The sequence below is a fragment of the Impatiens glandulifera genome, chromosome 8, assembly GCF_907164915.1.
Source record: "Impatiens glandulifera chromosome 8, dImpGla2.1, whole genome shotgun sequence".
Taxonomy (NCBI): domain Eukaryota; kingdom Viridiplantae; phylum Streptophyta; class Magnoliopsida; order Ericales; family Balsaminaceae; genus Impatiens; species Impatiens glandulifera.
In genome coordinates, this window is record NC_061869.1 from 10820436 (window position 1) to 10892524 (window position 72089).

Consider the following 72089-nt stretch of genomic DNA (forward strand, 5'->3'; position numbering starts at 1 on the left):
AGGGAGGATCATCAATTTCAAACAAAGCTGTTAAAGAGGTATTTTTTCAATTTTTTGTGATCAAATAAATTGCTTTTTTTATTATCTATTTTAATGTCTTATTTAAGTTTTTGAAATGTGTTTTATATGTTAATTAAATTTTATCAGGAGGAGCAACAGACAAAGTTGTTGAAGAGATAGGACAAAAAAGACAGAAAATTTAGTTTTTATTTTTTATTTTACAATTTTTTAATTTCATTTTATGGAAGTTGTTTTTTTATTAGTATACATTATTAACTATTATTATAATATAGGATATCTTAAATTATACTAGAGTTATACATTTATTTTTTTTTATGAATGTTTGTTTAATATTGTGTTAACTTAAATTTTCATTTTGCTTTCAATAGTTTAAATTAAATCAAGCCTTTTAGTTTGTATTGTATTATTATTATTTTCAGTTTTAATTAATCATTCTTTTTTCTCACATCATGTATATATTTCATAATTAATTTTATATAAATATATTTTTCCTTACATAATTTTTCCACAATTATTTATATATTTGTTTATTATTTATTTTTATACAATTTACTTATATTATGAAACAATTAATAATTATTATTTTTTCTATTTTTTTATCTAATTATATATATATATATATATATATATATATATATATATTCTCTTCATATAAATATATTCTCTTTTATTAAATTAAATATTTTATAAAAATTTCGTTTATATTTTTCCGTACCACGTAGGGTTTCATACTAGTTTTATTAAAAATAATATATTACACAAATAAATAGTTCTAATCGTACTCCAAACCTAATAATTACTTATAATAAAATAATATCTTTCTAACACAAAATATACTTCCTATCCATGCATGTAATTAATTCATTATTTTATTATTAAAATTAAGATAAATAAAATTATAAATCTAAACCAATTTTAAAAGAAATGCAGAGATAATATTAATAATTAATTTGTAAATTATAAAAAAAAATATATATTTTACCCGGATGCGTTGTCATCTAGATTTAGATCACCCTGTTGTTGTCCATATATAACCATGTTAATGCCTATCCTATTTAAATAAATTATAATTAAAACAAAATCATATTAACAAAACTAAACAATTCTATTTATTTTCTACATAATTAATTTAATGTCATGATCAATACAATTACAAGAGTAATTTAAATTATTCAATTTTTAAAGTTAAAACAAATTATGATGTTAATATCATATCTTTATGTTTTTCTACCATGTGAAATATTAAGGGATCAACAGTAGAAAAAATATTTTTAACGACCAACATTAATTACGACGATCATTCGCCGTGATTAATAATTTTTGTTAGTGTCGACGATCTATACACCGTTGTTAATATTTTTTATTAGTGTCGGCTATGTAACGCCTACACTAATAAGTATTATTATTAACCACGGCTTTCATTCTATTCGCCGTGGCTAATGTTTTGGCTTTCTCGCTACACTTCCGCAATTATTATTAGTTACGGTTTTATGATAAACGCCGTGGCTAAAAGTCATTTCTTCCCGCATTTTTTAAAGAAAATTAATAACCACGGCGTTATTCGTCATTAATAATCCTCACTTAAATTTCCAAATTATTTATGATAATGTTATTGGTGGAAAAAAATGTAAAAAAAGAAAAAATATTATATTTTTTTCAACCAATCAAATTACGACGTGTCATTCCCTTTCACCAAAACTAGGGAACTCTCCGATTGTTTTATAGTATTTTCAATGTAAACAAAAATCAATAACATAATTATGGCATTTTAATAAAGATTATTAGAATCTTTCTAATAATTTTTTTATCAAGATTATTAGAATCTTTTCAATAAAGAATTATATTTCTATTTTACTTTTTACTAAAAATTATCACAATCTCTTAAATTAAGAATTATATTCCTTATCTATTATATTATATATATATATATATATATATATATATATATATATATATATATTATATTTTGTTAAAGAGATTAGGACAATCTTGGTTAAAATTTTTTGTTAATGTTTTATTAACTAAACTTATTTTTAACTTCTTATTTTTGTTTATATTAGATAACTACTATATAAAATAAATATCTAATTACACATTGCAATAAGTCAAACAAATTTAGTCTAATAAGTTATGAAAAAGAAAATAATTTATTTATTTATACTATTTATATTAAAAAAAAGTTGAATTGTCAATTTGGATCTCATTAGCTCTCTATTCAGAACCAATTGGAATTTTGGACATCTCCTCCCAACTTCACAATTTGAGCTCTTTAATGTTAAGATTATAAAAATAAGGTTTTGTTTTAACGGTTTTAAATATCTTTTTAAATGTCGTAATTTTTTATTTACATTATATTTATAAATGAAATATTGATAACAAAATTTCTAACTATGCCAAGATCTAACCAAACAAAAAGGTTAATCCAACATTTTTCTCTAAATTATTTGAAAATACTTTTTTTTCTCTCTCGCAATCTTATTTTATTTGATGTGATGTCACATTATTTCCTCTCCATCCACTCTCACAATTTATATATAACTCGTTAAAAAAATGACGTGTCATTAAATTAGTGACATGATTTTTTTTATTTATAAATATCACGTAGATAATAAGTTAACGACATTTGAAATCGTTAAGACAAAACCTCATTTTGTATATAATCCGAGAATTTCAACGAATCTAACCAAACAAAAGGTTAATCCAACATTCTTTTCTAATATATTTGAAAATATTCATAATCTTCTATCTAAATTAAAACATGATTGAAAATTTGTGAATATTCTTAACTCAAGATCGGGTTAGGGTCTTCACATATAAAATTTGATAATTTATTTGATCCTCACAAAGACTGCGAGATAAGAATGATAGTACCAGATCAGACAGGGAGGAGACACTAGACGAGGTAGAGGTGGTAAAGTTTAATGCAGATAGCCTAATTATGGGGCTCTCGCAATGATGTCGAATTGTAGACAAGAAAAGAGAAACAAAAAACGATGCGATAGTGTGACGGTGTTAAAGTAAGACTTGTACGCAGGGACGGCCTTGGAGTAAATTCGACAAGTCATCGGGCTAGGGCAGCCTACTCCCAGGGCAGCCCATTTATTTCGAGTAGTGAGATATTTAATTAAATCTATTATATTTTTAAACCAAAAAGATTATAGCTTAGTGGTTTATTTATTTGATTATGGTCCAAACTTCATTAAAAACTATTTTTTTATTAAAATTTTAAACTAGACCTATTGTAATAAAAAATATCAATATTCTTTTTTTACCGGAATTGAGACATCCCAAAACTCGAGGCCGGCCCTGCTTGTACGAAAGCCCAAACCAACACGGCCTGAGCTCTTGACGCAGTATTTTTCATTTGTGTGACAAATTTGGATTACGATGAAGTTTACTTATTATATAATGATACAATATCCATATACAAGAACGGATACATTCAAGAGCTGAGGTGAGCTTAAGCCTATCCCTACCTTTGCTCCTTTACCGTGCATTTTTTTAATATTTTATATATATATATATATATATATATATATATAATATTTTTGAAAAAACTCGAAGTTCGAGAAATTTCAATTTTGATTTACGTGTCAAAAATGTTTTTAACAAAATGTTATTTTAAAACATTTATACAAAAATATGTTTTGACATTTTAAGATTAATTACAATAATAATTAACTTTGAAGATAATTTTAAATAATCTTTTGAATTTAAAATAATCAAATCAATTTGATTAAAAGAATTACGTGTTTTCAAATTAATTTAAAATATTATAAGACTCACCAATTTATTTTAATTTAAAATTAATAAAACATTTTGCATACCTATATAAATTTATTTTTGTGATTCTTTTGAGTTCGATGTTGGTTGAAACTCAGAAAATAACTTTTGTACTATATCTTTCATACCATTTAAAAAGCGGTCTCTACATTACAAAAAAAAAAATTGAAAATTTGTTTTGATTACGTTTTATTTAATCAATTATTTTTTAAGTCTTAATAATGCACAAGTTTTTCTTGCATTTAAAAACGTAATTAATCTTTATGACTTACTTTTGCATTATCGATGAGTGACTAGTATTTAAAGTCTTTTGTGGAATATTATTGAGATTTATTGGGTTCATTGGGTGATGCCCGAGTCTTTGAGTAGTTGTTGGGAAGTTGAGATTGATGTTGTTGATATGACAGATCTACATATTTGTGTTATCATCCAAATTATTTTTTGGTTGACTATTTAGTTGAAGAAAAATCGTCAAACTTTCAATGATCGTAATCGTCCGATGTGTATCATTCATAATACTATTATTATGACGATTTCTATGATTTATTCAGAAAAGTCAGTATAGTCTGTCGGGGAATTAATCGTTCTTTGAGGATTTTCGAACTCGATAATTTATTAAGGATCGTTTTTTCTTCTTCTTATTATTATTTTATATAATGATCGGTTGTTATGCTTAAATAATTTATTTTAGTTTTGATATACATGAACTTTAATATATATATATATATATATATATATTAAGTTTTTGGTTTACCCAATTAAATTCTTCTTCTAAATTCATTTGTAATTCTTCGATTTCGCGTGGTCTATTTTTTATTAAAAATTTTGAGAATCCCATATAAATTATGACTTGAATCAGAGTCGATTCTTTTTTGAATCTCTATACTTGCAATTCCCTCGACGACACAAGAGGATATTCTCATATTTTTTTTACATAATTCTAGATATAATTTCGTATTTTTTAATTTGATCTTCTTGTAAACCTTCAGAATAGTTTTTTAGTTGTGCAAACCAAGGGAATCAACTCTGAGTTGTCCCAAGTCTGAAATTAAGTGAATTATTTTTTGTCCCATACTCCCTGACTACTATACATATTTTGATATTATTTATCTGTAGATTTCTTTTTACATGTTGATTTTTTTACCGTGCTAAATAGTCTCTCTATTCACTCAAAGATGAATTATTTACTATAATTACTATATGACATATAGGTCTCTTTATAGGATAAGCGTCCTGAGACCATCTCCAACCGAAAAACTCATTTTCAAACTCATTTTGGTGTAAATGTCATATCAAACAGTAATTCTTCTCCAACCGAAAAAACTCATTCTCAAACCCAAAAGAATATTTTTATAATATTCTTCTTTACATAACTTTTATAACTTTTTAATATTACCCCATATAGTTTATAAACTTATAAATTACACCACAATAATATTATAATATCATCCCATTATTTTAAACTTAATTGTAATTAATTATAAAAATTCATTAAAAATTCAAATATTACAATAAACAAACACACAAAAATACACATGAGATTAAAATAAAAAAAATTATTCGTACAAATAAAAAGATATAATTTTTCAAATGTTGAAATTGTTGTATTCCTCTCACAAACTTATGTTATATAAAAAAATATTATATAAATGAATTAAATTATATAAATAAATTAAATTAATAATTATATAAATAAGTTTAATATAAAATGTAAGAAAAAATAAAAATATAAACAAACTAAATATAAATAAATAAAACATATAAACAAATTAAAATATAAATAACTTATATAAATTTATTATATAAATAAGTTTAATATATAAAATTAATGAAATAAAAGTTTAAGGACTAAAATAAAAAAAAATAAAAAATTATGCAGGTATGTACAGTTGAAACGCATATATGCGTGCTTTGGAGAGGGTGCTTTGGAGAGGGAAAATAAGAAATCTCATTTTAGGTATTTTTGGTATAGGTTTGCAGTTCGGTTGGAGGTAAAATCTCATTTTGGATATTGGTATGCAGCACTATTAGAGATGGTCTTAGTGCGATGTTTTAATTTTTTTTACCGTGGTACTTTCTCATTCATATATATATATATATAACTTAAATTAAGCCCTAAATAACTCACATCTTATTTTATCGATTCAAATAGAGTTTGTAATCAAACTAGTTCTAAATATTGCAACTTATTTAAATGTTGGATTGTATAGAAGTGATTTGATTTATTTAAAGAAAAAAACTTATTTAATTTAAAATATTATTATTATTTAAAAATTAAAATTTCATAAAAAATAATAAATATTCAAAACTCTCCTACTCCAAAGTTAAAAAGAAGAAAAAGACAATAACTATATAGGCTCCATAACTATCCTACTTCAAATATCACTTGGAATGCAAAGTCCAAATAAAAAGAAGAAGAATAACAACCTTTAGGCCCATGAGCCAATTTGAATAGAGGCCCAGAGCCAAAATTTAAGTTATTTATTTTAAAATCTTATATTAATATTAATTCAACTTTTGTATAATATTAATAAAGGAAAACATAATAAATTGGTTTAGATTATTTGAGAGTTTTTTAATATAAAATTACTAAAATATTTTTTTATATTTAAATTATAAAAAAAGTAAAATAAAATTATTTTAATATTTAATTAACAAATTAAGTGATTTAGTAATTAGAATAATAATGACGACATATGATGATGAGCTTTTAAAAATATAAATAATTAAATAAAAAATAGTTTTATTTTTTTTAATTTATATGTTTTGTTTTTTATATTTAATTTAGGAAGTAGCACTTGAATTTGTAAGGTTTGATTTAAACACGAACTCTTGGCACCTCCAGTTGATTTAGATATTTTGGGTATTAGTTGATTCAGAATTATTTACTTATTTAAATTTGAATTCAATTTTATTTTAAAATGGGTGAATATAATTAAGAAATAAAGATACAGTAAATATATATATATATATATATATATATAATTGTAATCAGGTTATTTATTCAAAATAAATTAAAATTATTATTTTAATTTTATAGATTGGTATCTAGATTTTTAGTATTTACAATAATATTTTAGTATTTTTTAGAATAAAACACTCATTTTCTTTTTTTTAAATCATGTATTTTTTTTTCATGAATCAAGATGGTAAATGAGGTCAAATTCTTTTATTGAATAAAACAAAATGTTTAGTTACCATATACATGAGATAAATTTGAATTATTTAACAATATTTTAAAAACTTTTACTAATATTCTTATTTTATACCTAAACTTTATCTCAATTTTTTACTAATATTAAGTATAATCTATATTATGAATATTTTCATTGAAATGCTAGAAAACATCTTACAAAATTTGTGCTCAAATATTATTATTATGTTCTCATTTATTTTTAAATTTTGTTACCACATCTTTCTTTAAAGTTGAGAGATTGGACAATTAAGCCTACAACGTTCCATTGTAACGGAACATACAACTTTATTATTTGAAATACAACAATAACATGGATATACGATTCTACAATGCGATGGGAAAGTGCAAGTGTCGAACCGAACTCTCCTCGCTTTAAGTTGAAATTTTAGACCTAGCGATACAATATTAAAATAGTTAAAAAATTAAATATATAAAAATTAATCATTTTAATATGTTTATATGTTAATATTCATTATTTTATTACAATTAAGATAAATAAAATTATAAATGAAAACCAAAATTTTAAAGTGATATAGTGATATCAATAATTAATTAGTAAATTAAAATTTTAATATACTTTACCTTGGGATGTGTTGTAATCTAGATTTAGATCACCATCTTGTTGACCATATATAACCATGTTAATACCTATCATATTTAAATAAATAATTATTAAAATAAAATAATGTTAAAAAAATTAAACAATTCTATTTATTTTCTATATAATTTAACATCATAATCAATATAATTAAAAGAATAATTTAAATCATTCTATTTTTAAAGTTTAAACAAATTATGATATTAACATCACATTTTATTATTTTGTAAGGTGAAATGATTAAGTGGTAACAATCTACTTCGACATAAAAAATAGACTTTCATTTACGAGAATACAATTATTAAATAGAACAAATTATAATTGTAGAATATAAAAATATATAATCAATATTTAATGTTAAATTAATATTAAAAAATTTATTAATAGAAATTAAGATTTAAGTCTAAATAAGAATGTACATTATAAAAAAAACTACTATTTTTTTATTCTTGTATTTCAATTAATTTATATATTAAATAGTTTATTAACAATAGAGATATAGTAAAATATATATATATATATATATATATATATATATATATATATATATATATATATAACATGATTCAAATGTTTATAAAATTTCACAAATATAAATAGTAAAAGAATAAAAGCATTAAGGAAGAAATATATACATGAAAGAAGAAAGAAAGAGAGTAGAAACTTAATCATTATTTTTTCCATAGCTATCAAACTAAAATTTATCTTATATGTAATGTGCAATTAGATGATAGTTGCTTTATATAATAGTTTTTCAATGTAAACTAAAAAATCAATAACATAATTATGGTAATTTTAATCAAGATTATTAGAATCTTTTCAATACAGAATTATATTTTATTATCTATTTTATTTATTAATAGATATTATCACAATCTCTTAAATTAAGAATTATATTCCTTATCTATTAGATATATTACCTATTTTGTTATTTATTAATTAAAGAGATTATGGAAATCTTGGACAAAATTCTTATAAAAAATTATGTTAATGTCTTATTAACTAAATTTATTTTTAATTTCTTATTTTTGTTTATATTAGATAACTACTATATACAATAAACATATAATTACACATTGCATTATAACTAAGTCATACAAATTTTAGTCTAATAAATTATGAAAAATAAAATAATTCAGTTTATAATTTGTTCCTTATTTCTTTTTTTACATTTCTTCCCTTAAATGATTTATTTATTTATACTATTTATATTTATAAAATGCAGAATTGTCAAATTAATTTTTTTATTGGGAGACAATTGAGATTTCGAATATAATTTTTTTAATTTATAATTTTGTGTTTCTTATTGTTAAAATTATACCAAACATTATTTTGTCTTAACAATTTCAAATATGTTAACTTATTATCCATGAGATAATTATAAATAAACAAATAAATAAAATATACATGTCACTTATTTAATTAAAATTATTGTTTTAAACTAGTTAATATAGATTGGATGTTAAGATCTAATTAAACAAAAGGTTAATCCAACATCTTTCTCTAAATTATTTAAAAATACTTCTATTTTTTTTTATCTAAATTCAAATCCTAATTGAAATGATTTTAATATTCTTAACTCAAGATCGATTATGGCCTTAGCGTATAAAATTTTGATAATTTATTTGATCATCACGAATGCGCTTTTCTCGCTCTCACGCGACGATCGTTCTTTCGCAAGTTTCAAGATAAGAATGACAATGACAGATAGAAAGAGGAGGAGGCGGAGGCCATGGTAAATTCGGGAATGCCAAATTTGAAGGAAAATTAAGATACAGAAGAGTGCAATGGTGCTAAAGTAGAACTTGTACACTATAATCTAAGGAAAGCCAAAAAAGAACTAACTAAGCTTAGACTTTATCCTATATTGCTCAATGATTAACAAATATGTCAATAGATAGAGATAAATATCTATATATTAACTAGTTAAAAAAATTAAAATGGATATATGCATTTTTTTTTTAAATATCACGTATATAATAAGTTTGCAACATTTTAAAACCAATAAAATAATCTCATTTTATATAACTTTCTTAATAAAAAAAAATCTAAATTTAAAGTTTAACTTAAAAGTCTGACATCTCAATTTACTCAAATAAAGAGTAAAAAATTATAAAAATTTATAACATTATATTTATATATTTGTAATTATATCTCTACTATTAATTATTATTTTTAGAATAAATTTAAAGTAATTACATTCTTTGTTTCAATTTAAAACGTTTTAAATGAAAATAATTTGAATATATATTATATATATTATTAAAATATTCGTTTGACACAACCTAATAAAATTAGGTAAATGTTAAGAGTTTTGTTTAAGGTTAGATTATCATTAAAAAAAAAACAATTTGATTCGACATATAACTTTCTAATTAAAAAAGTATCAATTTTACATGTTAACATCTTAAATAAAATAAAATATAGGTAGTTCAACCTGCTTACTAAATTAAAATAATATATATCGATTCAAAATTTTTAACATATTAAATATAAACAAAAATTGGCTTAACAAATAAACTTTCTAAATTAAAAAAAGATTAAGGATGGTGTAAATATAAAATAATAAGGTATTTTGCTGATAAAATAAAAAAAAAAAATATTAAAATTATTATTCCAAACTAATAAAAATAAAATTAATAATAAAATCATATTTGTTTGAATTCAAATAAAAATTTACTTCCAACTTTTATTTTTAAAGTCTACACAAACTTAAAAATTAAAACTGAAACTCAAAATTCAAACTTTATAGTTACCGAATACTAATTTTAATTTTTTTTAATCATTAAAAGATTAAGACAATAATTATATGGGCTCCAAATATCACTTGAATACAAAGCCCAAATAAAAAGAAGAATCGCCAATTTGAAAAAAAGGCCCTCAAAATCTAAGTAAATTATTTTAATATTAATTGAACTCTGTATAATATTAATAAATGAAAACATAATAAATTAACTTTTAAAAAAAATCATAAATAAAATATACATGTCACTTATTTAATTAAAATTATTGTTTTAAACTAGTTAATATAGATTGGATGTTAAGATCTAATCAAACAAAAGGTTAATCCAACATCCTTCTCTAAATTATTTGAAAATACTTCTATTTTTTATTTAAATTCAAATCCTAATTGAAATGATTTTAATATTCTTAACTCAAGATCGATTATGGCCTTAGCGTATAAAATTTTGATAATTTATTCGATCATCACGAATGCGCTTTTCTCGCTCTCACGCGACGATTATTTTTTCGCAAATTTCAAGATAAGAATGACAATGACAGACCGGAGGCGGAGGCACGATAAATTTGGGAATGCCAAATTTGAAAGAAAAAGAAGATGCAGGAGTGCAACGGTGCTAAAGTAGAACTTGTACACTATAATATGAAAGCCAAAAAAGAACTAACTAAGCTTAGAGTTTAGACTTTATCCTATAGATAGAGAAAATATTATATAATAATCCATTATCTATATATATATATTAACTAGTTAAAAAAATTAAAACGAACATATGTATTTTTTTTATAAATATTATGTATATAATAAGATTGCGATATTTTGAAACTAATAAAATAAATCTCGTTTTATATCACTTTCCTAATAAAAAATCCTAAATTTTAAAGTTTAACCTAAAAGTCTGAAATCTCAATTTACTAAAATAAAGAGTAAAAATTTATAACATTATATTTATATATTTGTAATTATATCCCAGCTATTAATTATTATTTTTTAGAATAAATCTAAAGTCACATTCTTTATTTCAATTTAAAAAGCTTTAAATGAAAATAATTTAAATATTATATATATATATATATATTACTAAAATATTGATTTGGTACAACCTAATAAAATTATATCAGTGAGTTTTGTTTAAGGTTAAATTATCATACAAAAAATTAGTTCTACATATAACTTCTTAATAATTTTTTTTTATCAATTTTACATGTTAATTTTTTAAATTAAAGAAAATAAAATATAAGTGGTTCTTACTAAATTAAAAGAATACACCGGTTCAAAATTTTTAACATACTAAATAAAAACAAAAACCGGCTTAACAATTAAACTTTCTAAATTAAAAAAAAAAATGTTTAATGATATTGTAAATATAAAATAATAAGGTATTTTGCTGGTAAAATATAGAAAAAATAAATATTTAAATTATTATTCCGAACTAAAAAAAATAAAATTAATAATAAAAAAATCATATTAAAAATTTAATTCCAATTTTTATTTGTAAGGTCTACACAAACTTAAAAACTAAAACTGAAACTCGAAATTCCAACTTTATAGTTATCGAATACTAATTTAAAATTTTTAATCATTAAAAGATTAAGACAATAATTATATGGGCTCCAAATATCACTTGAATGCAAAGCCCAAATAAAAAGAAGAATAACCAATTTGAAAAAAGTCCCTCAAAATCTAAATTAATTATTTTAATATTAATTGAACTGTATAATATTAATAAATGAAATAAATTGACATGTGCAATGTTTTGATTGAATAAATTTTAAAAAACTCATAAATATTTTTAACTATCTCCTTATCAATTAAATAAATTAAATTATTAATCTAAATATCTTCAATTTTCTTTATTTATTTTCATTATGTATGAAATGTTATCCTAGTATAAGGTTATCCCCAATCAGATAAGACCTAAAGCCATAATGAGTCTAGCAAAAAATCAAATATAATAAATTATCATGTCAACATCTTATTTTAAGCCCCGTATAATTCAAATTTCATGTAACTTGTAAATTTGACATGGAGAGGATTTATTATTATATATATATATTTAAAGTTTGATAGTAATGTTTGTATTTTAATTATAATTAAAATAAAAAAATCTATAATTATTATGCACAATTAAAAAAATGTTTGTGAAATCTAGTTTCAATTGCTTGATAGTAGTCTTATTCACTTCAACTTTCTTAAATAATTTGGGTCAAAATTTATAACTTTAACTTGATTTATTTATTCGTAATTAACTCAAATTCGAATTTTGTTCGATTTATCTTACTCAACTCGAACTCAACCCAATTTGATCCGATATAACTAATTAATATATCTATATTTCAAATTAAAATAACATAAACTTAAAATAAAAATTAAACTAAATCACAAATTCAATTAAAAAAACATATAAAAGAAAATGAGTAAGTGAGCAAGAAAGAAAAATAATAACTTATTTATAAACTGATTGACGGATCGTCATTTAAAACAACCCGATTTTGATAGGTTAATTAATCCGATTAAATTGATCGACATGATTTTAACCCGAACAAAAAAAAACATTACCCTAACCTAATTTTTTCGTGTTCGGTGTCGAGTCCAAAATTATTAACACTAATTATTTTTGTCATTTTTATACAATATATTTATGAACTTAAAAAATAATAATTGAACTGTATTTATTTTAACTCATTATAAAAATTTAAGTAATAAAAAAAAATCTAATAAATAAAGAAATTTGTATCTGTTAAAACTGAAAAAGTGGTTATCGCTCATTGAATACGCCTATTAAAATTTGGCACACACTCTACATGTCTCCAAGATTAATAACTGTCTTCTCCCCCACTCTCTCTTTCTCTCTCTAAAAAGCTTCTTCCCCTCTTCAATGGCGGTTCTTCAATCTCCTCTATTATTTCTAGGGTTTTTAGTAATTCTCATTCAAATTCCTTCATCAAAATCTCTCACATGTACTTCTCAATCGTTCACAAACAACAAGCTCTATCAACACTGTAACGATCTCCCTCATCTAAACTCATATCTACACTGGACCCACGACGCCACCAAATCATCTCTCTCCATAGCTTTTGTAGTCTCAAAGGAGAATTCAGACGGATGGATTTCCTGGGCTATAAATCCGACAGCCACCGGAATGGTTGGAGCGGAAGCGCTTATCGCACTCAAAGACAGTAACGGTTCCATGGTAGTTAAAACGTATAAGCTAAACTCGTACTCGTCGATTGTTGAATCGAAGCTTTCATTTGACGTGACTGAAGCAGTTTCTGAATATTCCAGTGGAGAGATGAGGATTTTCGCTACAATTTCTGGTGTTGAGAAGTTAGGAACGACGTTGAATCAGGTCTGGCAAGTTGGGTCTTCGGTGGTTAATGGGTTTCCGGCGAGACATGATTTGTTAGCGGCGAATCTGGATTCTAAAGGAACTGTTGATTTGTTGTTAGGACAGAGTAATAGTTCTACAGGTGGTGCAGATTCGAGGTTGAGGAGGAAAAATGTGAGTGTAACTTCATATTAATCAATTTAGAGATTCAATTTATGGAATTTATCTGACCCAGTTTGTTTGTTTATCATATAGATTCATGGGATTTTGAATGCTGTGAGTTGGGGAATTTTGTTTCCTGTTGGAGCTATGATTGCTAGATATTTAAGAACAATGGAATCTGCAGATCCGGCATGGTTTTACTTACATGCTTTGTGTCAAGTGTCTGCTTATTGTATTGGTGTTGCTGGATGGATAACTGGGTTGAAGATTGGTGATGAATCTAAAGGAGTGATCTATACTTATCATAGAAATATTGGGATTGCCCTGTTTTCTCTTGCAACTGTTCAGGTACTTTATACATGAATTCAATCTTTATTACTGAAAAATGACAAATTTTCTATGTTTTTCAGATCTTTGCATTGTTATTAAGACCAAAGAAGGATCATAAATATAGGTTATACTGGAACATATATCATCATAGTTTGGGATATAGTATAATAATACTGAGTATCATCAATGTGTTCAAGGGTTTGGGAATATTGAACCCAGAAAAGCAATGGAAAACAGGTTACATAGGTGTGATTGTGAGTTTGGGTGCTTTGTCTCTTTTGTTGGAAGCTGTGACATGGATTGTGGTTATGAGGAGGAGTAAGTCTGGTCAGTCTACTAAACCTTATGATGGGTATAATAACAACAATGGTGGTTCTTGAATTTTCAATTTTCAATCTTGAATCTTGATTGATCTGGGTTTGGATCATATTCATGTTCTTGTTCTTGTGTGTGTATACAGAGGTGAGTGAGGAATCATAGGTTTGGAGTGTGCTTGATTTGTATCTATTATGTAGTAGTAATAGTGGTTTGCATTATATTTTCCTTTTTGGAAGAAATCTTGGGTTTAGTTTCCATTCTTATTTGGTTTCTTTGTTATTATTATTATTAGAATGCTTTTTACTGTTTTGCTTTATATTCAAATTATGATGATTGATGTTCTAACTCCATTATTATCTCTTTTTCCTTGTACATTAAAGCTTGTTTGATCCTGCTTGTTAGGATTTGTGTGATTTTTTTTTTTTTTTATTTTTTTTTTGATAAAAAGAAAAAAATGGTATTTGAGATTTTTCAAGATAAATTATTAATTTTTTATATATATTTAAATTATTATAGAAGTAAAATAAAATTATTTTAGTATTTTAATTAATAAATTAAATAATTTTTTTCAAAATAAAATATATTAAACGATTTAATAGTTTCAATCATAATAATAATAATGAGAAAAGATTAGCTTTTAAAAGTTTAACATTTTTGCTTGGTTTTTTGGATATTAATGTTGATTTAGAGGAGGTTCGGATATTTTTGGTAAAAACATTTAAAGCTTATTAAGTGAGTCAAAAGTTTTTTAGAATTGAGTTATTCAACTAACTCAAATAGAAAGAGGCCTAATAATTTATTAAAGAGTCTCTTCCCATTTTAAAATAACTATTAGTTTTAAAAAAATTGAGTTATTTGATTTATATATTTAAAAATATAAATGTATAATGAAAAAAATATATAAAATATTATAGTATTTGGATAGAGTATAAGAATTTTTAAATAACTTCAAAGTTAAGTTTGGAATAAAGTAAAAAATATCTGAAATTAATCATGATTTTATTGCAAAGAAATGAATAAAAAAACATTTGAAAAGAGAATGAAGCACCCTCCTTTTTTATACAACATTATTTTTTTGGCTAAATTCCATGAATCAAGATTGTAAATGAGGTCAGATTCTTTTGTTGAATAAAACAAAATTTATAGTTACATTTATATGTTTTCAATTCAATCAACTTATCACAAAATTTTGAAAATTAAATAAAATAACATATACAATGATGTAGACTAGACATATTTAAAATTTTTTAATTTGGATCTCTATTACTAATTTTTTATACCCCTATTCCCTTCACAGGAAAAGGAGCAAACCAGTAAACAAAATTATTTTTTATATATTTTTTAAATATCTATAACTCTAAGAAGGAACATCGTAACATGTGAAATTATAACAGAGTATCCCATCTGAATTTTTTAGAAGAATTTTTACTAATAATCTTATTTTATATCAAGTTTTTCTCTATTTTGCAAGTAAAATCAACACTTATAAAACTACTGTCTCATTTGAATAGATTTTTTTTTTTATGAAAAAAAAAGTAAAAAACTAGTATATATATGATCTGTATAATTCTATAAGAGTGTAAAAAATCAATATAATAGAATAAATATGATACTAAATAAGTTATTTCTCATGATAATTCTGATAAAAATAATTATGTGTATTTAAGTTTAAATTACAACAAAGGATTACAATAATAAAATATTGTATTAGTCTTTTTTGTAGTAAAACATGATATTAGTGACACAATTATTGAGTCTAAGGATTTAACAATAATGTCATTGCCAGCTCACAAGTAATCAACTTTAATAATAATAATATTTTATTATTTTGAATCTCAAGAGCATCTCATCTTATGCCTAATCATCATTTATTCACCTTCTCCAACCTAATTTAGGTCAATTACATAGTGAACTTTTTGGTATGACTGACAAATCAACTTTGTCCTTATCTTATAATCAATATAAAATTGTACAATTTTTGTTGTAATTGGATTATTATATCATTGGGAAGAGACATTTAAAAGTTACACAATTTTAAGTGTTTGTCAACCAGCCATACAAAATTTGTATAGGAATCTTGTATTAGAAATAAAATAAAATAATTATAATTTACCCAACGGTATAATATTTATCTTTTTCGACTTTCAAAACGAAGACTAATATTTTATATATCATTCATATATTTTAAATGTACTTTTAAGTTAAATTTTTTATAATAATATGAATTGTAATTTATATAAAAAGATAATTTTATTAAAGAATTTTTATTTAGAACCATAGAGTATAACTTAGAAATTATTCAAAACCGAGACGTGAATGGAAAAAACAAATCCCCGAATAGAAGGATTTGTTTATTTTAAAAAGGAAAAAAAGATTTATTTAGTTATTTTTTTTTATTAAATCACTCTTAGTATTTAAATTTTATAATAAATACAGTAAAATACCCTTTAATAATTTGAATGGTTTAATAAAAATAAGTGCTCTCCATGTGCATGTGGGGATAATATAAAAGTTCATTTTAGTAAAATCCAAATAAATCACATTGGGCTAAGTTAAATACTACAACTAGTACTATTATTTAATTCAAAGATAAATATAATCGTTTCGAACCCTTAAAGTTCATCTCACATTTTCTTTGATCATAGAATAAGTATTTAATGAACAAAGTATTTTGATAGACTTAATGTTATTAAAAATGGAGAAATAATATATTGACATGCATCATTTAACTCGTAAATGCAATATTTTTGTTCTTGGTATGATATGAAAAAAACAAAAACAAAAAATCGTTAGCATAGTTATGCGTGCATTTTTCAAATTCAATTGAACAAAGACACCCTTCATTCTTAATAATTGAATTTGTGAACTTAATTGACAATAATCATATAATCTTTTAAAGTTGTGAAATCAAAAAGTTGATTGTTTGGTAATTATTTGAATTGCATTTAAATTTTATAAAAATGGAAGTTAAGATATTTAATATTTTAATTGATCAATGAGGTGATTTAATAAATAAATTAAGTTTATATAATAAAGAGTTGTTGTAATTATTCATATAATATTTTAATAGTTAGAAAAAAAATCATGAAGTTAGCTCAACTATAAGAGAAATTCTTGAAAGACGCTAAAATACCTCAAATTGAGATAAAGATTATTATTGTAAAAATATTCATGCTAATTTTTTTATGATAAAAAAACAAAATTGAAAAATAATAATTAGAGAAAATTAAAACCTTTGTCTAGTTTGTTGGGAGGTATCCCAAATTCCGCTCCGAATCGATTTTTTATGGTTTTTATTTTCGAAAAAAAATCTTATAAAGAAACAAGATTCCAAGTTTAGTGTGCCTGTTCCTGCACCTGAATCCGACTCAATACTTAGGAGAGAAATTTAAGCATTAACTTTTATTGCAACTTAATTATGCATTTATTAATGTTAATAATAATTGGTTGGTTAGTTGGTAATTGTTCAACTATCATTAAATGGAGTAGTTTTTAAAATTATCCAACATTCAATTTTATCATTTTTCTAATCTATGATTCAGTCACTTGCAAAATTAAGAATGAATGCCAATTTATTTATTATTATTATTTTTTTAAAATAAATTATATTTTATTAATTAAAATAAATATACGTGTTAAATAATATGACATATTTATAATAAATAAATTATAATAATGAAGATCGAACAATCTTGTAATTTATTGAGGATGACTCAAATAATCGTAATAATAAATGATGAAGTAGAGCAAACCGAACAAACTAATCAAACGGTGTCGGAATAATCTCTACAAAATATTTTGAGCGACATTGAATATTGTCATTAATCGAGGGTTAGTAAACAATGCTTAAAAATCTAATACCTAGTGATAATTAATCATCTACATATATGACCAAAAAAGTGAGAAACCTGTAGAAATAATGGGAGGATACATATAAGAGGGTCTCCGATTGAAAGATCTTATTCAATGGCTATTTAAAAAAAATGAAAAACGACTCTAGATCCAATAACTTCATCTCCTTTACTGCTAAAAAAAATGGACACAGACTCGAGAAAACATCACCAACACAATCGGAGGATATGAGAAATAAACGATTTACCGAAAATTAGGAAAATTATTCGGATCACAAAAGTTATGAATAAAAAAATTGATCCGGCTAAATAAGATGTTGCATCGAACAAAATACAACACTAACTTGGTAAAAAAAAGAGCACCTTCAGGCTTCAATACTTATAAAAAAAAAAATAATAATAAATTGAAAAAGCCTAAACTTTTTTCCTTAATGGATGCCAATTCAAAATACCCTAAAAGTACTAAGTGATTAGTTTGCAAACCATGATTTGGTCATTTTTAGCATTTATATATATGTCACTTTGATGAAAGATTGATGTAAGCATTACTAGAGATTGCTATTGTTCTCATTTTTTTAAAATATTGGTATTATTCAACATCAATTCATAACACTATTTAGTTTAAATAAATAAATATATAATCATCTCTTGAAGTCACGTCAATATTGTTTATAAACTTTGGGCTTATAATAGGTACTAAGTTTAATTTTGATATAAAAAATATAAAAGGTATAGATTTTATAATTTTGTATTTGTTTAGAAGTATAAAAATTAGTATAAATAGAAAATAATATTTAAGTCTTTATATTTTATATAAAGTTATTTTTAATTGTTATTTTTTATTAGTATATATTATTTTATTATTTATCATTATTTAATATTCTTAATTATACCAAACGAGGATCTGATGGGATGAAGACTATGGAGCCACGTGGCGACATTACAATAACATGATGAAGAATATCATTTGTTTATCCTTTTCTTTTTATTGTTTTTTCTGTTTTAATGTTTCTCTAAACTTATTTCTTTTTTAAACCCTGGCTCTGTCTGTTATGTCAGCTGTGTTAGTAGTTATAACGGTAAAGAGAATATGCTGAGAATATATAATCAGTGACTTTCCTTATATCACTAGCGAGTAATTTCTGAATGAACGAGCAATTGCTCATCTCTTTTCTCATCTTCTTCAATCTTACTAATTTTTATCGTTGAGTGAAATAGTCTCTTTTCTCATCTTCTTCTAAAGATGTATCAGATTCTTTTCATCGTTGATGAAAAATTTGTGGAGAAAGAGCCTGCATCTGCATCGGGAAACTAACATGCATCATCTACTGTGCTGTTTAATTAAACCAAATAAAATCTGAACAAAATCTAAAAAGTACACATATATTGTAACAAATGTAAAATTTTCATACAAGTTACTAGCTTCACTCCAATTTAATGATAAACTACATACAAATAAATACAACTATAGTTGGATGAATTCGGATAATCTGTCCTGCATTCAATAAATGCAAGCCCAGCGGCCTATTAATAAAATAAAGAAGAAATTTATAGTATTCTTTAAACATAAAATGTCTAGCCCAATGGTTAAAAATAAAAACTTAATATTATTATTTGGTCATATTCTAACCTCATCAAAACTTAATTTTTAGCATTGACGTTTATTTTAAGTTCTGATTGTAATTAATATATAATATATATATTTCTTTTTAATTGATTTTATATATGAATTCAAAATTAATTAATTAAAACATTGAATAATAATAACATAAAACATTATATTATTAATTAAAATAATGTCAATGTAATAATAATAAAAAAATATATATAATTATAACATTTTATAGTTTATAAGATACTGCTTTTTCTTTTATATTTTATGAAGATAAACAAATCACAGATAAATTTTGTTTATTTTAGAAAAATATCAATTAAAGTTCAAATAATTTTTATCACATTATTAATTTTTTTAAAATATTTTTTTATCTTATTATTAATTAAATAATTTAACTTATTAGCTAAAATATTAAAATATTTTTATTTTATAATATTCAAATTAAATATAAATAATATTTAATCATTTAGTCCAAACATATAATTTTGTGTGTTTGTAAATATTCGATTCTTCTACAGAGAGTGTTCTGCAAGAGAGTGTTCTGCAAGAACTTGAGAAACCGTGTTTATATAATCAAGACAAGTGATGGTGTGATTGTTCAAGAACAACAACTTATACATGAAGAGGCTATTTGGTTTTATAGGGATCTCATCGGAACCAATGGAGAAGTCTCAAGTCATATTCACTTTCTTTATCAGATTTTGATCAAGAAAGTTTCCATGAAAGAAAGTCGTTGGATGATTTGAGGTTATCAGTAAAGAGAAAATTAAACAGACTTTGTTCAGAGTGGGGACAAGAGTCCGGGTCCTAATGGGTTCAATGCAATATTTTTGAAGGAAAATTGGGATGTAATCGGACATGAGGTTAGCGAAGGTGTTCTCGAGTTCTTTCAAAATAGGAGGATTCTTAAGCAATGGAACGTCACGATACTTAATATGATCCCGAAGTGCCTAGTACCCAAGGGAATTCGTGATTTTAGACTCATTTCGTGCTATAATGTCATTTATAAAATCATTTAAAAAATTATTTCTACATGCATTAAAATAGTCAAATCTTGTTAGTTTAGGTCAATCTTCTTTTATTCCGGGTAGAAATATATAGCATAATATTCTTCTTATGCAGGGGATTTTAAAGAGCAACGGTAGGAAATCCATATCTCCTCGGGTGGCTTTTAAAGTTGATATTCAAAAAGCCTTTGACTCAATTAAATGGCCTATTATTCATAATTTTCTGAGTGCTTTAGGTTTTCCGGTTATTGTTATCGATTGGATCTGGCAGTGTATCTTAACTCTTCACTTCATTGTAAACGTTAACGGATTTTATGATGGGAGATCCTCTATTTTCTTACCTTTTTGTTCTCATCATGGGGATATTTGAGAATATCTTAAAAATGCTCCGAAAGAATCTTCCATACATCCACCCAATCCACAATGTAGGGAGGAGAATATCACACACGTATGTTTTGCGGTTGCGGACGATCTTTTCACTATGGCACACACAAATATTGACTCTATTAACACTATTAAGGAAGCATTAACAATCTTTTCTAGTCTTATAGTTTGGTTATTAATGAAGGAAAAAGTTTAACATTCTATGGTGGTGTGAAAGAGGAAACAAAAGTGAGTATCTTTAACATAACGGAGATTCAAGAGGGCACTTTACCGGTCTGTTACTTGGTGATACCATTATCGGCCAAGCAACTAGAGATTTCACATTGTAGACGGCTTATTGAGAAAGTCAATAATTCGATGAATGATTGGGCAATAAAAAGACTATCTTATGCGGGTTGGACTAAGCTGGTTATGAAAGTCATTATGGGAATCATTGGATACTAGGTACAACAAATCATTCTCCCGAACAATGTAATGAAGGTTCTTGATTATCTTATGAGGAACTTCATTTGGGGAAATCAAGGACAAGGTGGGAAAAAAGTGAAGTGGACTGATGTGTGTAAACCGAAATATGAGGGTGAAATTGGATTGAAAATTTGCATAGAATGGAACAAGGCTCTCACGTTAAGGCACCTTTGGGCGTTAAAAAAAAATAGGATTCATTGTGGGTAAAGTGGGTACACTCAAGGTTTATGAAGAATGAAGTGAGTATATGGAATTCAAAGATTAAACTGGAAATTAATGGCCTGGTCGCTTAAGAAGATTCTCAAGCTTAAGGACAACTCTATACCTTTGTTCGATATCCGGTTAAGGAATGGTCAGGGAGCCATGTTTTGGCATGACCCATGATTTGAAAATATGTCTATCGTTCTTAAGATAGAATTTGGTGGGGGTGCGTATTCGAAGGGACTGTCTTAATTCATCGGTTCGTGACATTCGAGGTGGAGATTGGAAAACACTTTTGAGGCGTATTCTGGAAGGTGTTAGGATTGTCAACTTCATACAAACAATGCCCTTTAATGACACTATCGACTCACGGGTTTGGAAGGTGGAAAGAGATGGAAAGTTTAATTCTAGCCTAGCTTGGGAGTCTATTCGCGAGAGGGGGAACGATGTGGGTTGTTATCATGTTTTATGGTCCTCCAAAATCATTTCGAGGCAGCAAATTGTGTTGTGCCTGTTATTTAGGAAGAGGCTTTCAACTAGGGATCGTCTTAAGCGTTTTATGAATATTCCGGATTCTAAATGCCTACTTTGTGATGGCAATGAAGAGACGTTGGATCATTTATTTGGTGGTTGTCCGTTTACATTTGAGTTATGGAGGCGGTTTACAAAAGCTACGGAGTTAGCTTTCTTCCCCTTGAATTGGATTAATATCAAGGAGGTGATCATTTTAAAAGCTAAAGGTAATCTATTTCATTCAAATATGTTTAAATATGGTTTTTGCTCCTATAGTTTACATATTTGGATGGAAAGAAACTCAAGAATCTTCACGAGGGTGAGATGTGGTGTTAATGATGTTTGAAAGAGCATTAAGTTTGATTGCAATTCCCTTGTTCGGACTTGGAGGCGAATTTCCGGAAGTGAGCAAAATTGGTGTTTATGTCAAAATTGGGCATTAATTATGATGAAGTCACTCAATCTAGTAACTTTAAAGAGAGATTATAAACTTATTATTTCTTGTTTGAAAAGTTGTAATTCATTTGTTTGAATGTTTTGTTTGTGTTTATTCATTTGACTTGTAATTCTGTTTTTAAAAAAATTAAAGTATTTGTTTGTTTTGTTTTAATTCACGAACTCAGGTAGGTTTCTCCTATTTAGAGACTTTTTAATAAAATGATACTATATTTTTTTTTTTTTAAATTGTTAAAATTAGATAGAAAAAACAATATCCTACCCTGATTGCTAGTTTGAACTTGTTATATATATATATATATATATATATATATATATATATATATATATATATATATATATATTTTTTTTTTTTTTTTAGATTTTTTTATAAATTAGGAAAAGAGTTCTTTTAAATTTATTAAAATATTATTTTATTTTTAATTTTAAATTTAAGAAAAAGTAAAATAGTAATATTTTAATATTTTAATGGGTGAGAGTGATATTATGAATAAAACAATAATGATGTGATATGATTTTAGTTCAAATTTCTACGACAAACATTATTTATCATATTTGGACGGAGAGTAACGCAATAACATTTCAAATGATGTAAAGTTTGTTTGAAAAGAAAATTATATTTAATATAAACTCATGATCACTCCTTCGAACGTGAAGGCGAATTCTCACTCATGAAAAAAATTGTTTGATTTGTCAAAGGTAAAAGAGCTTTGCACATGAGAACATTACATTTCTTTCTGATTTTAAGACGCTCTAAATTTCGTTGTTTGTGTCATTTACTTGTTTACATGTCAATCTCATTCTTTTTTTTTTCATCTTGTTGTTAATTATTTTTGACAAATATTTTTTTTTCCTAAATCCTGAACTCTTATAATCATTTATCATTTTCGGTCTTTTATTTAATAACGTCGTATTTAAAATATAAAAATTATGTGATATAAATATTTAAAAAAAAGTTAATATATATATATATATATATATATATTTAAATAAAAGAAAATCTTCATCCACAAATCCATAATAAAATTGGATAGTTTTATTTAAAAAAATGTAAATAAGTTTCATTAACAAATATTAATTAGAATATTTTATATTCAAACATACAAACTATTAGGAAGGAAGATCACCTATTATCTATTGTCTTCTTTTCAGTTTGTTAACAATCTTTTTCATTCTTCTAAAACAAAATTCGTGCATTATAGAAAATAGACATTTATATAACAAATTCCTTTTATTATTATATATAAAATTAATTTTAATTAATAATTATTAAAAAGTATAAAATAATTAGTATAATTAAATATTAATAGAGTTAAATCCTAATAAATATCTCATTATTCTATCTTCATTTTGTTAATAAAGTTTTTTACCAAATCACATTAAGAAGCCACTACTCAAGAACACTTTTTATTACAAATATTTTTGTTTTTAATATATATTTAATAATTTTAATTTGTATATATGTATTTAATTTATAATTAAAATAAATATAATTTTAAATACTGATTTTATTTTAAAAAATTTAGTAAGATTAAACTTTTGTAATTTTTTCAAACTATATATACACTACATTTTATTTTGAATAATTACTAAATATTAGTAAATAAATATCAAATTAAGTAAATAATTTTAAATTAAATTTTTTTGAGAAAATATTTAAAAATAATTTTTTTTTTAATTAGATTAACAATTTTAATATTTTAATTGACAAATATATTAGGGCTTTACATTAGGAAAAGAAGCAGTAAGCTAGGATGGAAGGTGAGGGTATTCATGGCGAAGGCGAGAGTATTTCGTCGAGCTCCACCAGCAGCAGCAATGAATCTGGAGAATTCTCAAAGAATGTATCGACGACGACGATCATACCGTCTGCCGCCAGTGTTTATATGGATTCGGACTCTGAGGATCTTAATTACGATGATTATTTTGATGCCGGTGAAGAATTTGTGCAGAAAGAGGTAATTGAAGAAGAAGAAAACATATTATTTTTGTCATTGTGCTTGTTGATTAACTAACTAACTATATTCTTTCTTCTTCTAATTCTAAAGGGTGTGAATAGGGGCCTGATTGCTCCTCTGGGTGACCTAGATAATTATTACCCACAAGCTCTATTTTGTTTGGCCAACTTTAACTTTAATCATGTGAGTTTGTGTTGATGATGAACCCTCTTCCCCTCCATATTTTCATATAATATATATATACACGAAGGAATGATATAGAGAGAATTTGGTGAGGAATGACTTGACATCACCTTCATTGGTTGGTTTGAAAATGTAAAAGTGGAAGGAAAGAGAGAAAAGAGAGAAATTATTTATACCAAGTCATTTTCTCACCAAATTCTCTTACCTAATTATTTATATATATATATATACATGTTGTTGATGAATCCTGCATTGTTCAACAGAATACTGATTTCGTATTTCAAAGGATTGTAAGAGGATGGCTTGGTGGACCCATTGAATTTTACCTTATATTTGAGGCAAGCAGTCCTCGCATTGCAGGAGGCACTCCTCAAGTCTTCCAATCTTATTTTTATGACTTTTATGGTGGATTGGGAGGCGAGAAGTTGGATTTCTGCAGGTTACACCCCATAGATTGTGCAATTACTCTTGAAGATCTTCCTGCTGGTTGCAGTGAATATGACAATTCTCTGGACCACACCCAAGATGTAGTCCATATGTCTTCTGTTTATGCTACCTTCTGCAAAGGCTTACAAGAGGTTCTCTTTACTTTTCTGCTTTGTTTATCTAAATAGACATAACGTTATGTCAGAAAAAGGAAAGATTTTTGTTTCCCTGTTTGTTGTCTTTTCTACTAATGGTTTCATTGATCTCCCAGGGAATTGAACTTTCTTTCCAGGAGATCAATAGCTTCTATAAAATTGTAGAACCAACTTTGCTCAAGGGCTTTGCATTTGGATACAACATCACCTTTAGCGCCTTTGACAGAGAAGCTGCCTCTCGGGACCTTAAAACTTACGAAGCAGTGGTGGTGTTTAAGGAAGGTCTAAGTGTAATTTCTGTCATATCTGCTATTGAGAAGGATGACCAAAATGGAACAAATTAAGGTAACTACTATATGATTGTGTCTTCCATGTTTTTTTGTAGTACCCAATTGTGTCTTTATTTGATATACCTTGCTATGACAGTACATAACATTGATCATGGAACTTAAAAAGAGTGGATGACTTGAGATGTGTTCTAGTTTAGAAGGGAATGCATTCTTTTAATCTTGTGTTATTCTCAATATGAGACAAGAATAGTACAGCAATAACAGATTGTATATTAAGAATCCTTTTTTATGTTTTCTTCTAGTATGGGTTGTATGGTCTCTTAATTCAGCTCTAAAAGGATAATTACATTCTTGACTAACATCATAATCTCAAATATAATCAAATGTTTCATTCATGAAATAGATAGGATTAGGAGTTGGTCGAACAAAGTCAAGCAAATGTGTGAGTAAACAATATCACACTATAGTTGTACTTTCTTTTCTTTCTTTTCTTTCTTTTTATTTCTTTCATTTTATATATTAAAACAAAAAATTTAAAATTATATATTCTCATCAATTAAATTATAATTTATTCTTTAACAACAATATTTATAGTTAATAATAGTCATATTGTTATAATTACTTTTATGTGTGATTTTAAACCGTAAATAATAATATTTTTTTTAATATTAACTACATTTCTATAAAAATATTATATATATATATATATATATATATATTTATATAAAGGGTAAAATTGTCATTTTGATTTTTTTATTTTTTTTTTATTTTTTAACCTTTTATTGTGAGATAGAATATTAGAATTAATTTGGGAGCACAATATCTCATTTACATTATAAAAGATGTATAAATATAAGATGAAATTGTGAGGATGATGTCGTCAGTGATAAAATTGTTAGGGACAATATTATTACCGACGACAACTCCCTCATCCAAATGTGAAGGCGTATTTCTGCAGTCGAGAAGAATTGATTAATTTGTGAAAAACCGAACACCACTTACGACAAAGTCACCATAACTATTGATTTCATTACACTTTAATTATCAATTCTCATTTGTCATTTTTTTGTTTGTACTTTATTTAGTTTGTTTTTACTTTGATTTCTTTTAAACTTTTTGATTTCTTTTAAACTTATGTAATGTTTTTTGTTTTTTTTTAGTTTTTATTTAATTGACACCATGTGTTCTAAAAAAAATGTGGTCTATAAGTCATTTGTTGTATTTTTATTTTATTTTATGAGTGCATATAATTTTTTTTTCTCTCTCCTTAATTTATCTATATAAAATGCATGACGAATTGGCATAAGACCAAAAGATTCGTTAATCATAGTTGAAGCTATTAAATCATATTAAATCAAAATAAATGAATAAAAAATTGTCTTACTTTTAAAATTTGACAAAAACACAATAAAACCAACCAAACTTACCTAAAACCCAAATGAATACAAAAGAGAGTATTAATGACAAAATCTTTATTGCAACACTAAGAACTTTGTTAACTTAATATTGTAAATTCGGTTACAAGTAGCTCTCACATAGATTTCACAAAGTAGTATAAATTATTAATAACTTTTCAATTTATTTATTCTTTTAAATAAAAATGTCATTTTCAAAATGGTATTAAAATTGTGATATAAGCAATTAAATAACACATAAAATATTTTTTTTTTCTTATATTATTTACAATCTCATTGTTATAATTTTACTCCAACTTAAAAATCTTACTCTTTTTTGACAAAAACAAATTATCACTTCAATTATTCTTTATAAATTAATTTATCTTATAAATCTTTGTAGATATCCAATAGCTTTTATTTCATTTGATATAAATTTTATTTAAAAACAATTAAGCTTATGGATTGATTCTTTAAATCTTTTATTTAGTACTATTAATATTATTTTCCTTATTATTCAAATCATTTCCTATTTTGTTATGATTTTTGTAAAAATGAAGAAATATAAATTTATTTCTTACCATATAAATTGATAACAAAATTGCTCAATATTTTGAATTAAATATCATCATTATATAGAAATATTAAGACACATCAATAATATAGTAAATTAAAAAGTAATCAAACTTCAAAATACAAGTAATTAGAAATTTAAATAACAATTAAAAAGATAGAAGAAACAATTAACATTACTATCAAAAATCCATTTCCAATCTTCATTTTCATCATAGACACTCCTCCATTCTTCTTCCCAATCGGCGCCGGAGCCGGCGAACTTTCCGACGGTTGAGGTGCAGGACTAATACTATCATCTCCAAGCAAATTAAGCTCTCCTACCGAATTTAAATTCGCCGGCGACATCGCATGCGGCTGAGGAATTCCATTAGAGTCCACCGCACTTCCGACCTGCCAAACCTGATTAATCGTCGTCATATTTGCCGGCAAAAACACAGTCGCGAAAATCTTCATATGTTTTCCTGATTTCTCTGCGCTCATATTAGAAACATTAAATGCGATTTTCGAAGGTTGGATCGAATCAGAAGAGATATTGAATGTCTGTACAATCATTGAACTTAATTTTGGATCTTTAAAAGCTATAAGTGCCTGAGAGCCTTCCATTCCTTTTCCGGTAGGGTTAATTGCCCATGAAATCCAACCGTCGGGACTCGCCGGCGGTGCGATGAAGGCGATTGAAACAGATGAGTTTATATAGGTCCAGTGGAGATTAGCACGGAGTTTGGGAAGGTCTACACAGTTATCGTATACCCTTTTGTGAGAAAATTTCTGGGTATTGCATTTGGAAGAAAGGGCTGGAGAAAGTGAAACTAGAGAGAGAAGAAGAACAATGTAGATTGTAGAGAGAGAAAAAGACGCCATTGTTAGAGATTGTTTAAGTTTTTGGTTTACTGTAAATTTATAGTATGAAAAGGAAGGCTTGTTTGGTTTAGATATTTTTTTGTTACCTTTTTTAATTCTTTTTACGATTTTCTTCTTTTTAAAACAATATTCTGTTGACCCAAGATTGAGATTCTATAGTCAATACAAGACTCTGGGTCAAACTAGTTTTTTTATTTAATTTTATTTTAGAAAATAAATCAATGTTTCTGATATGGTAAGATAGGATTGGATGATGTTTTAGTAAAGGTCATTATTCTTTAATTGTGGATTTTATTATGATATTTTGTAAATATTGGTCATTTGTACGTGTTTATATAGGATTTGTTTGATGTATTTTTTTCTATTTATTTATATAAAACTATTGAGAAAAAGACGCCATTGTTAGAGATTGTTTAAGTTTTTGGTTTTCTGTAAATTTATAGTATGAAAAGGAAGGCTTGTTTGGTTTAGATATTTTTTATTACCTTTTTATTATGATTTTTTCTTTTAAAACAATATTCTGTTGACCCAAAGTCAAATTAGTTTTTTATTTGATTTAATTTTAGAAAATAAATAAATGTTTAGTTTTTTATTTGATTTAATTTTAGAAAATAAATAAATGTTTCTGATACGGTGATATGGTAAGAAAGGATAGGATTTGAAGATGTTTTAGTAACGGTCATTATTCTTTAATTGTGGATTTTATTATGATATTTTGTAAATATTGGTCATTTGTATGTGTTTATATAGGATTTGTTTAATGTATTTTTATTTATTTATTTATTTATTTATATAAAATTATTATTTAATAAAAAGATGGAATGTTTGTAGGGTGTTCATTCTGTTAAACCTTTTTTTTTTTAACATGAATGGTTAACCTGTCGTTAAAGTTTTACCGATTTTTATGTAAGTTAACCATATTTAATTAGGAACTTATAATTTAATTTTTTTTAATTAAATTATAAATTTATGAAATATTTTTTTTTAAAAAATTATTGTTGTACTTTCTATTATATTGTTCTCCATCCTTTCTTCTATTATAATATATTATATTATTTATAATATAATATATTATATTATTATTAGAATATATTATATTATTATAATATATTTTATTGATATATTTAAATAATATTATATATTATTATTAGAATATATTATATTATTATAATATATTTTATTAATATATTAAGAATATGTTATAATATATAATTTTATTATAATAATATAATATATTTTATAGTTATTTTTGTTAGTTTTTTATGAAAATTCAAAACTAACATCAAAAAGTTAAAACATGTTAGGAAGGTTAAGAATCAAGTTTTAATTTGTTTAATTATTTTGATTTGGTTAATTTATAATTCCATGTGATTATATTTTTATAAAAATAATTTTACCTATTTTAATAAAATTATTTTAGTTTGTTTTTAATTTATTTTTGTAAAATTTTATATAAATTATAATGTTTTTTAAAAATAATTCTATAAAAATTATTAAAATTTAAAATATATATTTTTTTAAATTATTAAATATTATTTATAATATATTTATTATTTATAAAATAACTAATACAAATTATAAAATATAAAAATATATAATTAAATTATTACCGGTTTACTCATTAAACCCTTAAAAAAATAGGTAAACCGAAAACCGAACTGTTTAACCGGTAAAATCCGATTAACCGAAACCGCTAGAACCGGTTAACCAATAAACCGTTAAAATAAAACCGGTTAACCAATAAACCGTTAAAATAAAACCGATTAACCAATAAACCGTTAAAATAAAACCGGTTAACTATTGTTTGTTTGATTTACCGGTTTTCCGGTATTTTTGCATAGCCCTAAGTGTTTGAGTTAAAAAATTATTAAAATATTTATTTGTATTTAATGTTTAAATTTATAAAATTAATGAGGATAATTTGATATTTTAATTCATTATTTGATTGATTCATTTGTGATTTGATTGATTCATTGGTGATTGAAATAAAGTTAGTTAGATTTAACCAAATTATTCTTTATTAACAAACAAGTGGTAGTAAACATTCAAATAATTTTAAAAATTTCCTCAAATTATTTTGTAGGTGAGAATTAGGTTTGTGTTAGTCATATGTACATTAACTGTGATTTTAACCACACAAAAATACGTAATACAAATAACCTAAAGAGATTAAAAAGGAAAACTTATTCCCCAAACCCTATGACCTAATCCTAGTAACAATCTAACACAATAATTAAATTCCATTTTTAAGCTAAATAAAAATATATATAATTTAGTTTTTAGTGAAGAAATCTCCGAATGGCTTAGTGCCGCTCCGAATCGTATTCCTCCTCATCTTGATATTAAGCTATCAGAAGAAAGAAATAAGTGTCTCAAACGATACTTTCCATCAAGTGAAGCAAGAACAACGGTAAATATTGAATTTGCTCGTTTTTCGGGGCAAATGGATATTTTTGGTTGTCCCGATTCCGTGGAAGAAAGAGGCATTATGGAACCACGAATGTGGTGGATTGTTTGTGGAGCTTCAGCACCAAATCTCCAAAAATAGCTTTTAAACTATTATGCCAACCTTGTTCTTCTTCTTGTTGTTGTGAGCGAAATTGGAGCACATATTCCTTTATTCACTCAATTTGAAGCAATATTTTTACAAGATAATTAAGACTGTTGGCAATATGGAAGTCATATTGTAACTTTGTGTACTTATAATTTATATAATTATATAATTATATTTTATATGACGTATTCCCGCACCCGAATCCTTATTTTTTAAATTTTGCCGAATCGGCGTATTCCCGCACCGCGCACCTGCACTCACGCACCCGTATCCGTGCTTCCTAGGTTTTCACTAAAATGGTAAGAAAAATCGATTGAACTGTGAAAATCAAAGTAATAAAATTTTTAAAATCGTTGAACCGAAATTAATGATTCACTTAATCGATTTAGTGACGATCAAATTAATAACAGTAAAAGATATTTTCTTTAAATAATTTTTTTTTTGTGTTAAATGGATATATGTAGTCTTAGTCTCACTATTATTATTGTTTCATTTTTATTTATTTATCTTTAAATATTTTGGTATAATTATAACCGATCAATAAATTGAATCTGAACAATTTAAATTTATTTCAAACTGACTTTTAAAAATTGACCAAATTAAACCGATTATACGCCCTTAATTTTCACTCTGAAACCGATTATGCTAATTGTTCTTATATGGTGTTGTTAATTTGAATTCAAATTCTAACTATATTGTGCTTGTTTTCCTACTGAAAAAATTTGCCTAATAAGATATATAAAAAAAATACTTTGTGGTACGGTACATCACCCTTATTATTCCAAACTAATTTAATTAATAAAAACTAGCCTTACCTCTTCTGGTCCTTGATATTTAGGATTTTAACTTTTTTTTTGTTAGGGAATATCTATATATAAATACATATATATTTATATTTATATATATATATATTTATATATATATATATTTATATATATATATATTTATATATATATATATATATATATTTATATATATTATCAAGGATACAATTTATATAAAAGAAAAGAAATTGAAGAACTTTATCTAAATTTTATCAAAAATAATTTGTTTCCGCTATTTTAGATCATTAAATAGGTAACACGACTAGACATGTATATATGATGGTCTCTTAAGTTAAACCTAGAACGTATAATGTTAGAATGACTTCACAATTACGAGAGCAAGAATCGAAATCCGTAACTTATTTTTATCTTTAGTTTTCATCTACAAAATATCATTAATAAGTAAAATTCTCACTTTTTATTTTGTCAAATCCTAACAGAATATCTTATCTTTGAATCTAATTCAACAACAACAAACAATTTTAGTTAGATAATATTTGTAGAAAGACACTCAACTAGTTGAAACTTAGATTCGTCACTGTCGGGTTCCACATCAATAAGGAAGCGAACTACAACACACAAGGACAAATCTATGTAGGTGCTCGGGTGCACTGAAACCCACCCCGATTTTTTTTTTCCGGTAGAAATATGACATTATTCTTAATTTCTTAAAACAATTTAATATAATTCATTGCTTTTTATTTAATTATTAAAAAAATTGTAAAACTTTACTTTCATATATTTATTTTTTTCAAAATTTTCTCGTTATTATTTCAAGACCACCCCAGTTCGAAATCTTATGTCCGTCCCTGACAACATAGGTGTTACGAAAGTCCTTCCCTAGTAGGAGACTGGGTAGGTTGGTTCCAATGATAGTGTGCGTACTCACTATCATTATCCATACTTAATTTAGCCCTATGAGTGGGGGGAAGCGTTAATAGCGATAACAATGAAAGCCTTATTTGATGTGTTACATCGACTCTCTGCTCCTAAGTGTGGGAGAGAAGATTCTTGGATAATCAATACTTTTTTTTTATTTTATAATTATATCATTTTGTAAATATTAAGTTCGAATTTACTTGAAACTCACAGTAGTTATAACTATTATATATTACATTCATATCTTTAGAATTCTAGATTAGTTGTAAATGTAATCATGAAATATATAAAATGCACACTACCATACATATGACTTATTAATGTGTTTACAAAATAGTTATTGGATGAGATGTATTCAAAATATATTATTTGTATATAGTGATTATTTATTTATATTTACATAGGGCCTATAAAGACTTCATTTTTATTTATTCGTTAATGCATTAAACGAGGTCATTCGTTAAGCCCAATGGACCAAATTGGTACCGAAAAAATTTATTTATTAGACGAGGTTATTCATTTATGAAACATTCATTTATCGAAGTTATCTAACAAAGGTTTGTACAGTTATTTTTGCATCGTTATGTCATTTTCTATAACATATAAAATAAAATGATATGATTTTAGAAAAAAAACATACAAAATAACCACATGAATGAATACACAAAGAAACAAGAGATCAAAGCTTACAATAATAATGATCTAGCTATATTTTACTGGTCGGATAATAATGTCGATGATTATCCCTCCTGTTATTCCTGAAAGCACAACACCCAATCGAGTAAACGATGATAAGAAAAACAATGAATACAATATTCACCACCGCCACCTTCTTCCAATCACGTTTCAGATTATCCAACAGACCCGCCTTACAAGACTAACAGCCATAACACAATAAACTCTGATCATTCCTCCACACTTTGCAATCAGGGTTGCCATAGATGGTTGAATTGCCCGTCTGATTCCAATTCGTAGGGCTTACATATTCGAATCTACAGTCATTCGACGGCTTACAGCAACCTGACTTTGCAGAAGATAAGTGTTCCATGAAGAAATGATCAGCAGGGGTTTGAGATCCGATCAGACGATACTCTTTGTAACCCTTGCCGGAGATATAATATTAGTGAATCAAACATCCTTTTATTTTTTATTTTTTTGTTAATATAGCTTATCTAATAACATATATTATAAGTATGAATTTTTGTATAACTGTTTTTATTAAAATTTGTCCTACTTAACTTTTATAATACTTTTTAAATATTTTTTCTTTTTTTTTTATAATTTTTTTTATATTTTCATTTTAATTAATTTATTGTAAATTTATTATTAATATATAATATTTAAAATTATACATATGAAAAAGACTTATATTATTATTAATTATTGTAATTAATATTAATATTGTTATTAATAATATTTTATTTTAAATATTTAAAAATTATATTTAATAAATAAATTAAGATGCAATCTTCGTCTATACTTTGAATTTGGCAAAAAGTCAAATGTATAAGTGCGGAGAGCATGGTTTATGTTGACCCAAACCAATATCTCAACCATAACTCTAACTTAAACCTAAAATATTAATTTGGGTAAGTTAATTTGGTTTGAGTTGAATTTGGGTTGGGTAAGAATTATTCAAATTAAATTAATTTAATAAAATTATCTCTTTTCAATCTAATATAAACTAACTATATTCCAACTCCAATATATTCTCTTAATTTTCACTAAGGTAATCTCCATTACAATCAAACAAAAAATAATTAAAAAATTTAAACTCATTAATAATATATTTATTAATTATAATCTATCCATACGGTAAATATAAAATTTCACATACCTCAATTTATAATAATATTAATATTCTAAGATAATATTTAGAATTTTTAATTTAAAATAATCTAAAGAAAATGTTAAAATTAAATTAGAATTAATTATTGTAATAATTAAACTCTAATTAGAAAAATTAATTAAAAACCAAAAATAATTTGAAATTAAAATATTGTATTTATTTAACCCAAATTAAACCAAAAAATGGTTGAAATAATTTAATTATGATTTTAGGCATAAATTATGTGTAATTTATAGCATAAAATAATTAAATAAATATCCCAAAATACCCAAAAATAAAATAAATGAACATAATTTTTATTATATTATCAAAAATATTTTGTGTATTAATTTGGTGAAAAAATGAAAGAAAATGCTTAAAATCCGGTTTCAAATAAACCTTTTATTAAAAATAAAAACCAATGATCCAGTGTAGCCGAAAATAAAAGAATTGGTTGCAGCAGAGATTCTATCAATCAGATCAACACTGGATTTTCATCAGTGCACAGGAAAAGGCCTCACATCCAGGTCCACACCTTATCAGCTAACGAGACGCTAACCTCGTTAGCCCAGGCGCTCCAACGACCGACGGAACGCCAACATAACGTTCAGTTAAACAAAACGATGTCGTTTTGTTCGTCTTCTTCGCGAGGCCAGAGAAACGCGTTCGACGCCGACGACCTTCTAGAAGAATTATCTTTTCCATTACTCAACCTTATCCCTCCATTCTTTCACCAACGTATACGTCTCTCCCTCGCCTTCAATTCCCCTATGATCAGAAGTCAAAATCTACCTAGACCTAGGTTGCCGAGGATAGAATAGAAACGAAAAAGAAGAGTTTCAAAACCCAAATTCAATACGAATTCGACTTCAATAATCGACCTAACTTGAGTATAAATACTCCCTAGGTGTTCTTCTTCCAATCCATCGAATATAATCCGAATATTACAACCAAACCTACTATAATTCGAATTGTGATTAAATATTAAAATTTTCCAAGTTCGGTCGGGTTGAGCTGATTTAGGGCTCAATTTCATGCTTTCTATCGAAAGAGATTTCATCAATTTAATCTTAAAAAAACCCAAATATGATTTAAAAATATGGAAATTTTGAATTTCGTGTTCTTGAGCTTTTAAGCTTGAATTTTGATTCAATTAGTTGTCTAATATGTTTGTTAAAATGCTAGGATGATTTCATAATCATAAAACAAACATCCCGATCATGTTTGATCCAACTAAATTTAAAAAAAATGAGTTTGAATTTCAGTTTTGAAATTTGTTAGAGAGCTTGATTGATGTTTTTGTTTTGGTTGTGTCGATTGTAAACATCATTTCAAAGTTGTTGGAACAAGAATTAGGCCATGAGATGACTTAAATCAAAAGTTCCCAAATTTTTCCCTAAAACCATTTTGAAAAATCAATCTTTGTAGAGTTTGATTGATCGGGTTTAGGGTTAGGATCCTTACAATCATATAAGTTGTTAGTAACTTATTGATCATGTTTTTATGATTTGTATAAAAAGATATAGACCTGCAATCTTCATGAAGAACATTTGGTATTCTTGGACCAAGGCAAAGAATCGAGGTTCTTATCCTAGGTCCGAGAGCAAGGACCGAGGATCTTAGCATGGTCCGAGAGCTAGGACCGAGAAAATTAACCTAGGTCCGAGATCAAGTACCGAGGATCTTAGCCTAGGTCCGAGAGCAAGGACCAAGAAAATTAATCTTGGGTCTGAGACCAAGGACCGAGGTTCTTGAGTTAGGACTGAACCCAAGGACCGATGTTCTTAACCTAGTACCGAAGAATCCGACCGATTTTTCTTAGCGTACGAACGAGTACTTCCTTTAGCCTAAGATCGATTTTTCTAACCTAGGACCGTGTACTCCCTTTAGCCTAAGATTTTTTTTAATCTAGGACCTAGTACTCCCTTTAGCTTGAGACCAATTTTTATAACTTAGGACCGAGCACCTTTCAAACATAGGACCAGGTACCTTAGACTAGAACCGATGATCTAAGACCGGTAAACCTAACCTAGGACCGAAAACTCCATTGACCTAGGACCAACAACCTTAGCCCCGAGCTAGCCTAGGACCATTGGACCCCTACACAAACCCAACACCCAAACCAAACATAGACTCATAGGTTTCTACACTTAAGTTAGTAAATTCATCCAAAAGACCAAGTCTCTTTGGCACCCCGACTTAGGGATTCCGGTCCTCCGATCGAGCATCTTGAACTCTGATCGAGAGCTCCCTCAGACCAGACCAACCCTCTCCAGTCCCTAACTAACACAAATGAATCCAACCCTTATAACTCTGGTCTCTATTTGGTTCTACTTTTTTGAAACCCAAAATTATTTTTATAATTTTGAAACTTCGATAAATTTTCAAATGTCTTAGAGGTCAGAAAATAAATATTTCTGGAATATTTCCCAAAAAGATATTTCAGTTAAGACCCTATTTGAAATTTATTTTCTAACACCATTTTCTGATAATTTCCAGGTTTGACTTAATCTTGGTTAACCACAATCGTAGGTACACATTTCTAAATAATTTTGTACAATTTTAGGCATCGACCGTCACTACAACATATTATTTTCTAAATTATCGGGATTGAATATAAAACTCTTAATAGGGTGTGGTCTAACAAGTTTGCGGATAACTCAGATTTTAAAGTTCTTTGGTTTCATAGTTTATTATCATATCAATGAGGGTAAACTAGAGAAAATAAAGAATAACGGAGTATCTGTGGGCTATGTAGATAGTATCAAAAGATATAAAGTATGGTTTCCATCTAAGATAAGAGTTATTTTGAATAGAAGCACTATCTTTGATGAAAATTCTATTCTACACTTAACTCTATTGTGAGGTTTATAGCATAAAGTAGAACTGTTGATAAACAAGTGGAGTTAGAATTTTATCTACAAGAGGAGGAAGAACACCACATTGAGGCTGAGTTTTCAAATCCTGAACTATTAGATTCTCAATCGTTAGAAGCTATTTATCAGAATGTAGTGGAATGTCGTCAAAGAGGATTAGAGTTAGAGCACCTTAGAGATACGGTTATGAAGATATGGTTGATTATGCACTACATGTTACTTTGGAGAAGTTTGATATGTCAGAACCATCCACCTACAAAGAAATTGTATTCGATTCTGAAGTTGCACAATGGTTTGCATCAATGAGAGAATTTAAGTCAAGGTAGAGATTTGCTGAATAGATTTGAATATTTGGGTTACCAAAGAAGCTATTAAGTTATCTTGTAGACAAATTTGGATTTAGAAGAGAGAACGATATATTATTTGGGCCGCATCTAACATTGATTAATGCGTTTGAGTCACCTTTGACATTGACTAATGCATCTAAGTTATCTCTACCACTACAGAATGCATCAAAGCCATCTCCGCCATTAACAAATGCATATGAGTCACCTTCAGTATTGACGAATGCATCTGGGCCATCTATAATATTGAAGAATGCGTTTGGGCAACTTTTGGTATTGGGCCATATCTAGCATTGAAAAATACATACGAGCCATCTTTGGCATTGACTAATGTATCTAGGCCACCTCCAACATTAACGAATGTATCTGGACCATCTTTAGCATTGAATAATGCATCTAAGTCATCTTTGGTATTGACTAATGCATCTGGGCCACCTCTGACATTAACTAATGTATTTGGATCACATATAGCATTGACTAATGAATATGGGTCACCTCTGCCATTGACGAATGCATCTGGGCCATTTAGCATTGACAAATGCATTTGGGCCATCTGGCACCGCCGAGTGCATCTATGACATCCGACAACGACAAGTGCATCTGGATCATCCGACATCGATGAGTGCATCTTGGTCATCTAATACTAGTGAGTACATTTAGGCCATCCGGCACCGGCGAGTGCATTTGGGCCATCCGACACCGACGAGTACATTTAGGCCATTCGACACCGGGGAGTGTATCTGGGTCATCCGACACTAAGGAGTGCATCTAGGTCATCTGACACTGATGAGTGCATCTGGGCCATCAATCACCAACGAGTGAATCTAGGTCATCTAACATCAGGGAGTGCATCTGAGCCATCTAGAACCGGGAAGTACATTTGGGTGATCTGGCAGCGGAGAGCGCATCTGGGCCATCCAACATCGACGAGTGCATATGGGCCATTCGATATTGACGAATGTGTAAGCATGAAAATTTGACTTACCCTATTTGCAAAATAATCTTATTATGTTTAATAATATTAAAATAATATTTTGAATTTTTATATTCAAAATAACTTGAAAGAAGGAATTAAAACCTAATTAAGGATTAATTATTGTGATAGTTAAACTTTAATTAAGGAAACTTTCCAAAATTCCAAAAATAATTTAAGAATAAAATATTTGTATATATTTTACCCAAATTAGATCAAGGAAGGGTTTAAAAATATTTAATTAGGATTTATTCATGATTTATGTTTAATTCATGACTTAAACAAATTAAATAAAATACCCCAAAATTCCCAAAAATTCCGAATAAAATAAAATACGATCATAATTGTTATTATGATTATAGAACTATTTTTTGGCGAAAAAATGGATTTAAAAGGAATTAAATTTGAATTTTAATAACATTTTAAATAAAATATAAAATTGCATAATCCCGTGTGGCTGATTTTATGTCTAAACTTTGCAGCAGGATTCTGGATCATCAGATGAGCGCCCAGATCTCATCCGACAGCCCAGAGCGCGCCAGAAATCCAACTATGGCAGAACCACGCGCGCGCCCACACCGGATCAACTAAGGGGACAGACTAACCCCGTTAGTCAACCAGGCTGACCGCTGAGGGAACCAGACGGAATTCGGCGTTCCGTTACTCAAAACGACGTCGTTTTGTTCATCTTCTTCGCTAGGATGCAGGGGTCGCCGGAATCGCGACCTCGTCGGCGTGTTTCTTCCAGAAGCTCTAATTTCGGCTATAGGCGATCAAATTCGTTGATTTTTTCGCCCACGTGATCCCCTCGTCAGCGCCTACGTTTCCCCTTTATCTAGAAGCCTTATCTTCCATGGGATAAGACTGCCACGAATTAGGGATAAGAACGCCAACAATCAAAGAAGACTCAAATTGGCTTTCTACAGCCGACCTTCGAGCACTATAAATAGTCTCCTACCCCTCTACTACCAATCCATCAAACAATAACCAAGAATTACACATCAATTCAACCCGATTGAAGACTTGAAGATTCCGGCGAAGAACAGTTTTTGTCAAAACTTTCTCCAAAGAGCCAAACTTCGATCCAGACTTTTGGATCACCTCCAACATCTCCCAGGAATGTTTTCCAGTCGTTGGTATGATTCCAGAAGCTTTGAATATTGATTTATAATTGAAAATTTTGAATTTCTTCAAAAATTATTTTTTGATCACTTTGGTCGTGTTCTTATGCTTGATTGTGTGATTTCTTTGTAGAGAATCATTATATATATATATCATGTGTAAGCTTTTTGTTGAAAGAAAACCGATCAAATCAACCTAGAACAGAATTTTGCAAAAAACAGTTTGAAAATTGGATTTTTTGAAATATTGTGTTCTTGGTTTAAATCTAAATTTGTTGATCCAGATTGTTGTTATATATGTTTATAAACATGTTTGAATCATTTCCATACAACTGTAATCAAGTTTTGATCATGTTTGATCAAAATTGAAATTTGAGAAAAAAACTTGAAAATTTGAATTTTAAAACTTTGTGTTTTTTCTTTTAATCTGATTTTGTTGGTTTAATTAGTTGTATCACATGTTTGTATACATAGTTGGATAATTTCTAAGTAATTGTAATCATGTTTTGATCATGTTTGATCAAATTGAAATTTTGGAAAAAAGGTTAAAAAACTGGATTTTTGAAATTTCATGTTCTTACTTCTAAGTTGGATTTGTTGATTCAATTAGTAGCTATACACGATTCTTAACATGTAGGCATGAATTCCAAGTAACTGTTTCACCCTTTTGATCATGTTTGATCAAATTTGATTTTTGAAAAAAAATTAGATTTTGATTCAATCTTTAAAAACCATTTTAATGATGTAATGATGTTCTTGTTTTAGTATGGATTTACTATATTCATAATTTCAAAGCTAATGGAACAATAATCAGGTTTTGAAATGACTTAATTTAAAAGATACCAAAATTTGACCTAGAAATGGTGTTTTAAAATTGATCATCTTTTAATTTTCAAAATCATGAATTATGTTAGGGCTTTTGTTCTTCATGATCATATGAACCTACTGCAACTTACGGATTGTGATTTGGACATCCCAATCAAAAGTTATGGCCTTCTAAAGTTTCGGACCAAAACAAGAGCACCTAGTTTTGGAATTTTTCCTTAAGACTGAGAAAAACAAGCCATGACCGAGCCGCCCGACCGAGGAAACCGCCCAGGACCATGCCACCCGACCGAGAGAGTTGTCTTAGGGCCAAAAAAACTAGCCTAGACCAAATTAACCTAGGAAAAACCTTGCCACTTGACTTATGATTGACCTTGACACCTAACCTAGGACCAACAATTAAGCCTAGCCTCATCTTAGCCTAGACCAAACCCTAGACCTAGCCTAGGATCAAACCTCCACTTAGCCTAAGACCGTTATTTTGGGTCAAATTATTTTGACTAAGTGTTGAAATAATTTAACTATTGAGATTTTGATGATGAAATGACTTATGAGTTTTGATGCAGGTGTATCGAAATCATATTTCATAAGACTTGGCTCTAATGAGGGTCATTAGACCGATTTTGGCATTAAATGCAAAGAATTAGACGTGCAGTCTAACTCAGTGGAGTTAGACGTACAGTCTAATGAATACAAAGAATTAGACGTGCAGTCTAACTCAGTGGAATTAGACGTGCAGTCTAATGAATGCAAAGAATTAGACGTGTAGTTTAACTCAGTGAAGTTAAACGTGCAGTCTAATAGATTTCGGAATTAGACGTGTAGTCTAATATATTCGGAATTAGACGTGCAGTCTAACTCAACGGAGTTAGACGTGCAGTCTAATATATTTGGAATTAGATGTGCAGTCTAATTCAACGGAGTTAGACGTGCAGTCTAATTCAATGGAGTTAGACGTGCAATCTAATGGATTGTGAAAATTAGACGTAAGTCTAACTCCTTCAGACAAGTCTGAGGTAGAACCGGAATTAGACGTGTAGTCTAACTCAGTGGAGTTAGACGTGCAGTCTAATAGTTAGTGAATGATTAGACGTGTAGTCTAATTAGTGAAAGTTAGACGTAAGTCTAACTCCTACAAACAAGTCTGAGGTAGAACCGGAATTAGACGTGCAGTCTAACTCAGTGGAGTTAGACGTGCAGTCTAATGGTTATTGGATAATTAGACGTGTAGTCTAATTAAGTGAAAATTAGACGTAAGTCTAACTCCTTCAGATTAGTCTGAAGTGATTGTAATTAGACGTAAGTCTAATTCTATTAGACCAGACGGTCTAATGGACTCTGTTATTAGACGGAGACGTTTGATTTCATTAGACTGATTTTCACAATCTGTCTAACTAAAATCCGTCTAATGCTCAGCTTAAGTAGTATGCTTGAAGCTAGCACCGACCTACCCACGTGCTATAGCTGTACCCTACTCCTGCTCCACTTTCTAGTGAAGATCAGTACAACAGCTATATGCAACCAACCAACGAATGCCACGTAAGAGAATTTTTCTCATATTACTTGTTTTGCAGGTACATCTCTGATGGAATATTCGGCGCACTACCAGTGGTGTACGACCACCATCCTTGTGCTCAGAACCTGCTGTGTACAATGGAGGCTTTCCAATGGAAGAGTGCCACATATCATTCTAAAGATTCGACCGTTAGTCTCTGCCTAGTATTTATCATATCTCAAGGAGAACGGACAATCTGCCTTACGAACTACCAGATTTTAAAAAGAGTTAATCTACAATTCTGCTTGCTATTCAAGAGAGAGAATTCAAGCCTTTGAATATTCATACTGTGAATCAAGAGAGAGTTAGAATCAAAAACACCTTTAGCTAAGTGATATTCTTCAGATTGTATATTGAACAGAGTGTGTTCTGTTCAATAGTGAGCTAAGTGTGTGTAAACAGTATTTGATTCGAATCATATTATAGTGAATCCTTCCGGTGGTTGGAAGAAAGGGTGACGTAGTAGAGTTTCTCCAAACATCCATAAACAAACTGTTGTGTTCTTCATTTCTGTCATCTTTTCATATTTCATCTTGTGCTTCAAACCCAAGTAAACAATTTCGTCTTGAATCTGTTTCAAGTGTTTACAAGTGTTTGCGTAGAATAGAAAGTAAATTAAATTCCTAACATGATTTCTTTCAAACCGTTTTTCATAAGCCTTCATCAATACCCAGACCCGCGTCTTTATCGATAAAGCCGATCCTATCAGTTATAGCCCTAAGCCTAAGTCCGAACCCTCACTCAAAATTGAACCTCTTCAACCTTACTAAGCCCAAATTGACAAGATCGGACTCGAACCTAGGGTTTAATCCTTAGGCCCGTTTGGTTCCAATTCTCAAAAATCCAAAACTATTCTGGAACCAAACCCCTATTTTCTAAAAAATGGTATTCTCAATGTCATAAAGTAATTCTCAAGATTCTCTGGGATGTTTCCCAAAGCAATTTTCTTTTGCTAGGTCTTGTTTGGTTATACTCTCTAACATCTTTTTCTGATATTTTCAAGTTTTGTTAAATCTGAAACCCAACGTAACAAGTACACATCTCCTTTAAATGATTTTGTACAATTATTTAATGTCTATCCTTATTTAGGACCCCTAGACTACTAATTAAAGATTAGGAATGTTATAATTAGATTTATAGAAGCCAGACTTTGTCTATTTTAGAAGGATTTTGAAAACCGTCCTTAGGCGGGCGTAGAGACATAGCGCGAAAGCCCTTTCTCGAGCGTAAACAGACAACGAACCACTTTTTTCAGAAACTCCAGTATAAATACGTTTGTACACGTATCATTTTATTGATTTTCATAAAATCTCATGGCGACTCTGATTTTCAAATGAATAATCTTTAAATTAATTATGCTTAATTGATTTAAATCGGGTCAGGTTAAATTGTTATTTAGCCTCATAGATTATTAATGTTTGAACAAAAGATTAATTTTTTTTCATAATTAATTTCTTAACGCTCCAGGTATTTTCAAAATCTTTTAAAAATTAAATGTTTTATTTTAAAAGATGACTGACACGCAAACCAAGGTTGAAATTATTGAACCTCGAGCTGCCTCGCGGTAGTCCTTCTATATTGCCACGTGTCTCAAAAGCACGTGATAAGCTATGGAACGAGATATAGATCGGGGGGATAAACGGTAGTTACAGAATGCATCTTTTAAGTTGTCTTAAAAAAAAATCTATATCAGATAGAGGAGATATAATATTTGGGCATTGATTAATGCATTTTGGGGCATTTGAGGGAATTCAAGTCAATTGGAGATTTGTTGAGTTTTCTTGAATTAATGATGCAAGTAAAGAGAATATTGAACAAAAGAAAAAAAAAATATATTTTTGGTGTTTAATCTTGATTTAAAGAAATAAGATTAACACAATAGGAAATATTATCTTTTGTTATGATAATATAACTAAGAAAATATTGTAATAATATTTTGGAGATAATACCTAGTTGAAGCTTATTTAAAGGTGTAGTTGGGTACTTTAGAAAGTCGAAGTCTTTTCCTTGAGAGCATCGTTTCTAGTTCCAGTTCTGTATTTGTTAAGGTTTCGGGAGACCGAGTGTTATATAAAATAATGTCATAATCCTATACTATCTTGATGTAGTCTCTATTCTAATTTATTTATAATAATCTCTCTTTCTGGTGGACGTAGTCAAGTTTTATCTTGTTGAACTACGTTAAAATTCGTGTCTTCTTTATTATTGCTTACGTCATTTCACGCATTCCGTCACAACACCTATCTTTTCATTTTTATTCCCAAAATATACACATTTTCCTTTCTAAACTATTAATTAATCTTAATCTCTATTAAATTAAGTAATTTAAATAAATTTTATAAACTAAAATAAAATAAATTACATAAAATAAAATGCATAGTAATTCAATTTTATTCATACAATTATTGTCTTATTTTGTAATGACTTGTCAATCCAACTTTTGAGTTTGATAAATAATTTCAACTTAATTTATCAACACTTTGTGAAATTTGAAAATACGAGTTTAACCCAATTTTTAACTACCATATTGGACGTTACTACTCGCAAATAATTGAGAAGTGTATGGTGTTCTTATTGCCGATAAAGACTTGAAGAAGAAAAAAAAGTCCGATAAGAATGATCAAATTTGTGTATTCGAAATGATATGGACAATTCTTGAAAAGTGAGAGTTTGTGGACGATGCTAACAAAAATGACTGTACGCATTTAAAAATGTCCGCCCCGAAAAAACAATTATTTTTTACTTTTAAACGATAAATAAAAATATAAATATCTCTTTGAAAATTTTGAAATAAGAAGAACCTCGTTAGAACGGGCGCAGAGCCCTAGGGCGCAGAGTCCTAGTAAAGCGGTAAATAAAAATATAAATATCTCTTGCCTACCAAAGTTCAGACAAGAAGTGGATTGACTAACTCGTTAGAATTAGCGCAGAGCCCTAGTAAAGCGGTACCTCCATGCTTCAGACCAACTCGATGAAAATAAGTACACACAACTAGACCTGTGAACTAGGATAGCCTAGGGCCGATGAAAATAAAAAGAAAGAGGATATTAATCTATGTACACACCCGATGCGAGATAGTTTCAATGGATCCTTCCTTTTTTTAATAAAGACTCGAAAAAGTAGCCTAAGCTTATATAAGGCTAGGGAGGAAGAACACCTACTTCTTGAATAAGACAAGCCCGCATTGAACAGGAAAAGCACTAACAATAGGACCGGTAAAACAAAAAGAAATAGTTAGAGTTTCGGTTCCTTAAACTTTCCCATCAAGAGCTCAATGAAGAACTCTAAGACAAACGCAAGCCGTTCTTAGATGACAAGTGGTATACTTTGATCGTGGGCTATAGCCATTCGTTAAACGACCACGTTAGCCACCGTAGGAACTTTTTTAAGGTATTAAGAAGAACCTCTATATAAAGAAAGAGAAATGCAGGAAATTGTTTAAAAACTAGCTTGTGAATAAAGAGTCGCCATCTAATTTTTTTTTACAGAATTAAGAAAAAATAAATTATTTTCATGTAAAATAATAACGCTTTTGAAAAAAGATTTTTTAAAGGTATTAAAAAGAAGCTCTATATAAAGAAAGAGAAATGCGGGAAATTGTTTAAAAATCAGCTTGTGAATAAAGAGTCGCCATCTAATTTTTATTTTTACAGAATTATGAAAAATAAATTATTTGCATGTAAAATAATAACGCTTTTGAAAAAAGATTTTTAAGGGTTCGGTGATTGGTTACACATGAAAAGGGCTTTGACGCTGTCTCATATGCCCGCTAAAAAAACAGTTTCCACTTCTAATATTTTGGCCATTTTAAGAAAATATTTTATACTTATTTTATTTATTTATTTGTCCATTCATATTCTAAAATATATGGCACATACATTAATTCTAAATTTAAAGGTAATGCATATTAAATAATAATATTAATAATTATTCACAAATAAATAAACATGAAAAAATAAATATAAACGATTTAAAATTAAATATTTTCAATATAAAGTTAATAGAATAAATTTAATTAAAAAGAACAACTTTGAATTTGTTTTGCATCGCTACTATTTTTTACCAATCATTTAGGATTTAGGATTTATGTAAATGTAAAAAAACAAATAAATCAAAATTAATATTTATTAATTTTATTTATTCTATTAATATTTGTCTCCTTTTTTTCTCTCATCATTTTTCTTAATACTTATTAAAAAAATCAAAATTAATATTTATTTTATTTATTTGCACAAATAATATATATATATATATATAATATTAACCTACTTATTTATTTATTTATTTTAACATATAAAATAAAATAATATTTTTAATAATAAATTAAATCATTTAAAATAACATATTTATAAAACTATTATTTATTTTATTTGAAAGATACCATATTATTCTTTCAGTAATTTTATTTTTCAACAAAAATTAGGATCCAAATTTATTTAGAAAATATAAATTTAGGGGAAAAAAAGGAGGGTTTATAGGGACATACATGATTAATATTTATTATATATTTTGTTTTGTTTTAATATTTATGTAATGTATTTTATTGTAAGGTTTATTTATTTATGTAATATATTTTATTTTAGTTTATAATATTTATTTAAATGATTTAAGTTAGTGTTTAGTTTTAATTATATATTTATAAAATAAAATATATGTATTATTTTAATATGTATGTAATATATTTTATTTTAATATATAATATTTAAATTATTTAATTAAGTATTATTAATTTTAATTATATATATATTGTATAATTATAAAGTAAATAATTAATGAGTTTGGAGAGATTAAAGGTTAATTAATAGTTTTAGGGAAAGAAATGTACAGAATGAAAATGAGAAGGTTGGTATGATGAGAAAATTTGTTAGAAACTTGGTAAATATGGAATTGGTATGGGCTGTAGCCCAGTCTTTTTAATATATATATATATATATATATATATATATATATATATATATATATATATATATATATATAATACTAGATTTTTAAGAGTTATATATATATATATATTAAAATAAATAAATATTTTTTTTAGTGATGATAAATTTTTTTAGTGATAGATTTTTAACAATAAAAATTAAAATTCAGATTTAGTGATGTAAGAATACATCTCCTTATACTTATTCAGTGTTATACTCTAAAACTAATTTTAAATCATTTAAATTTAATAATATTTATAAATTGGTTGATAAATGTTAACTAGAAGACTTCACTAAATAAAAATGTATTATTTGAGATCACAACTCCAATATTCTAAAATTGATATTTATTGTAATGAAAAGTTTTAAAATATGTCTTTCATTAACGAATTGTGTTGTTGATTAATTAAAAATAAATAAGTCACAAAATTATAATTTGATTAATAAATTAATTGGACTTGTTTTAATTTTACCAGTTTCTACCGTCACTACATGACATATGTGAAAATTGTTCAATAAAATAAGATGATAGAAAATATTTTATTAAATATTGATTTAAATTTTATAATATATTAATTTTATTCTAGAAAATATAGAAATTACAATTTAAATAAGATGTCTAAGTTTATTAAATTTTATAATTTTTTTTTGACTTTTTTTGTATATTTTTTTATAAATTTGCTATTTAAATCGGATATTTTCATCACTTTTTAGATTTCGTATAATTATTTTATTTTATTTGGGTATTCGTGGATCGGTTAGATTAATATGCTTAATATGTTAACGAGTTATTCGTAATAGTGTAATATCTAAAATCTATATGGCTAGAAAAAAAAAATATGATTTACATTATGATGTGGATTTGGAAGTTTTTAAGGCAATACATTTAATAAGTTAAAAAAATCCAAATAATATGATTCCTTATAAGAATTAAACTAAAAGACTATATATACTTTCATATTTATTTTTGGGCTTGGTATGACTATGAATGGATGGTTGAATAATAACACTAAAAAGAAAATATAGTTACAGACTAAATAACATATATTGAATAAAAAACGAATACATTTTACAATATGAGAATAAACAAAATTGAATTGTCACCTTAAGAGATAAGAAACAATTATATTATTGTTTATAATTGAACATGAAAGTCTTTAAGGTAGGGAGGTGAAGATGAGAAACAATTATTAGTATTTATTTTTTTATAAAAATTATTTAATATTTAACATATCAAACTATATTATTTAAAATATTTAGTTTATTAACTAATATTATTAATATATAAGGATATAATAGTGTTTTATTTTTGTATATATTAGTTTTAGATATTATAAAATAAATTCAAATATCAAGTATTTAAAATTTAAATGTTTATACTTGGTTAATTCAATTTTTATCTCCATATATTAAGTCATAAATATTTAAAATTTAGTATTTATATCTTAATTTTTAGGTTTATCAAACACTGTCTTAGGCCTCCTTACCTACTATTTAAAAAAAACTTATATCTTAAGTATTAAAAAATAAAAATAAAAAATATTATTGTCGGCTCTACGGAAGGGCAGGACTTTGTGAGTTGCTTCATTTCAGTTTTTTTTTTTAACTAAACATGTATCTAAAAAATAGTTATACAAAATTCAATATTCATTACCGTCTTGCATATTGAAATGGATCGGTTGATTCAAATGTAGGCTTGATTGGTCGGTTAATACAGACATTTATATATATTTTTCTACAGCAAAATAATAACAATAAATTTAGTAACATTTTTCTTACTAAATCATCGATTATAATTTATTTCTTATAAATAATGCTGATATATTATTTAGAGAAATATATATATATATATATATATATATATATATATATATATATATATATATATATATATATATATATATATATATATATATAACAAACATATTTATTTATTTATTTATTTATTTATTTATTTATTTATTCCAAACAAAGTAAAATGCAGAATAAAATATTCCCATCTAGTAACGAAAGTTGTTGTACAATGCGTTAATTGCGTAGATGTCATCATGCTGTAAAATTCTTTTGGTAACCCCTCGTTTTGCATATGGCCACATTACGGCAGAAGGATCACTACTATGCCTAAGACCAAGTACGTGTCCTAGCTCATGCAGCGCAATTGTTTCAATGTCCATTTTCTCAGCCTTTGCTCCGTTCGTCCAACGAGCGTCTGCCCTGAAATGGAGCTTTCCTCCAGGGGGAAGGTGTGCGTAAGCCACTGTTTCTGAGTTCTGTCGAAATCGGTTATAATCCTCACTATGGTGACTAGTGAAACTTATTTGAATATCTGGATATTTTCTATGAGAAATTTTTATAAAATTGAACTTCGTGACCTTTTGCCAACTGTTAAATGCATTAGTAATTGGATTAATAGCGTCTGATCGCGTTCGGGGTGCTACAGACCAGGATAGTCGGAGTTTCGACCACCTACGTATTTCATCCATGTAATACAAACCACTTTTATAAGGGTCCCGAACTAACTTCACCCCGTGTTTGATGAGACCTTCATTAACCAAATCAGGGAAGCCGCACCGAGGTTTAACCATTAGTGACAAAGTTTCTTCGTCTAAAATCCCCGAAACATTGAGATGAAAAAACTGTTGAAATTTTTTAATTGCTTTCTCCATGGCGTGATCCAAAATATTAGAGTCGTTTGATGTGAAACTACTCGTTTGGAAACAACCATCCTTGGAGGGACCAAAATAACCATATTTTGAAAGATAATTTTTCACTTGATCAAGCTTCTTAACTTTGTCACTCATCTTGGAACCCAATAAATGTTTCGTAGAGTTGAAAGATAATAATGGATTATCATTAATAGATGATGAATGGACAACTAGAAACAAGTCCAAGACAAAGAGTAACAAAATAATACATATTTTGACCATATTCATGTTTGTGATTTGATTTGTTACTTAGTTCTTGATTTTTGTTTCAAGATTCGTTTCTGCATTTTATAGACATTATTTTAGATAAAAAGATTGTGTTAATCTTATGTATAAATCTATTTGATCGTAATATTATAAATTTTACTATTTGATCGATTATAAAATAGTTAAAGCTACTACATATTATAGTAAATAAAAATCTTTTTTATTTCTCTTTTAAAATCATGGTAAATAATATTATAACTGGACAGTCGTCCAGGCATGTATAAAAAAACAAGAATTCATCGCAGCATAATATTTGATATTAATTGTGTTAAACTATATGAACTATGTCACGAAGGTTAACACTACACTTACAAATTTTTTTATCAATTAAAATAAAAAATTACAACATATCATAAATTTATGGAAAAATAAATCAAACCATAACATAAAAATATAAAACAAATATAAATAAACTAGTTAGAATTAAGCTAATTCTGAATAAAAATAAGGATGTGATCAGTAAATAAAATCAAATAAAAATCACACTCAATTCAAACTTTTAATCTAAATTATAATTAAATGTTAATTTTTAATTAATATTTGATATCTAATTAGAAAATTAAAGTAATAATGTTACGACAAACATTCAACTAATTGCCTGCCAATTGATTAATGCATGGACTATTCAATTAGTTAGTATTGAATGTCTAACCTTGCATTTCATCGAATCAACATAAAACAATGAGACCAATAATGTTAAGTAGTTATGGATTAAGTGAAAATGAATGAGCAATATTTATTGTTAATGTAAATAAATGTTTGATTGATTTTATGGTTAATTTAAATAAATGTTAAAATAATATTACGATAAACATTCAATTAATTAATTAACTCATGGAATTGAATAGTCTAACCTAGGGGTGTTAATTAAATCGGTTCGGTTTTCGGGTTATTCGAGTTCCTCGGTTCGGTTTATTCGAATTTTTATTTTTTTTAGCCAATTCGAAAACCAAACCGAATTCGAATTTGATATTCGGTTCAAATTTCGAATAATTTGAATTCAAACCGAATTCGTTTTTTTTTTTAATTTTTAGAACTAGTATAACTCAAAATAAATTGAACTAGGGTCTATACCGTGGCAGAGTATTATTCTACCACTAGACCACTAATGTTTTTTTTTCTTTTCTTTTATTATAATTTGATTATTTTGAACTTTTTCTTAAGTTAAGTTTGGAAAAATAAATAATAAATAATAGAAAAATAAATAATAAAAAATGAATTCGGTTTTCGGTTTGGTTTCGAGTTGAAACCTAAACTCGAAAATCAATTCAAAAACCGTATTTGAATTCAAATTTGTTTGAAATTCGATTCGAAAACCGAAAATGAAATTCGAATTCGGTTTATTCGCATTCGGTCGGATATTCGGTTCAGACCAAATATTGAACACCCCTAGTCTAACCTTGCATTTTATCAAATCAACATAAAACAATGAGACCATGAATGTTAAGTACTTATGAATTAAGTGAAAATGAATAACAATATTTATTGTTAATGTAAATAAACGTTTGAATGATTTTATGGATAGTTTAATTCTCATAAATTTATTGTGTAGAAATTACGAGATTAATGGGGGTAGTTAAATATTATTTTTTTTAGAAATCATACTCGTTAATGTTATTTTAGTCATTATTAAAACCAATTAATTTTAATTTTGAGGGTTAAATAAATAATTTTGGGAGATGAAATGAGTACCTCATTCCATTCTAAATTATATATTTTAATCCCTGATTTTTTTCTCTAAAACTATTTTAAGATAAATGAGTACAACATTTATCTCAAATAATTGTATTTTATTATTTTGACATTTTTTTTTAATTATTTAATCTTTAAATATTACATTAATTAGCGTAATTAAGTGTTTAAATATTGCTTTTTTCATGGGATTAATTATTTTAATTTTATTTATTCAAAATAATTATTTTTAATTTTATAAATTGGTGTATAGATTTTCAGTACTTACAAGAGAATTTTATTATATTCAGAGCATTATATGATAAAATCGGTACATTCGTATTGCTTTTGGGAAATGTTAGAATGACATCGAATGGTGGTCTCAATATCTTATATGCTTCGAGTATTTTTTACTTTGTAGTGATCTGATATATCCGATAGAATTGATACATTTATGTTCTTATTTTTAACCATCATAATGAGAGTCCGAGTTAACAATAAATGGTGATTTCAATATCTCAACTATGAGAGAATTTTTTTAGTAACATGTGTATATCTCATACAAAACAATTTTGTTCTCATATATATGACTAGAAAGGAATAATGTAAGGTGAACAAGAGCATATCTTATCTTGTATGGATGAGAGCAACAAAGATCATCATAATTAAGCGCTCTCTAGTTGTTGATTCTCTATATTATTCTAATCATTTCCATTAATGCCTTTCATGGAATACGACTTATTTTGCTAAAAAAATGAATGAGTGCTTCCTTAGCGGTATTGACATACTCCACGTTTGCTTTAGACACAATAAATAGATCATCCGTAAAATATATGTGTGTGATAATTGCATCCCTACAATGTGGGTGAAAGATAAATGATCGACTTTTCAATTGTATATTTGAAAACGCAATAAAAATCTTCATGATAAAGACAAAAGGATAATAGATGTTTTCATCTCCATTCTCTACCATGACTTCAAGACAACGCAAAGCATTTTTTTAATCAAATAAACTTCATAGTCAAAAAAGATTATCAATAACTTTAACAAATATAAAGATGTGTGATAAATATTTTAATAAAAAATGGCTTCCTTGCAGAATTCGTGAAAACATTTAAATTCTCAAACATCTGCAAAACATAAAACATAATGAGAAAAATAAACACTAAACCATGCTAACAAGAACATCATATTAGTATTAGTGTAATATTTAATAATGGTGAATTTGATTTGGACAAAAAAGTTGTGTGATTTTTACTCTTTTATTTAAAGAGGTGTTCCACTTCAAAATTATGTGTTATTTTATTTTATTTCTTTTTAGTCCTATATTAGTTTGATTACATAAAAAATATGCATTTTATTGTATTTAATATATTTAATTAACTTTATATAGAAATTTAAAAATAAATATATGTTATAATAATATTTATTCTAACAAAATAAAATATAATTCTATTAATAAATATTATTAATAAAATAACATGATTAAATATGAAATTTATAAATTAAATAAACATCTCATTTATAAAATAACAAGATGAAATTAATTTTATTAATTAAATAAAAATTTAATTTATAAAATTAATATTCAATCTAAAAGGTTATTTGGTTTAAGAAATCAAATCTGAAATCAAATCTATATATATTTAATGATGCTTAATTTAAAATGTTTGAAGTGTGCAACTATTTTATATTTTATAAGTTATAAAACTAATTTTATTTCACTATAACTATTTGAATTTTTTTTTCAAAACAGACCTAATGAAGTCTAATATGATTATAAGTTCATCTCAAATATAAATACGACTCAAAACATAGTAAGAACAACTTCAAAACCAAAACTCCTTATAACTTCTTAATAGAGTAAATATTTTAAGAACACTATGAAATTAGACAAGAGAGTTGGTTGATGGAAGAATACAACCAATCAAGGTATGCAAATACTGTCAAGCTGAGATTCTAACCGTTTCTAGAAGTATCACTGGGTTGAAAACCATTTATTAAAAATGTGTAAGTTGAGTCCATTCTATGAAACAAGTAGAGCTTGTAGAGGTTATAAAAGTCAAACTATATTGACGAACAAGATAATATGGCAAGAAAGTATTTTAGTTCCACATACTTTTAACCAGAAAATGTGTGAAATAAAATTGAGCAAGTATGTGATCCTCAATGAAGCGTCATTTAAATTTGTCGAAGGAATAAGATTTATGAGCTTATTACATGAAGCACAACTGCGGTTCAAGGTTCCTGATCGAAAGAAAGTTGCAGGTAAGGTTTTTGATTTATTCTTAGTTGAATTGATTTTTTTTGTTTAAGTTAATATGTTTCTTTGGTATCAAATGTATAATATCGATACCGTGCCGAAATTAAAGTATACTGTAAGCAAGGTAAGGTAAAGATATGCATTTTTTCTTTACCCAAGGCTAGGCAACAAGTGCTAAAAGGACTAAAAGGGAAGACTCATACCAGGTGCGTAAATATAAAGTTGGATTGCCTTAAAAAGGCCTCTTAAAATGTAGTTGAACATCCTCAATAGGTCTGACTGCTGTGGTTGATGCCCCACCTCAACTTCATAAGGAAGGCCTCATTGTTCACAAATATCTCCTAGAGAGCTACTTAATGCCTTGCTTGGGACTGGCTGACTTCTATCTAACAACAATTCTGCCTTCTGATGGGGAGGTTATCGGAAGAAAGGAAGAGCTCACGATTTACTAGCATAATCATTATTATTGAACTTCTTATAATGAAAAGCTGCAATTGAGGTTAATACTTTTTTATAGGTATCCTTATTATCACTATCCCTGGGCCTAGTAGAAAATACTATTAGTCTTAGAGTAAAATAACGTTCTCCTAAATAAAAATATATCTTAACAAATATCATATCTTTTTTTAACAATTATATTTTGATATTTATTTAAAATTTTAAAATTATAAAATTCTATATTTATAATATTTAACTAAATTAATATATTAAATAATAATTTACATATTAATAATTTAAAAAATGCTTAACATATTACACTAACTGAACTCATTCAGTTAGATTAATAATCTATATATAAACTAGTAAATCAACACAAAATAGTAAAAAAATTAATTTAAATTCTACCCAAAATTATTTTCAATTACGTTTATACCTATGTTCTTCAAAGTTTTTAGAATAATAGAGTGATACTATAATCACTAAAATATACCTACCTAATTTATAAATTTTAAATAATTATTTTTGAATAAATAAATTTAAAATAATTAAAATTAAGGCAAAAATATGATTACATAATTAGTTAAATTAATTATTGTAATAATTAAATCCCAATTTAAAATAAAGGCCAAAGAAAAATAAATTAATTAATTTGAGATAAATGTTATATTTATTTTATCTCAAATTAATTTTAAGGACTCAAAAAAATAAATAAATAATTTAGGATAAATGTTGTACCTATTTTATGTTAGGATCGGGTACAATAATAGAGATTGTGGTCTGACTATGTTGAACGATTACACACACTACTTCGATATTAACTTTGTTAGAAATTAATATCTAGTTTCTATTCTACACAAGTTTCACAAACTCTTGAACCGAGTTCAAGTGCGGAAATGTTTGTTTGGACTTGAAGCAGCAAGTAAGTGCGAATCAAGGAAAGAAACACAAGACATAAGAGATTTATGGATCTTCGGAGTAAAAATTCATACGTCACCCATTCTTCTCAGCCTTGAGAAGGATATTTACTAGAAGATTTGGTTTAATACAACATTTGTACAAACTCAGCCGGACAACCAGGACTTAAACTCTACCTGTTTCCGAACTCCTAGCACAACAAAAACAGATTCTGTCAACTTACAATATTGAATACTCACACAAAATAGGCAGTATGTAGTACAACTTTAAAACTCTAGTAAACTTGTGAGCTTTTTGAGAATGATTGCACTGATATTTCTTGTAACTCTCGTTAGATTGATTAAAAACTAGTGTCAATCTTGACTTCCAACTGCTCCATAAATAGGCAGGTAGCCAACGAATATATTTTCTTGAAAGGACACTTGTCCCAATATTGAATAGTACATCAATGAATATCCTCCTTTGATCTTGTCTGTACTTTATGATAATGAGCCAAGAATTCATTAATGGAGCCTGTTGTACTAAGAACTTTCATTGCAAATGATTTGAATAATCTTGGTATGTGGCAGTCTTCTTTAGGTCTGTCTCTACTGTTGTGTCAGACTGCCCATCCCAAATTGGAGCTGAGATTGATCAGGTACTAGAAAGCGTTTACCCAAAATGCCAAACTTGGAAGATATTGGAAGCGCCATATGTAGAACTGAAGTGGTAAAATAATTGAGACGCTTGAATAAAACCGATCTTATAAACTGACGGACGCGTGTTTATAGAAACCGATCTCATAAACTAACGATCTCATAAACAAATTGGTTGCGTGTTTATAGAAATCGATCTTATAAACAAATCGGACGCGTGTTTATAGAAACTGATCTCATAAACTACCGGATGCGTGTTTATAGAAACCGATCTCATAAACTACTAGACGCGTGTTTATAGAAACCGATCTCATAAACTACCGGACGCGTGTTTATAGAAACCAATCTCATAAACAAACCGGATGCGTGTTTATAGAAACCGATCTCATAAACTACTAATCTCATAAATACCGATCTCAATTATAAAACCGAAGTTGATATAAAAACGATCTCGATTAAATACCGAACAACTTTCTTTCAGGTTTTCTGTAATCTGCACAAGATTAATTTAAACAATACTCAGTTCTTATTTATACATTTATGCTTGATATTTTAATATAACAATTTCTCCCTTTTTGATTATTTAAACTAAATATTCAAAACTTGGTGATTTATAATTATTGGTTAATTCTCCTAAGTTAATTAGCTAATACAATCTAGAAGGCTTTATTCTAACATTTTATTTTAAATGAATTAAAAATAAAGCCCCAAAATATACAAAAATAAAATAAAATAAATGAACAAAATAAATGTTATATATATTTAAATATTTTAAAGGTTAAAAATGGAGCCAAAAAGAGATTAAAAAATATCGTTTTCAAACAAATTCCAAAGCTGGAAAAGGGTCGGATCTGTCGCTGCCGAAATTAAGAGAAATCAATGCAATAGACCACACAACCATCATATGAGCGCCCGTGCTTCATCCAACGAACGACAGAGGACCGTGTAACCCGCTGCAACGGAAGAGAAGTTCGTTCGCATTGCTACCTGAAACGACGTTGTTATCACTTTGAATTGTCTTCTTTCTCGTGACGAACATCAATCATCATCGGCTTAAACTTTTGATTTTTCAAAAGTGGAACTCGACCGTTACTGAATCAAACCGGCTGATTCAAATGATGAAATGATCACATTAACATGGTGATCTTTTCATCTACGATCGTAAATCTTCATCATCTTATAACGAGCCACTACTTCTAAAACTTGATGTGTTATCTTTGAGTCTAATTCACATCTAACCATCAATTTCTACTATTATCTTTTGCCCCCTCTTTTATGTCATTTTGTAACATGTAAAATAAAATATATTAATGAAGATAAAAAAACATATAATCATTAAGGATACAAAATAACCCAAATGAATGAATACATCAAGATATTAACAATCGGTTTTGATTGGTTGTTTCGACTAATAAGAGGTTTATGAATGATTGTATACGTTGTAATTCGAATGATAACAGGTTGTTTGGATGATTGATTTTGTTAGATAAAATTAGACCGGTTAAATAGAACTTAACAAAAACAAACTTCCTGTGCAGGAACGATTAAAGAATCAGGATCGGTCAAGTAATCCAACCGGTCAAGCAACACAACCGGTCAAGAACCTAACCGACCAGAAAAACAAGACCGATTAAAAGACAAGGCAAAAGATGTAACCAAAACCGGAATTCAGCCGGTTAACCGGAAGCTATGAAAAACCTGAAGTCATCCGGTTAATCCAAACAACCGGTAGACATTCTAAACCGAAATGCATCAATCCAGAAAACCAATGAAGAAGCTACTTAGAGAAAAAAGTCAAGAACATCAAACTAAGTACAATCTACAAATCGGTGCAAACAAACACATTGAGTATCTACGGAAGATGATATCAAAGACACAGACTGTAACATTGCCCTATTCATACAAGTCTGCAGAAAACCGCCTGAAGAAGATCTTTCCACTCTGGGATAAATCAGAGGTGCAACATTCCAAATCGACAGTTGCTACATTAAGTAAAAGACAAACCTAGCCGGTTTGACCTACGCACTGGAAGCCTAAACCGCCAGGTCTGAATCACTAAACCTCTGCTCAACCAATCAGATTCAAGAAGAGGAAATGTGACCGTTGACACATTTCACCTATATAAGAAGGAGCTGAAGAGGAGTAAATGCAGTTACAAAGGAGTTACCAGTTCCACCAACTACAAGTTCTAAGAGTTATTACAAGTCTATCTCTCTAAGATTAAAAAGAGCTCAAGTGTTTATTTGAAGTGAGATTACAATTTTGGTGAGAATTGTACGAGTGTTATCGAGCAGCAAATAAGTCTCGATCGGATTGTGTTTGTGTATTCCTTAGTGAATATCCTTCTCGCGGTTTCGAGAGGAAGGGGTGACGTAGGAGTTTTATCTCCGAACATCCATAAAAACCCGTCTTGTTATTTACTTTCTGTCGGCTTTATATTCTAACTGATCCTACCTAAACCGACTTACTGAATCCCAAACCGACCCACCAAACTCCAAACCGACTTTATCCAAATCCGGTTCTATTTATCTTGTGTGCGTGCTGCTTCAACCTGAAACAAACCACTTCCGCACTTGAACTCGGTTCAAGGGTTTGTGACAGTTTGTGTAGTATTGAAACCCCGGTGTTAATCTCTAACCGGATTAAACATCAACAATTGAGTGAAAGTTCTAACCGGCCAGACCCTGGTTCCCCATCCGCGACCTAGATCCTAACAATTGGTATCAGAGCAGTTAGCTTTAATACTCAAGCAAGCATGACTCTCGATAAGCCTCCAATGCTAGAAGGTGATGATTTCATTAACTGGAAGGTACGTATGCACCTGCACTTAATCACTATGGATGATGAGATGTCGTTCATCCTGTCCGAAGGACCGATAAAGATCGATAAAAACAGGGAGGAATGGACAAAAGATGATAAGAGAAGAAACAATCTGGACAACCATGCCAGAAATCACATCATCAACGGTTTGGAAAGGAATACCTTTTGTAAGGTTAGAGATTGAAAAACCGCTAAGGAAATATGGGTAATGGTGATTCAAATTATGAGGGAAACGAAAGAACCAAGGAAAACAAGTTAATGGTGGCTACCCAGAAGTTTGAAAACATTGAGATGAAACCGGGAAAAACAATGAGGGAGTACATCGACCGGTTCATAGACGTGATAGACGATCTATCAACTCTTAGAAATAAGTATGACAACAAGGAAACTATCATGAAAGAATTAAGATCTCTTCCAAGCGCATGGGATATAAAGACAATGGTGATGAGGGAATCAAACTGTCTAAGCAAGATGAAGCTACACGACGTGTTCGAAGATCTTAAGGCATATGAGTTTGAGATGAGGTCTAGGATTGAAGATGAAGTATCAGCCTCAACCTCCACTAAAACATTAGTCACATCCATAGAACCGGTTTCTCCTGCACCGATTAGAACCGCTGAACAGTTCATCGAGGATGCCATGGCAATGCTTGCACAGAAGTTCGGCAGATTCATGAAGAGAAGCCAACCGACAAACAACAACAACTATAACTACGGTGATAAATCTAATGTTAGATGTTATAATTGCAATTGTTTGGGACATTTCAGGTGGGAATGCAGAAAACCGAGGCGGGATGACCAGAAACCGGATAGTCAGAACCAAAGAAACAATTATTCACAAACCGGTGAAGGAAGTGAAGTTCAGAAAGTAATGATAACCGATGATGGAGGAAGCTTATGGGCTCACAGTGACAGTGATGACGAACTCACATGTCTCATGGCAAACGAGGAACAGGTATTTGACTCTCCTTGCGAAGAATTTACTAAAGATGAGTTATTTAATGCACTAAATGATATGGTAATAGAGTATAAGAACCTATTAACATTAATACCAACCCAACTCAACTTTAGAACCGACCCCATAGCACCAACCTTGACCGAACCAAAAAATATTCAACCTGATGAAATCTTCGAAACCAATGAAGCACCTGAACTATCCTCTGAGACCGAACTGCTCAAGGAGTCAGTTCAAGAGTTGACCGAGGAGGAAGATGTCCGAACTCGGTATCAAATAGCCGCGTGGAAAAGATCCAGTGAAATGGTGAACCAGTTGTCTAGGTACAAGAGACATCCCAAGTGCATGTTTGTTCTTGGATACAAAAACAACAGATCCAATAACCGGAACCGTTCCGACAAGATGAGGCTCATAAAAGATAATCTTCCCTTTGTAAGATTTGTCAAGAGCTCTTCAACCGACGATGAGGAACAAAGTGTCTCAAATTCGGAAGACGAAATAACCTATGTAAGTCCAACTGATTCCGAAAAATGGCTCCATCTGGAGAGAAGGAAAGCCAACCGGCCCAAAGGTAAACAAACCGATCCACAACCGCATGTGATAAACCAAAGGCCACCACCAAATAAGGCACTCTTAGGGAAACAGAAAGATGTCAAACCGAGTACAAGAAAATTAGTCAGAACCATAACCGGGAAAGTTGTCCGACTTATTAAAGTTTGGATACCTAAAGGACTAATCACTTGTGGACCCAAGTAAATGTGGGTACCAAATAGTTGTAAATATATATATTTTGCAGGACATGAAGAAACCGCTAGGAAACTCTGAGTGGTATTTGGACAGCGGCTGCTCCAAACACATGACTGGAAATAACAACCTTCTAACCGACATTAAAACAGAAACCGGTGCAATGATTGTCTTCGGTGACAACTCAAGAGGTAGAACTGTGGGCAAGGGTAAGATTGTCCATGGTAATTTAACAATTAACAATGTACTTCTAGTTGAAAATCTACACTTTAACCTACTAAGCATTAGTCAGATGTGTGATGCTGGATACCCTGTAGAATTTCTTAAGCATGCATGCCTAGTTAAAAACTCTCAAGGTAACACACTACTAACCGGAAATAGGTTAGGAAACATATACAAGGTAAACTGGAAAAATGAGGTAGAACAAACTATTTGCATGGTAGCTAAAACCGATCAAACTTGACTATGACATAAAATGCTAAATCATCTAAACCTCAAAACCTTAAACTATATCCGCGGTAAAAAGCTAGTTAAAGGAATTCCTGATATAGTATTTAACAAGGATAAGGTTTGTTCAACATGTCAAATGGGTAAGCAAACTAAGTCAACCTTTAAGAGTAAATGACACATTCAGTCCAACCGATGTCTAGATCTTCTTCACATGGACTTATTTGGACCGATTAGGGTCACTAGCCTAGGTGGTATGATGTACACCATGGTTGTTATCGATGACTATTCTAGATATACATGGGTAATATTTCTGGCATCTAAACGTGAAACTGCATCAAATTTAATCACATTTCTTAAGCGTTTGCAAAATGAAAAATCAACAAGCATAAATAGCATTAGGAGTGATAGAGGAACCGAATTTACAAATAGCACCTTAAATGCATTTCTTGATGAATCCGGCATTAGACACGAGTTGTCCAGTGCTAGGACTCCTCAACAGAACGGCCTGGCCGAGAGAAGAAACCGAACTCTCAAGGAAGCCGCAAGGTCTATGATAGTCGATTCGGGTGTTGCTAAAAAATTTTGGGCTGAATCTATCAGTACTGCATGTTATACACAAAACCGCTCCTTGATCAACAAGTTTCACAAAAAAACACCGTATGAAGTGTACTTTGATAGGATTCCTAACATTCGGTATTTTAAAATCTTCAGTTGTAAATGCTACATTCACATAAATGGCAAAAATTACCTATCTATTTTTGATGCAAAATCCGATATTGGGATAATGTTAGGTTACTCAGCAGTTAGTAAAACATATAGAGTGTATAATACTAGAACCTCAACCGTGGAGGAATCTCTTCATGTTATATTCGATGAATCGGTTGAAAGTAACATTGCATCATCCTTTGATCTACACAACAGATTGGAAAATAATAATATCCATTCTGATAGTGAAGATGAGCTTCCGATTTTCAGACGGTTTGTCCGTGACCAAATGGGTGATGATGAAACCCAGCCGGATCAAGCTGCCACACAGTAGGAAGCTGACACCTCGGTCCAAACTGAGGAAATCGGTCGGTCTGACATCACTGTTCAGCCTATCGATATGTCTAGCCTTGATCAAACAAACGGTGATTTGGTAGGCACTCTTGAACCGAATCTCAAAAGGAACACAAATCATCCTCCTGAGTTAATTATAGGTGACACTTCAAAACCCGTTCAAACTAGGCAACAAATCCTGGAGGAATACCTTAATTCCGCTTTCATATCCCAGATTGAGCCGAAAAGGGTGGATGAAGTATTGTCAGATCCGGATTGGATCTTGTGAATGCAAGAAGAGTTAAACCAGTTTGAGAGTAATAAAGTTTGGTACCTAGTCCCTAGACCGAAAGATCAACCGATCATAGGAACAAGATGAGTATTTAGAAATAAACTTAATGAAGACGGTTTGGTCACGATGAACAAAGCCAGATTAGTGGCACAAGGATATAAACAGGAAGAAGGTATTGATTTTGAAGAATCATTTGCTCCTGTAGCTAGGATTGAAGCCATTAGGATTTTTCTAGCCTTTGCTGCTTTCAAAAATTTTAAAGTCTTTCAAATGGATGTTAAAAGTGCATTTTTAAATGGTGACCTACGTGAGGAAGTATATGTTGAGCAACCACCCAGTTTCAAAAATCCTGACCTACCTAATCATGTATACCGCCTAAACAAAGCATTGTACGGTTTAAAACAAGCTCCTAGAGCTTGGTATGATACACTAACCGCATTTCTGTGAAAACATGATTTCACCATAGGTTCAGTGGATAAGACACTATTTAAATTTGAGAAAAAGGAGCATATCCTACTTGATCAAATATATGTGGATGATATCATTTTCGGATTAACCGATCCTAAGCTATGTGATAAATTCTCAACCTTGATGACTAACAAATTTGAAATGAGTATGATGGGAGAATTAAGCTTCTTCCTAGGCCTTCAGGTTAAGAAACTCGAAGGAGGAACCTTCATCAGTCAACCCAAATACACAAAGGAACTTCTGAAGAAATTTGGAATGGACACATGTTCCTCTGCCGCTACTCCAATGAGCTCATCAATCAAATTGGACAAGGATGATGACGGTCAGGTAGTAGACTTGACGGCCTATCGTGGAATCATCGGTTCACTTCACCTGACAACAAGTAGACTGGATATACTATTTGCATTCGGAGTGTGTGGAAGATTCCAGGTTAATCCAAAACAATCTCACTATACAACCGCAAAGTGAATCTTGAAATACCTAAAGGGAACCCCTGAAGTCGGTCTGTGGTATCCAAAGGACTCATCTTTCAACCTCACAAGTTACTCGGATGCAGACTATGCATGTTGTAAAGTTGACAGAAAAAGTACCAGCGGAACATGCCAATTCTTAGGTGATCGGCTTGTTTCATGGCACAACAAGAAGCAAACATCGGTTGCTACGTCAACCGCAGAAGCTGAATATCTGGCAGCCGGAAATTGCTGTTCACAACTCCTATGAATCCAACAACAACTGAAGGACTTCGGTATCACCGCCGACGAGTCTCCAATTTTCTGTGATAACACGAGTGCCATAGTAATCACATACAATCCGGTCTTACACTCCAGAACCAAGCACATAGACATAAGGCATCACTTCATCCGAGAACAAGTTATGCTGAAGCATATCCGGCTGGAATACGTATCAACAGAACAACAAGTAGCCGATATCTTCACAAAGCCCCTGCAGGAAGCTAAGTTTTCTTACTTCAGAAACATACTCGGTTTAACCAATATTAATCAGCTCATTTCTTAAATCCTCAATGTCTAAAAGGAAAATCGGTTCGGACAGACAAAACCGACAGTTCTTCTTAAATTGTCGAAAACCGAATTCACCAAGGTACTTATTGAAGAACCGCTTTGTCTATCAGTCACAGTAAACCAACCGGTTACTTAATGCCTACACTAATTAACCGCATCGAGACCAATGACTGAAAACCGACCAGTTTGGAAATAATATACTGTGGATTATTTGGCTTCCGAACAGAATTGGAACAATTATCTGTGTTTAGATGTATCTGTTCTAAAAAGATACATTTTCAAAGCAAAATGGTCATACCTCAAAAGACGTGAAGATATGATATATTTCACCGTCCAGGTCTACGACTCACATCCTAGGTTGTAGACATACTTATTTCATGCAATATGTTTTATCCTATGGTTAATAGATCAAATCACCTGTTATACACTAGATAATACTATCATCCCTCAACTAATATATAAGTTAGGCAAACATCAGACAAAATATCCACAAGTATCAACTTATCATCTCACTAAGACAAAAATGTCTCAGTTTCAAAACATTCTCCAAGTTGATTTCAACTCCGCTCAAGGAATAGAGCACTACGAAATATACAAAATGATCAAGTCTCTTGAAGACACCAGTCTAAAATCCATTTTAGATGACAAACACGTCATCTTCCCTAAGACCGTCCTAGAGTTTTTCCATAACGCCAGGGTCTTCCGCGGTACCCCGTACTTTGATACCCTGATCCAATCTAGGGTTGGAGGAACGGTATTCGAATTCTCAGAGAGTGATTTTGCCAGGTGCTTCGATCTCCCGAAGCAAGGTCTCACCGATCTGCATGTTCTGGCCGAACTAAAGGCCGGAATTTCTTTGAACTTCTCTCGGTCGAACCGTCTGGTCAGTGACCACGGTGCTCAGTCATCATTGAGGGCTGAATATTAGCTTCTCAATGATATCATCGGTCGGGGCATCCTGGGTAAGGATGTGACCAACACATACTGTGCTACAGTTTTCAACATGATGACCGCTATCACAACAGATACGCCGGTCAACTGGTCCAGGGTGCTGTTTGATGTCTTGATCTAGATGATCACCACTCGCCATACCGGCCTCATTCCCCAGATCAACTGCTTACTTATGGAACTCGGGGTTCCGCTCTGTCCGGGCGAAGGGCTGAACCAGGTCCAGGTCGTAACCAGGGAAGTTGTCGACTCGTTCTATGAGCGGTTCGAGAAGGCCTGGAAAAGGAAGAACCGACACCTCAACTCCTCCAGCAATTAGTCACTCCTTCTTACAACCGGTCATTTTGCTGTACGCACCGGTTGTATTGTCATCCTACTCCATTATGATCTTTTCGGTTAACTTATGTTTCTTTCGGTTTGTTGTAATTCCTCTCCATTAATGAAACTACCTTTTGAACTCTAACTGCATGGAAAATTACACAAACTTAGTTACTTCCCAACTAGATTCTCTACCTCGAGCTCCGCAAACCGGTCAAAAGTAACTCCTTTCCAAGGAGTTTTGGAAACATAAATATTCCCAACAATAATAAGACAAAACAGAATATTAGCATTAAATGCCTCTATTTTCCCTCCAATCTCAAATCTATATAAGAAACCCCTCCTATCAATCCAACATACCTCCAAACAACCTATAATTTCTTGAACTCTCTCTCTTAGCAAGATTTGAAAGAATGTCTAACCGTACTCTAAGAAACTATCTTTGCATTGATTTCGATTCCGTCCTCAACATGGAGGATGTTGAAGTGAGGGAAATCCTCTTTGAATCCCTCACCGATACCGGCCTTCGTGATTTTCTCGAAGAATCCGGTCACATGCTCATTCTAGAAGTGATGGAGTTCTTCAAAAATGCAGAACTGCTCGGCGATGTCATTACTTCCGTCGTGAAAAATCATACCATATTTCTGAACGAACGCGGATTCGCGGAGATGTTCAATCTGCCCTCTAAAGGATTCTCCGATTTCCCATCCCGGGTGGGGAGTGCAGCCGTGGACTATGCAGAATTGTTCTTCGGAACCGAGGTGCCGGTGGAGAACTACGGTCTGAAATCCCGTCTCGCCCCTCACATCCAACTCATTCACGAGATTGTCAAACGATCTATCATCTACCAATCTCCGAATAAGAACTATTCTAAGAAAGTTTTCGACATGATGACATACATCGTCAGCCACACCTACAATCCTACAATCCAGACCTGGGACCGGGTACCCTGGTGAACCTCTCTAATGTCCTCAACGAGAAAGTAGTGGATGACAAACTCTCGAAAATGATCGTCACTTAACTTTCCTTTTCTTGTGTACTTTTTTATGTACTTCAAACCGATCTTTGTGTCGGTATCTATTATGTTTTTTTTCATCAATTAAAATGATCACTTAAATTACTAGGTTTGAAAACCGGGTCAAAATCGCAAAGTTAAAATATCGGTTTAAATGCTCAACCGGTTAAAATCGCATCACCGGTTAAATTCGATTACCGCTCCGATTAAATAACCGCCTCATAAATAACCAACTACATTAAATTACCGCTCTCTAAATCAACGGTTAATAAACCGCATCAAATAAAATCCCGCTCAAATTTCCCGCCCATCTCTTGCCGCCCAAAGCCATTTTGGAGGGAAATTTCCCGCCCAATCTTGATGTGACGGTTCGCGGTGGTTGAAATTCCAACCCGCGACTATAAATAACGTCCTTAGTTATTTTATTTCATTCTTACGCGAAACGGCTTTCTCTCGCTAGCTTTCAAACCTCTCAAGCTTTCAAACTCTCGATCTTTCGGTCTCTTCAAATCAAAATGGGTCTCGAATTTGTGCTTTTTACCCACAACTTCCAGGTCGACTTCGAAGAAATTCGAGCAAATGGATCGGCGGAAGCTAAACGAGTGTTAACCCAAATTTCTAAGTCCGGTCTTGAACACTTCTTGAACGGACCGTTCATTTTGTATCAAGAAGCGGTCACTGAATTCTTTCAGACCGCCGTACACAGCGAAGGAACGATAACCGCAACAATCGGCGGAAAACCGTTCAAACTCACAATGGAGTCGGTTGCTGAGGTTCTCCATCTACCAACCGAGGGGAGCGACTTCTCGGTGGTTACAGACGAGGATACATTCCAAGCGGTTTGCCGGGATGTTTCGGATACCGAGGTACTGATAGAAGTGTCCGGTAAGAAAAACTCCCTCAAACCGGAACTTAGACCGCTCTGCGAGATTCTATCTAAGTCGGTTCAAGCACGGGGAGGCAACTATGATAGCCTCACCATATTGAAGATCGATATGATTACCGGTAGGGATGGCAATTTGAAACCGTCCCGCGAAAACCGAACCGAATTGCCCCGTTTGGGATGGTTTTTCCCCGAAACCGAATGGGAATGGGGCGGGGATGGTATTTGTGTCCCCCGGCCCGACCCGCCCCGATTTCACCCCGAATCTGCCCCGAACACCATAAATATAATTAAATATATTAAGTTATCAATATATTTATTTATTCACTATATTTTATAAGAGTAGTAATGTTATTTATTTATAATAATATAAATTTTAATATATTATAATATATATTATATTAAAAAACTTGTTTATATAATTTTATTGTATAATTTTTATTTTATTTTAAATAAAAATAATTATTAACGGTGTCCCGCGGGATTCCCTGAAACCGAAAAAAACGGAACGGGGCGGGGATGGTATTAAAAAATTCCCCGAAATTAAAACGGTGCGGGGACGGTAATGCATTCCCCGCCCCGAACCGCCCCATTGCCATCCCTAATTACCGGTTTAATCAACGGCACTAAAATCAACTGGGCCAAGGTAATTTTCACTAACCTATGTGAGATGGTGGATCCATCCTCCAAACGGTCGTGGGGATACGCCGTTCCACTCGGCAAACTGATGCGCCACTTCAACGCTGAAACCGGCCCAGGCGTCTTCATTTCCCCCAGCAAAATCATAAAATCCACTCACTTTGTAAAACCGGAGGACAAACAGGGCAAGACAAAGGTCTCCGCCAGCAAAAGGAAGTCACAACCTAGAAAGAAGAAGGCTCCGGCAGGTGAATAGTCTGGAAGCAAGGCGGCTTCGCAACCGACCGGGTCGGCTAGCATTCAGACCGACACCCCTAATCCTGAAAACTCGACTTCAAGCTCTAGCCGGACTCTCTCCCATCACACCGAGGAGGATCGGTCTAACAAAGGGAAGGAGAAGGTGGTCGAACAACAATCGGCCAGAAATGACGATATGAAACCGGTTCGGGCAGGCAACCGGAAGTTGATGAAACCGTAAATGAAAATGTTCGACAACTGGGAGAGGATCTCGTCTCCCAAATAATGGATCAACTTGGTGCTCAGGCTCATGCTGCGAGCGACGTCTATTTCCAATGGGCTCTGATTCGGCAGGAAACCCTCTTTGCCAACATGTTACCGGAGCAACCCGCTGACCGAAGGTATGAAAAGTTGATAGAAATGGAAACAGCGGTGCTCAAACTTACAAGAGTTAAGGACTTGGTAACCGCTCTACGAAGAGGAAGGATGGTCGAACCGCAATGGCGGTTGATGGAGCTTTCCGATCACATCCATCATCTTCGTGAAAAATATGTCCCTGGGACGTAGGATTCCCAGTTCGAGGCCTTAGTACTGGAGATGCTAACGGTCAAGGAACAAGAACTAACCGATGAGTTGACACGGTTAGAAACAGAACCCGATCACAAAGAGGCGTCACTCTTCTCTAGATCTCATCTTGAGGATGATGGCGGTCTGAATCCAAACGAGGACGAGCATATCTCCCCTCCACCGGAGCCCACGATCAACAACACCGAAATCGAAATAGGTACACCGCCCACTGATCGACAAGGATCTCCGCCAACCGACAACCCCTCGGTTTCGGCCATAACCGAGGATAGGTTCAAGAATTTAATTGAGGAATTTGTCAATGTCGCCATCCTGCCGTGGCAAAAGAAAATAAAGGAAACCGCGACAAAATCTATCGAGATGATTGAGTCAACCGATAAACAGCTGGAAGCCGCGGTTAAACGGATTACGTCCGTTGAGGAAAATTACGGTCTTACCGATCTTCTGTTCGGTGCAACAACTGATAGAACTAAGACGTTGGAGGCCGTAACTACGAAGTTGGAGACCGAGCTTGTTCATACCAGCCAAAAGGTCGGCTTGATAGACCTACACCTAATAACAACAGATCAAAGGCTGAAAAGTATTGAGGGGGATCTGTCTCAATCCGGTGTCCAGGCCGGATCCATACTTGAGAAAATGACAACGCTTGAAGAGAAGCATGCTAAAACTGAAGCCGATCTAAAGGCGGCCACCGAACAACTAGCGGAGTTGATAGCGGCAAAGCTGGCAGTCGACGAACCGCTTGAGAAGACGAATGAACTCGCGGCTCAAAAGATTCAGGATGCCGAGGACGAGCAAGTCCGACTTCAAAAAGAAAAGGTACAGGCGGATGCGAACCTGGCCCAACATATGCAAATAGTGGAACATGTTGCACCGGCCATAGCGGTTCAGCAAAATGAAGATGCGGCTCGACTAATCGACCAACAGCTTACATTCGATGAGTTCGTCGACGCTCATAAGAAATCGAAGGCGGCTGCTTCCTCATCCGGACCGGCTACTAGAAAAAGAAAGGCTCCTTCCAAGAGGGCGGCAATTGCAAGGCTATTGGACAACGTTGCTGAAACGGTTACTGATCCTCCAATCAACCCGGTTTCGCAAGTAGATGAAGAACTCGAGGACGAAACTGTACCGCCGCTCAAAAGAACGCGAGGTTTCGAAGCAATCCCACTCAGATCGGTTGCTCCATCGGTCTCACCTTTCACCGGTACCTCAGGCGGTCAGGGATCCTCCTCCAGACCTAGCGCCGGTCCCGGCAATCCGGGAAGGGGAGTAATGCCTGAACACCTAAGGGAGAAACTCATGCCGAGGAAGAGGGAATATAAGTTTCTTACTTATAATGTTTATGCTAATTTCTGTAAACTTTTATATATATTAAGTATTTTTGGAAACCGACCTATAATTTAATTCTTACATGATTTTGAATATTTTAAATAAAATAATCAAAAATGGAGAAATTGATAAGATAAATTTTTTCAAAATTTTTCTCACAGTTTCTCAAAACTTTTCCAAAAATTCTTCTAAGTCATTTTCCAAAAATTCGGCCAAATAAACTTTTAAAACAACCGGCCTATAATTTAATTCTTCCATGATTTTGAATATTTTAAATAAAATAATCAAAAATGGAGAAATTGTTAGATAAAATTAGACCGGTTAAATAGAACTTAACAAAAACAAACTTCCTGTGCAGAACGGTTAAAGAATCAGGATCGGTCAAGTAATCCAACCGGTCAAGCAACACAACCGGCCAAGAACCTAACCGATCAGGAAAACAAGACCGATTAAAAGACAAGGCAAAAGATGTAACCAAAACCGGAAGTCAGCCGGTTAACCGGAAGCTATGAAAAACCTGAAGTCATCTAGTTAATCCAAACAACCGGTAGACATTCTAAACCGAAATGCATCAATCCAGAAAACCGATGAAGAAGCTACTTAGAGAAAGAAGCCAAGAACATCAAACTAAGTACAATCTACAAATCGGTGCAAACAAACACCTTGAGTATCTGCGGAAGATGATATCAAAGAGACAGACTGTAACATTGCTCTATTCATACAAGTCTGGGGATACTCTACAGGCTGCAGAAAACCGCCTGAAGAAGATCTTTCCACTCTGGGATAAGTCAGAGGCGCAACATTCCAGGTGCAGTAAATTGTCAAACCGACAGTTGCTACATTAAGTAAAAGACAAACCTAGCCGGTTTGACTTACGCACTGGAAGCCTAAACTGCCAGGTCTGAATCACTGAACCTCTACTTAACCAATCAGATTCAAGAAGAGGAAATGTGACCGTTGACACATTTCACCTATAAAAGAAGGAGCTAAAGAGGAGTAAATGCAGTTCCACCAACTACAAGTTCTAAGAGTTATTACAAGTCTATCTCTCTAAGATTAAAAAAGAGCTTAAGTGTTTATTTGAAGTGAGATTACAATTTCGGTGAGAATTGTACGAGTGTTATCGAGCAGCAAATAAGTCTCGATCGGATTGTGTTTGTGTATTCCTTAGTGAATATACTTCTCGCGGTTTCGAGAGGAAGGGGTGACGTATGAGTTTTATCTCCGAACATTCATAAAAACCCATCTTGTTATTTACTTTTTATCGGCTTTACATTCTAACCGATCCTACCTAAACTGACTTACTGAATCCCAAACCGACCCACCAAACTCCAAACCGACTTTATCCAAATCCGGTCCTATTCATCTTGTGTGTGTGCTGCTTCAACCTGAAACAAACCACTTCCGCACTTGAACTCGGTTCAAAGGTTTGTGACAGTTTGTGTAGTATTGAAACCCCGGTGTTAATCTCTAACCGGATTAAACACCAACCGTTGAGTGAAAGTTCTAATCGGCCAGACCCCGGTTCCCCATCCGCGACCTAGATCCTAACATATTTGGTTTAGAATTTTGAATGATAATGGTCATTATCTTTGTGAATGTTATTTGTATATATTGGTTTGGTTAAACATGTTTTGGTTGTGTACAAAACAATCGGCCTATTTTATACATTTTATAGGGAAAAATTGAGAGTTATATGGAAAACTTTCGTTTTTTCTTCAATGGAAAAAACCGAAAATTTTTCATAATCCTCTCGGGTTTATTTCAAAGGGAAAAAACGAAAGTTAATTGAAAATCTTTCGGTTTTTCCTTAAAGAGAAAAAACAAAAGTTTTTCATATACCTCTCGGGTTTATTTGAAAAGGAAAAAATGAGAGTTATATTGAAAGTTTTCGGTTTTTCTTCAAAGGGAAAAACCAAAAGTTTTTCATAAACCTCTCGGTTT

The 72089-nt window shown here is 29.8% G+C and overlaps 5 protein-coding genes across 5 annotated transcripts; 2 read left to right on the plus strand and 3 right to left on the minus strand.

Annotated features, from left to right (window-relative positions):
• Nucleotides 1-13157: 13157 nt before the first annotated feature.
• LOC124911533 (cytochrome b561 and DOMON domain-containing protein At4g12980-like) lies at nt 13158-14726 on the plus strand. Its single transcript, XM_047452033.1, has 3 exons — nt 13158-13837; nt 13919-14173; nt 14236-14726. Exons 1-3 carry the CDS (start codon nt 13214-13216, stop codon nt 14533-14535), a joined length of 1179 nt encoding a protein of 392 aa, XP_047307989.1. The 5' UTR covers nt 13158-13213; the 3' UTR covers nt 14536-14726.
• Nucleotides 14727-24719: 9993 nt separating this feature from the next.
• On the plus strand, nt 24720-26099 carry LOC124912965. The gene is made up of 4 exons (XM_047453595.1): nt 24720-24923; nt 25014-25106; nt 25370-25684; nt 25804-26099. The coding sequence occupies exons 1-4, from the start codon at nt 24720-24722 to the stop codon at nt 26029-26031; spliced, it is 840 nt and encodes a 279-aa protein (XP_047309551.1). The 3' UTR covers nt 26032-26099.
• Nucleotides 26100-28082: 1983 nt separating this feature from the next.
• Nucleotides 28083-28808, minus strand: LOC124912966 (cytochrome b561 and DOMON domain-containing protein At3g25290-like). Its single transcript, XM_047453596.1, has one exon. The coding sequence runs from the start codon at nt 28806-28808 to the stop codon at nt 28083-28085; it is 726 nt and encodes a 241-aa protein (XP_047309552.1).
• Nucleotides 28809-38145: 9337 nt separating this feature from the next.
• Nucleotides 38146-38729, minus strand: LOC124912967. The gene is made up of 2 exons (XM_047453597.1): nt 38422-38729; nt 38146-38380 (listed from the first exon to the last, which is right to left on the minus strand). The coding sequence occupies exons 1-2, from the start codon at nt 38727-38729 to the stop codon at nt 38146-38148; spliced, it is 543 nt and encodes a 180-aa protein (XP_047309553.1).
• Nucleotides 38730-49509: 10780 nt separating this feature from the next.
• On the minus strand, nt 49510-50310 carry LOC124912968 (metalloendoproteinase 5-MMP-like). The gene has a single exon (XM_047453598.1). It carries the CDS (start codon nt 50308-50310, stop codon nt 49510-49512), a length of 801 nt encoding a protein of 266 aa, XP_047309554.1.
• Between the last annotated feature and the right edge of the window lie 21779 nt (nt 50311-72089).

Bases quoted from the DNA above. Each gene is read 5' to 3' on its own strand.
- LOC124911533 (XM_047452033.1), top strand. From the start codon at position 13,214: ATGGCGGTTCTTCAATCTCCTCTATTATTTCTAGGGTTTTTAGTAATT. The intron at 13,838-13,918 runs GTGAGTGTAACT...TTTATCATATAG, and splicing joins CGAGGTTGAGGAGGAAAAAT to ATTCATGGGATTTTGAATGC. The intron at 14,174-14,235 runs GTACTTTATACA...TATGTTTTTCAG, and splicing joins TTTCTCTTGCAACTGTTCAG to ATCTTTGCATTGTTATTAAG.
- LOC124912967 (XM_047453597.1), bottom strand. From the start codon at position 38,729: ATGTCGGATGATCCAGATGCACTTGTCGTTGTCGGATGTCATAGATGC. The intron at 38,381-38,421 runs GTATGTATTTTT...CAATACCAAAAG, and splicing joins GTCAATGCCAAAGATGGCTC to TTGCCCAAACGCATTCTTCA.
- LOC124912966 (XM_047453596.1), bottom strand. From the start codon at position 28,808: ATGGCGTCTTTTTCTCTCTCTACAATCTACATTGTTCTTCTTCTCTCT.
- LOC124912965 (XM_047453595.1), top strand. From the start codon at position 24,720: ATGGAAGGTGAGGGTATTCATGGCGAAGGCGAGAGTATTTCGTCGAGC. The intron at 25,107-25,369 runs GTGAGTTTGTGT...ATTGTTCAACAG, and splicing joins CCAACTTTAACTTTAATCAT to AATACTGATTTCGTATTTCA. The intron at 25,685-25,803 runs GTTCTCTTTACT...TTGATCTCCCAG, and splicing joins TCTGCAAAGGCTTACAAGAG to GGAATTGAACTTTCTTTCCA.
- LOC124912968 (XM_047453598.1), bottom strand. From the start codon at position 50,310: ATGAGTGACAAAGTTAAGAAGCTTGATCAAGTGAAAAATTATCTTTCA.